Below are 71,827 nucleotides of genomic sequence, written 5' to 3'. Positions count from 1 at the left end.
GATTTGCATACCAGAACATTAAAAAAAGGCACAGCCCCACTAAAATTCAATATTTGAGAGTTTTTTGTCTTTAAGGCTTTCTTTTTTTTAAAAATATACGAATAATGTTTGTGTGTTACTAGCTGTCAGCTTTCACTTATTAAAATGAATGATTGAATTTACAAAAATGCATTAGAAGCAATATACATGGCCCCAAAACGCTTAAAAGTAGACCTTAAATGGCTTTTGAGGTCTGCATATGTACTCGAATATGTACTCAAAATGCCCTAAACCCTGGTTTCATACAGTTTTTTCTCTCCTTAAGGTCTTATGATGTCATTAAGAGTGGATATTCTTCATTGTACACATGGGTGGAGTTTCTGGGTGAGCACACAGAAGCATATAAATAATCATTCGTTTTGAATTTTTCAATCATGCAAAGCTACTTACATGCAATCAAACAAGCATGATAAGCATGGTAACTCCATTTAGCATGACTGCAGCAACATGGTACCGGCCCCCAACCAGTCATGACAGATGGATGACCCGTCCTTAAGCCTTGTTGTGCTGGATGTTTGTTTGTGTTAAAAGGGAGTTTTTCCTTCCCACTGTCACCAAGTGCTTGCTGGGGGGGGTTCTTTATTATTGTAGCATCTTTACCTAACAATATAAAGCGCCTTGAGGCAGCTGTTGTTGTTATAATGAACTTTTTTTTCCCTCTTGGGTGGCGTAGTACATCGAGCTGCAAAAACAACAGTCGCCTATCATCACTTGACAGTTGTTGCTGAACCTGTTAGTAAGTGATTACTCTGTTTTACACATATTGCAGACACAAAGCAACATAATTATCCCAGTGCAATGTTTTTCATGGAAACCCAGTCAGTGCTTAACTGTCATCACTAAATAGAATCAGATGCCAGTTCTTTGTTGGGTCTTTGAAATATTTTGTTTTTCAGTTATAAATATAAAATGTGTATTACTGCAGCTTAACATCTGTCAATATGCAGATTACACGGTACAATGATTTTGCACACTGCTGTTGAATCTGTGCATATCCTTACTGATAAACCACCTAGAAGGAGGCCCTGGATCCTGCATAATCCTCCTCTTTCTTTCTCTTCCTGCATCCTTCTTTAACATGAGTGCATGCAATGTCTAATACACAGTGACACACACATAAAAAGATACATCTGCTCACCGACTGCCACACTCACTTCCCTGATGACTCCATTTCCTGGATTAGGGAGACTCAATTATTTTGACTTTTCTTTCATGCATTTTATTGCAGCATTTTGTCATCGTGCTGACATTTTAATTTTACTGTGCTTGTCCTTGTCATCTTGTGTTCACTCACTGTAATTTGTTGCTTCTCCACTCCAACGCATTCTAGAGAATGCAGTTTAATTCCTACTGGTTTTTGGCCCATTCAAACTCTATGCTATCATCTGGAGGAAAATATCTACTATGTGAAAAAAGTGGTCTCATCTTATGCAGTTTGACTAGAGAATAGTGTGGGGTTGTTGTTTTTTTGGGGTTTTTTTTACAAAGCAGACAGCAGCCAGCTGAGGTGTTTATCAGCCTGTGCCTGTTGCTCCCCTTCTTTTATTTATACTGCACAAAAACAGCAGTCACCAGGACATCCATTATCGCCAGTAGTGTGTGAAGCACTGAAAGACACAAGAGAAAACAAAGAAAGCAAACACAGAGAAACAAGACACCCGGATCTGGATGCAGGATGGGAACACTGTGGATCTGTGTGTACACAGAGCTGCCAGCGAGGCAACAAAAATGCAGATGTGTGTCAAAGAAGCGGAACGGTTGTGGACCAAATTTTGACAATTGTGACGATACCTCACATAGAAAAGTATATTTTTATACACATGAAATTCAAAGACTGAAATGAGTGACCATCTGTGGAGATTTTAAATGGGAAGTATGCTTGAATAAAATGACTCATATTTAATTTTTGAACTTCTAAAATCATCCACCTCACTTAAAGAAACAGTCTCTTTTTTAGAAATTATTTTCTTGATGCATCTGTCATATCAAAAAGTTGTCTCTGAAAATAGCAGGCCAGTGGGGTAAAGAATAGTTTTCAAAATTCTCAAGCAATAAAACCTGCCTCAAGAAACAGATCGATGTGAAAGTAGCGAAACACACACAACAAAGAACCACACTAAGTAAACGCCACTCTGCTGACTTTCAATGAAGGACTCGCTGTTCCAATCCAGAAGAGAAACTGCAGCAGCAGTTTTACATTAGAGATGTAAGACTCTTGATGTGTGCCATCTGCAGGTAAGGAAGGCAACAGCTGCAGGATTTTGACAGCTGTGCCACCTACAGACGGCTGCTGGCTGTTTTTATCACAAGGCTGAACAACAGAAATCTAAACATGAGTAGTTGCAATTCACTGAGGCCAGTAAATGATTTTTCAGTGTAGAAGTGTAGCTGTTTCCCCAGAAGAATGTATCTTGGTAATTGCCTGAAAAGCCTTAGTTTAATGTCAACTTCAGTGCTTTTAATAATGCAAAATAAATAATAACAGATCCAGTCTCCAGGTTGAAAGAACAACCAAACAGATGCAAAAATTAATTGAATTTGACAGTTTTGTACCTTTTGGTATTTGAGGCTTTATTTCAGGTTTCATCTGTGAGGTCTGAGTCGTCACTTTAAGTTTAACCCAAGATTTTTTGGGGAAAACAGGACATTTTTTGAGGGTCAAGAATGTCTTCTTGATCATTTGGAAAGTTAGAATAACAAATGATCAAGAAGCACTCCGAGAGCACAAACCTCCGACATGGCAGCTCACTTACCTTTAAGGAAATATCACAGTGTTTTCTCTGTATTCATTTTGTTTTCTTTGAGCTTTTTAAAAATAATTTAAGAAATGTTAGTGCAGTAAAAAAAAGTGCAAGCAGTTGTTGTTTTCCCTGTTGAAACCCATTTTTATATACCTGACATAATTTTGACTATAATTATTTTTCATGTGGATTTATGTGGACATAACACACGTGTAGCATTCATTTCACTGTTTGGTAAACTTTGTTTAAAAGTTGTGGAGCAGGGAAATTATTTTACTGCTATTGTTAAATAATAAATATAATCTGCAGCATGGATATTGCATTCAGGGGTTGAACAGTGTGTGTCTTTCAGAAAGGCTAAAAGTAACAGGACAGGAAACAGGCTTGGAGAGTTTGCAGAAGCAGGAAGTTATTTTGAGCAGCAGGCTAAGACGAGGCTTTAACAATGTAACAGATAGCTTTAAGAAGGCCTTAAGATGTTATGCATACAGTTATTATGTTGACCTTGTATTTCAGGTGCAGTTATGACTATTTTATACACAATGCATATCTGTGCTTATTAAAGAGTTGGAGCTCGGTCAATTAATTGGGGGTTGGAAGCTTTGTTCGGCGCGATGTCCGGACAATCTATTGTGCAAGTGACTTGGAGCCATAGAAGGAATTGCAGTACATGCTTACAAAACACTTATATATCAGATCATTTTATATTAAGCTTTTAAGTAGAGGTTCTTGGTTAAAACATTTATTTAGTAGAAGACATACACATAGTCTCAGTGAGCCTCTGGTCTGGTGAAAGGTCAGAAGTGCAACAGGTGAATTGAGAAAGAGCATGTGAGGTCAACACACACACACACATGAGTTAGATTTATTTAGAGGAGAGATTAGTCATGTCTCGGTGAAAGAGGAACAATTCACTTTAAGACAAGAACGGAAAGTACCAGCCATGAAAATAGAAGATGATCTTCTGGGTTAAAAGTCATTGTGGTGTTGATCTGATCTATGTATAAAATGTATCTGTGACGCATGAAGGGGCGTCAGTAAATCAAACCCTGATGCTATAAAATATCTGTTTATGCTTTGATTAAGTCGAAGATCAATTGCTGTCGGCGTACAGAGTTGTCTTCCCACACGTGTGTAGTCATTAAAATCATTGTTTGACCAAGAGCTTCTGGACCATGGGTGGTTTGTACTCTCCTTCCTCAATTGTGAACCTTAACAAAGTTTACATGAAAGCTAAGTGGAAAACGTTTTTGATCAAAGGTTTATGTTTTCCAAAATAAAAAATAGTCAGGAACATTGTACATGTATTTAAATATTTGTATTGTAACTGTTTGAATGTATTTAAACAGTTTTAACCATTCTTACTGTAATGAACATAACAAAGTCATAATAAAATGATATTTAGAACACCTGTATGTAATTCTCTATATGCAGTCAATACAAACAATGGCAGTAAGAAACATAGTTTTGAATAGCTCTATATAGCATTATTATCACTTTGACTTATCTATTGACCTTGAAGGAGAGGTCAGAAGTCAAATGTGACATGATATTTTAAATCTTTATGTGATACTTTCTATATGTTAACAATTGTAAGAATACTAGTTTCTCAGCTCAGTTTTAAGGCTTTTTGTTCATTTTCAACTACTAAATCATTAAGTTGACCTCGAAGACCTTGGTGGATCTGAGGCAAATTTGAATGGATTGTTAACATGACCCCATTCTGAACCCCTGCAAAGTTGGACCAAAATTCATTCAAAACCTTTTGTGCTGTTGTGTTTACAGACGCAATGACAGAAGGCACGCCAGCAAATGCTAACAGAAAAACATAACCTCCACCATGGAGGTTAAAAATTATCCGTATCTAATTGCCTGAAGGTAGCGCAAGAGTTCAAATTGTTGTAACAACAGATGCAAAGTACCCTTGACTGGAGGAGGAAACATATTTAGGGTATATTGAAGCTGCTAGGGCCCTCCTGAAAGATAGCTTGCCCAGTGATCACCTTGTCTCACAGTGAGCATTGTTTTGTGGAGAATCTGTTTCCTGTCCAGCTTTCTCTGACACTTATTCTGGTGCTTCTGGAACTATTTTGTAGTTTTGTTTTAAATCTTCAACTTGCTCATTCACTCTGGTGAAACTGCTAAACTCGGTTAATGTGTTCAAAATAGCAACGCTAATATCAACACTTGAGCGCTTATCTGATTTCTTTCTGACTCAACACAAAGGCATGCCATCACAGGAACATAACAGTATTACTTTGTGATTGTTTGAGCATCATATTACATCATTTGTCACCGTGAAGGAATTCTGAAGTAAGTCATGGCCACTCTAACCTGTGTTTTTTCAAAAATGCCAGAGAACCTGGTTTGGCTTTAAGTCCTCAGTAAACAGAGCTTTCAGACAGAAAGATAAATGTGCACAGAAACTATCAGCCTTTATCTGCCCGCTCCCTTCTTTGCTCTCTCTTCTTGTAATGGGTAACCAAAGCTTTCATGGATTCGAGGATGAGCCTTGGGGTCTGTGCCCTCGTCTAGATTGCGTCAACAATTGTTGGCAGAACAGCAAAAACCTCAGGTGGCAAAGAGATTCACGGGAATGTTCAGAAGCACTCTTGATACGCCAGATAAACACACACAAACACACAGTTCAGCCATACACTTTTTTTGGCACCGTTCTCACTATTGTGTCTTATGTAAATGTGGGCTGAATAATGCATGGCTCTGCTCCATACGAGGGTTTGTAACTTGTGGAACAGCCTGCAGGCCTGGCAGAGCCTCACCCATCCTGTGTGGACTTCCTAAATGTTAAAAACATCACCTGGAAAACCAAATTTGGAGCTTCACTTTTAGACTCCAACAACACAGAAAAAAGTAAAGTCACTGTTCTGTTAATTTCAGTCTTTCCAGCGTTCAGCTGCTGAAAATGTGGATGTTCTGGCAGTATTAGTGAAAACATGTAAATGCAAAGTTTACAGTCAGTTTAATGAAAAAAGTCATACAATCATCACAGTTAATTGTGCTTTCTTTGCTGTCTGTGTTATATAAGTCATAGTTAACTTTTTTGTTTTGTTTTTTTTAACCTTTCTGCAAATCATGATCATCACCCGATGACTCATGAAATGTGTTCCCTTCACTGAGGCTGTTAAATGTGGTCAAAACCTATAAATTTGTCTTTCTCTGTCAAAAAAGACAAAAAAGGTTTTCTCCTTAGAAAGAAATCTGCCTGAAGTGAAAAGGTCAATATTTCTGAAACAATTTCACTATAAGTGTGAATTCTCTCCACTATGCTGCTCATATTTCCATTCGAGTTATGAGAAATTATCCAGTCAGTTTCTTCAGAAGACTTGTTGATGCCTACCGGACCATCTGGGACATTTTCAGCGTTGCTCTGTCTCCCTCTGGTGGAGTTCAGATGGCATCTTCAAGCTGGCTGTAGAGCAGAAAGCATATTAAGCTTATCATAATTGTCTTTTTTAGCTGATCTAGTATCCATTTTCCCTGTAGCATATGTCCGAATTTAAAAGGATATGCAAAAATGTGTAAAAATTGTCATATAAATTCTACAAACAAATAAGTTAATTTACATGAAAATATTGGCTTGTAGCTTCCTTTTACATCTGCATGTGTGTTTGTGTGTCAGATCCAGGGCTCAAATGTAGGAATCTTAAGGCAGCACAGCTGAGTCAAAAAGTCTTCCTGAGCAGCACAACACATGACAGACAGGCAGTAAATACAGGCATTCTGGCAGAAGACAAGGAGAGACTATCATTATCTTTTTATAAGGAAAAAGAGCCAAAAAAAAAAAAAAAAAAAAAATCCCAATTAACATATGCACTGTATGTTGCAGGTTACAGTAAAACACACACACACACACACACACACACACACACACACACACACACACACACACACACACACACACACACACACACACAATCATTAATTAGTGTGCCCCTCATCTGCATTGATCATTGCACTAATATGCCCCATGGACAGGCTTAACTTCCGGATGTCATCCAGTGGGGTGGCTCCCACTCTTCAATCACTGCTGCCTGGAGTTGCTGCTGAATCTGTGGCGGAGAAGCTCTGTCACTCAAGCGACTCTACATGTTGCAGGGCAGGCAACATGCCTGGTTGCCTGCCCTGCCACGACCATTTCAATGGCACGATCCCAGTAAGGTTGCCCCAGTTGTGGCATTCAATAACAGTCAGGCGTGACCTAATCCCAAATGTTGGTTATTATTATAAAAGCACATATTTTCCCACGCAACTAGTTTTTCTAATAAAAAAAAGCTCTTTCAAAGTTAGGGCAAAAATACAGGTATCATTAGTTATTACTGATACATGACATATAATGATACACATGATATAAAAGGATACTGGGAAAGCCTGGAATACTGTAAATGTAAAAAAAACAATGACTTTAATATATCTCTAAAGGCCTTTACTGAAAAAAAAATTGTATTGATTGAGTTAGCTGTAGGATAAACATCAAAATAATTCAGTTCAGTGTAATTTATACTGCATAATATAACAACAGCAATCACCTCAAGGATCAGTAAGTTACATGATAGGGTGGGGCAAGGTCTCACAATGGGCTCACTTGAAACCTTGGCTGATGGAGATCCACACTGGTTTTCACACCTTGGCTCATGTGATTAGGCAGATGATCAATAGTGGGTCCACGACCCTTTTAGGAATGCTCCCAATAGGTCTTAAAAATCTGACACGCTCTACCATTTGCCCTTAGATCTGAAGGAGCTTTTCGGATGAGAAGTGAAATATCTTCAAGAAACTTAAAGAACTACAGTCACTTTTCTCTCCAAGCTCCTTAGTTTACCATGACCTGGATGACTGAGAACCTTCACAGACATCACATACTTAAATGTGAGGCTTTATGGACAAGAGCTCACCTTTTTAATAAGACAACACTTCTAGTGATCCTGGTCAATCAGAGGCCTTTCCATCAGCTGGGTCAGTGCAGGATCTCACAAAAACCAGACTAGATTGGATTAAAGGGTAATTTGTTCTGTTTTCCCTTTGACAGCATTGAAAACTGGCGAACACATAAGAGAGACTAATGCAGTCTTAGTGCCTAAAAATCATGCTGAGCACTACTGTCACTACTGTAACCATCACCTTCTCAAACACCAGTGGATTAGTTGGTTTTGCAAGTTGGAAAAATCATGATAATAATAATAATAAAAATTTAAAATAAATAAATAACCCTAAAACATTGCAGTAAAGTATTGTAAATGTCATTTTGTGCTACGGGGACTGAATATTTGACCGAAAAAATGAACTTCCTTGTTTTGTATCTAGCAGGGAATTTTGTTGCATTTCATTACCTCTCTCTCTCTCTCTCTCTCTCTCTCTCTCTCTCTCTCTCTCTCTCTCTCTCGCCCCATTCATTTCATGTTAAAAATTAAGCCAGAGTCTAGTTCCTTAAAAGTTGTGAAATGTGCATGCCTTTCTGTTTATTTGCCTTGCACAAACAGCTGTTCCCTTTTGTATGCAGGTCCAAACAAATTAAAACTCTGCAGATACCTTAATCTAATTTTAGACTCAGGCCTAACATTGGCCTAAAACTGGGTTCTCTTTTGAGTTAAATCAACAGCAAGTCATAGAAAAAACAACAACAACAACATCAACAAGAAAACCCTTTTGCCGTGATGTTACCAGCTTCACCACATGAGGGCAGCAGACCTACATCATTTCTTTGTGTCCACATAGCCTTGTGTCTCAAAGAGATGACAAATGACCATACTGGATGTCCAGATATGGTCATCTAGTTGCGGAAGTAAGCACCAAATATACATGCCATTCCAGGAAAGAGACTATTTTGAGTTACAGATTAATGTTTCAGAGAAGGCTGGAAGCTAATAAAAAAACAAAACAAGAAGTCACGTTATAAATATGCTGTTGTCGGTTTTAAACGGCGAGCCCTTGAATGTGAATAACATGAATAACTGATGCATTCACGTGACTCTTAAAAAACGTGACAGGGGTCTGCAGCACATCTTGTAGCCGTTTCTTGCAGTCATCAATTAGTAACCATGATGTCTATGTGTGCTATGTCACGTACCAGAAGACGGTTGAAGAAGGCAATGTCCCCTAGTGGTTAAATTTAAACACGACATCTAAATTCAGCTCCAGCTTGAACCATCTGTCTGTATCGTCTGGGTGTTGTTCAGACGCACTAATCCACATAAACGGGCTATATACTGCCATGGATCACTGTTTACCACATAGCTTCATGTCTGACTATGCAATACTTCACACTTACTTAAGGAGGTGGATCTTAGGGAGAAAATAATAGGGAGAAAGATAATAACAGTAAGCATTTCTTCTATTACTGTTTTCATCCATGCACTTAAATTGGTGGTGAACCACTCCTTATGTTGCTCTCTCTGGAGCCAGTTGAAGGGCCCAGAAAGGACCTTTTAGTTGATTTTGTTGATCGGTGAGTGAGACAGAGTATTCTCCCTGGCGCATTCAATTTCAATATTGAACAAAAGGGTTGTGAAATAATTTGAATCACAAACAGCAAGTTTAAAAGGGAACATGTGTCTCAAAGAGAGAGTATAGATGAACCAAACACCTCATCTTATTACACAGACAGCCTGGATCGCGTAATCCATGTAATGGGCAGGACAAACAGACTTGTTGCATTTTGTATTTCATGCACTCTGTCTGTATGAGGTGGTGTCAGACACAATAGCTGCTGGTAGGTTGCATCATCAGCTAATTGTGACCCAGGAGATACACTTCTCTGGCAGGCGAGTAAGAGGGGGCAACCGAATGTTTGTGTGTGTGTGTGTGTGTGTGTGTGTGTGTGTGTGTGTGTGTGTGTGTGTGTGTGTGTGTGTGTGTGTGTGTGTGTGTGTGTGTGTTTGACTGAAAGCCCACTGCCTCTGCTGTTGCTTCTGCTTCCACCACTGCTGCAATCACCTGCAATCCTTTCAGCGCCTCGCCACTCCTGCCGGTTGCCTGGAGACGGGGTCGCCTAGGCCACTGAGCTAATGGTACTGGGAGCCGATGAGGAGGAGAAAGATGGAGACAGAGATACAAAGAGAGGGGAGTGGGTTAAAGAAGAAAATGGGAAGGAAGGAAGGGATCAACGAAGGAGAAGCTACTATATTCCCGGAATGGTGAAGTGATGAGCTTCATTTGGCCCTCATCACTGTCTGTCTTCTTGTAGTGCCCTTGAGCAGGACATAGAATCCTTGGTTGGTTATTCAGTGTTAAGCCAGTCAAGTCATGTCTGACTGTAAAATCAGACAGGCAGGCTAAAGGAAATTAGAGGGACAGATGTACCTCCCCCACCTTCACCACCCTGTATGCAAACACCAAAAAAAAAGAGAAAACCCCATAGATGTGAAAATTTGTTTTCCAGCTTACAGACGACGTTATCAGGCCAGCCTCTGAGAACAAAAGCAAAGCATCCAGAAAATGTACTCTCTTAACAAAATTCATTCCACAGCCTTGCACTCTGAATAACAAGCATGTTTTGATGTCTGTAAAGAACATACACGCAAGGACGGTCTGAGCACATCGTGTGAAAGACTTTCACATGTTTTTAGGGCTAAAAGAATAAATTTAATAGCAGATCATATTTAGATGAAAGGCCGTCACAAGCAGTACAGAGTTCTTGTTCCCATAAAAGCTCTGTGTGTCTGTCTGGGTTGTTTGAATTTCTGATAAATTGATTTCATACTCTTTTCAGATTTTTAGACTGAGTTAAAATTAAGTTCTGGCTTGAACTATTTTTGGTGCGGTTAAATGTATGAAATAACCCAAGTTAGTGATATTAAAGTATAATGAACTCCACTCAAGGGTGGGTGCAAGACTGAAGCAGATGGTGAATAACATACACAACATGCTGCAAGGGGAGGAGGTGGTGGGAGATCAGCAGTAGGCTTACCGCTGCGTTGACACAGCAACAATGTCAGTGATTGCTCACCTTTGCACCATGGTGTGTGCACATGTGGGAGGGGACGGGGTGGGGAGACCTGCTAATTGATTTCATCCCTCAGGAAAGTCATTTCATCATACTTTGTGTTTTTAACCCTCGTCTTACGACAGCCTTACGGCAGCCACTCTGCACGCAGACTCACGTCCCAGTGGGAAATTATTAGCTCCTGTGTGCATGTGTGTGGTAACATGTAAGGGAAAACACATAAAAAAAAAAAAAATAAATAAAATAAAATAAAATAAAAAAAAAAAAAAAATATATATATATATATATATATATATATATATTCATATTCAGATAGGGAGCAGGCCAAAGTCAGCACTTTGTATACAATAAAATTGTCTTGCAGACCTCCAGTTACCAAGCAACCCTTTTGACCTGTAAATCACCTTATCAGAAATGCACTTACCTTTATCTCTTCAGTGGTTGAAGTCCACAAAGGCACATGCTTTGTTGGAAATTTCACACCCTGGATGACCACACTTGGGTGTGTCCAGATGGGGTCAAAAGGTTAAACCAGTTTGTTTGGTCAGAGTCAGGCTGGAGGTGCTGATATCCACACTTTCTTTTCAGAATGTAGAGAAACTTGTCTTTCTCTGCACGTTTACACAACTCCACACCATGTTTGTGCCATTCACGCTTTGAATCTCATCACTTTTCCAGTGATTTACTTATTTTTCAGCATTGTGTTGTTTGCAAATTTCTGGGACCTCAGGGCCACCTTTACTTCACCAATTTCTCATACGTATGAACTCATTTCTTTTTTTGTCCAATCATTTGTCAGGTTGTGAAACAAGCCAAACAGAAAAAAAGTTACAATGTAACAAATTTTATTGATTCAGAGCACCTAATGATCAATTTGCTCGGGACAGCCTGGCCACACAATGTTATTGTGACAAGCTGAGTGAGTCACAGAGGACAAAGTGTTATGCAGCAAATACAATCAGATAAACGCCCATCTTCACAATCAGCACTAAAAAGCTGCCATTTATGTGCAGGAATATAAGAAAATACAAGACAAAGACTTAAATATCAAATCCTAAAGTTGTAAGACAGTAAGACAAGAATTGCACCAGAACCTGACGCGTATCCATCATGCTTAACAAAACTTCTCAAAACACTTTGCAATATAAAGCTCTGCTTTTTTTGTGATATCCTTTTCTACTTTTTTCTAGAGTCACGACTGTGGTTTCTTCACACATAAAAACTGCTGAAAACAAAGGTAAAAAATAAATGGCAAACTTCACCAATAAGTTACATTACTAGGTCATTATATAAGGCATACAAAAACAACATTCCACACAGTAACGCGGAGCTTAAAATGAGAAAGTGTCAGTCAGTGCAACAGTTACACAATGTATAAAACCTTCTGAGGTACAAAGTTGTTCAACTCGACACCAAACATTTTACGTTGGCCTAACATCAAAATTCTAATTGGCCTAAATCAAAAATCACTGTTGCATTGCAACCAATCACAAGTTCTCATCCTAAAAGGAAATGAAACAGTCAGTGTTCAGGACCCTTTTGTTTTTTTCAAGGCACTGTCCAGGTAGGCCCGCATGTTCTCTCTGTGGGTCTGGGTGAAACAGTGGCCAATGACCTGCTCCAATTTATCAATTCGCCTCCGGAAGCGGTCACGGTCTCGTGCCATCTCTTCCCAGTGTCCTTTACGAGACGCCTGCCGCGCAAACGGCCAGGTCCGCAGGACATGGAGTTTGACAACAGGAGAAAATCGAACCTGAAATTCAGAAGAATTATATTATAGTTTATTGAACAATACTGGAAGTCATATGACGTTTAAGTGCTTGTATTTAGGGATCATAAACTCTAAATATCTAAAAGCTACATTTGAGTCAACTCTTTCCAACTCCAAGTACTGATTTTTCTAATATGACGTGACTTTGTCCAATCATAAGACCTTTGTGCTAACTTTGCAATACTGCTGCAACTCGATACACATGGAAGTCAGTCTCTCCTGACTCGCTGGTGTCACATGACTGGCTTAGTCATGACGACCAGTGTTGCTAAGCGAAAACAAACAACTCAGCTTAAGACACTCAGTCTGGAGGAAGGAATAAACAGTTATCTTTATCTCTGTTTCACACACACGCAGTACATGAGTCAGCAGTAGGCCCTCCTCTTCATGATATTAACATTCTAACTTTAAATATGAGATCACCTCCTCTTCTATATTTGTCTGGGTCAGGGATGGGCAACTCCAGACCTCGAGTGCAGGTGTCCTGCAGGTTTTAGATGCGTCCTCGATCCAACACAGCTGATTCAAATGGCTAAATGACCAAATCAACATGTCTTGAAGTTCTCCAGAGGCCTGGGAATGAACTAATCATTTGATTCAGGTGCGTTGACACAGGGTGATATCTAAAACCTACAGGACACTGGCACTCGAGGCCTTGAGTTGCCTACCCCTGGTTTGGGTCAATGAACTGAGTGTGATTTCTGACAATATGTTTACACACTCATTCAGTTTAATATATTTAGCCCACAGCTAAAAAACAATAATAAATACACCAAAACTTTTGTATTTGGGTTCCTTTAACATCTCCATGTGGAAAAAGTGAAAGAATAAAAAGAAATTATCAGACAATTACCTTCTTCTGGGTGGTGTCAGCCTTGCTTTCTTTCATCTCTGAAGTTGGTGTGGGTGTTTGTCCAGATCTTTTCCAGGGCACTAGTATAGTCTCTGGATGGGAGTGATGCTTTGTCTGTCTCTCTGGCAGCACAGGCTTCTGGGGTGCTTTTGCCCATTTCTTTGCTTTTGTGGATGAATTTGGTGTGTGGTGAACATTAAGAATATCTGAATCATCGTCTTGCAGGAGTGTTCGTTTTGGAGAGCTCTGAAGGGGTGCCTGGAAGTTCAAAGGGTGGTAAGGGTCATCCTTTAGGCAGAGAGATTTCCACAGTGATTCTTCATCCTCTTCGGATGAAGGGGGGATGGTGCTCTCCTTCTCCTCTGTGTCTGTGTCAGATTTTGGGGTTTCGCAATTAGATAACATGGTGGCTTGGGGAGCTGTGCTGCTGATTGTGCATGCAGTGAAACACATGGGATTGTAAGGGTCTTCAGGACTGCTGAAGAAGTCCCACAGCCTCTCACTTTCCTCCTTGTCGATGTCAGGGCTCGAACCATCCGAACTGGCCCAACTGCTCCAACTGCTCTCGCTGTCGGAGCGACAGACCCAGTTCTTTAGGCCCTGAGACCCCATCATTTCCTCACTGGCCTTGCTTACGGACATGAGGTCGGTGTCGCTACAGTCTTTTACTTCACTTTTTCTTTTGCCCATATCTGTGTTAGTTGAAATGCAGGCGGAGAAAAAGAAAGGGTTGTAAGGATCACTGGATTTTGACAGAGATTCCCAAAGTGCTTTACTTTCGTCACTCTCAAATTCTACTGTGTTCTGGTCTTCCTCACTGCTCCAGTGAGAGTTTCTATCTTCTTCTGATGTGTCCTGCTTGAAAACTTTTTCCTTGGAAATATCCCATTTGAGGTCTTCTTCACTATTTTTTTGGCAGGTGTCGTTTGAACCCGAGTCCTCGCCGCTCGACACAAAGAAGTTCCAGTCGCCAGGGAAGCCCATTTTCCAGCCAGATTGGTGTCCCAGAAAGATGCCCTCTTCGTTGCCAGCTGTTCTGGACACAAACTCATCCACAAGCCCGCAACACAGGTCGTCAGCACGGAGACTGGACAGCAAGGCCTCAGCAGTGGATTTCCCAGCAAACGGGTCACCAACGTCTGCACAGAAGTTGGAGAGGGGATTTGAACCACCAACCATGTTGTCTCCCTCAAACAAAGAGGTGAAGAGGAATGATTCTGTTGGGTTTGTGGCTGTGGTCATGTGCTGGATATGCTGACCAGTCTCGTCTGTGATTCTCACGTGAACCTCAAACCTGAACATTTGGAAAACTGGAAGAAGAAAACAAAAAAAGCTTTTAAGTACAATAAAATGTAATCAAGTTAAATTTTCTGAAGAAATTATTCCATTCATGCTATGAGGCCAAGACAAGGTTTGTGTTTGTACTGCAGTTTTATGTATTATTTCAAAGAAGGTTTACTGAGTGTAACATACAAGTCCGTGTGTTGTACTTCAAGTGTTTTACAGGAAGTGTTACTGTGATGTCTAAACAATGTTCAAATGCTGAAAACGCACGTAAACATTGCGGAAGTTGGAAAAGAAACACCATCTACAAAAAATAAAAAATCGAGGAACTATTCAGACAGTAAAACACAGCATAGTGTCAGCCCCATAGAATATTAAGTTTGCTAAAAGGTATGTCGTTTAATGAGTTACTATATTAAAAAAACTAAACATATCTTACACCTACACAGTGGTCTTATAATTTCCAACATCAGTAAACACACCAAAGGTTAACCTTAGCAGCTATAAAGTGGGCGTAAGACGCAAGGAAAAAACTTTTGATTTCGTCTCACTCTTACCTGACAGGAAAGTGTAGTAAATGACTTGAACCAGCAACCGAAGCTGTTCCCACAGCACGGTGAGCATCTGTTTAGTCCACGGCAGAATAGCCATCCCTCCGCTGCCAAACCTTTCCATCGCCGTCCGCTCAGAGCTAGTCTGGGAACCAACAACCGTAGCCATTTTCACGTCTTTCTTCTCGAGTTTCGGCGACTGTGTTGAACACAACTCCTCACGTATTCTGGTATTCCTCGTCGAAAACCAAGAGATTTCGCGTATTCGTCGGTGACAGATATGCGTCGATGTTTTGTCGCTTCATTTTTCGGCAAGACTGTGCCATTTTTTGGTGTCCTTCGTCAAATGTTCTCATGTATTTTCTCCATGTTCTTCAGCTGTATTTTCTTCGTTGTAGTAGCAGGAGTTGAATGTCGCGAGGTTGCAACACTCCCGTTAATATAAACATACTGACGTCACGCTGCACCGTGATTGGACAGAGTAACTGTATTCGCTTAGATCCCTACTCGTCTGCTAACTCCTCCCACAGGTAACGTAACGTGTGACGCATAGAAAGTGCCCGTAATTTCCTCAGCTTCCTGGAAAACCCGGGTTTAAAAGTGAATTTAGATAATAACGAAAACTTGTAGAGTTTCCCAGAGATAAAAACAAAATGTATAGAGATTGCAGCATTTCATTCATGAATGGACTTTCACTTTCCTTGCGTGACACGTTTTTTGGTTGTTTTCCTATACAAACCTATGTATAAAAACAAAAGCCTATTGGTTAGCATAAAGTGATGCAGAGAAGAAATGTATTTTTGTTAGATTTTACTCTCACTTATTCCACCTTTTGTCCCAGGGAAGTGGAAAAAGAGTTAACTTTGGAATTAATATTGAAACATTAGGCGCAAATTATGTTTTAGAGTAGAAACATCTGATGAGTAGCAGTTGTGCTCAAAAGAGTTGTCACGCTGTTATAAACAGACAACACTGGAGTGCGCTAGCTCTTTATGTTTTGTGTTTACATCCACTGCCTACTGACCAATCAATACTCCAGAAAATAGCATCATCATTCCTAGAAGATCCCTTGGACCTCTGCAGGGAGAGAAGGAGGGAACGTCATTCATCGAATGCAGTTTAACTTTCCTTTTGTGACACTTTCTTGGTTGAATAATTTCTTTTTCAAACCCATGTACATAAACAAAAGCCTATTGTTTGGCATAATGTAATGCAGATATCAAAGCAGGGAGATCAGTGCATAAATGGCAATGTACTCAATCAATGTATTTTTGCTAAAGTGTACTTTCTATGTCATTTATCCCACATTTTTGTCTCCTTTGAAATGGAAGAAGAGTTAACTTTGGAATTAATCTGTGAACATTTAGACACTGCAAATTATATGTAACAGTAGACAGTTTCCCAGATGAGCTTCATATATACATATAGATGTTTAGACAAATTTAGTTCTCAATTTCTTCTTTCTCTTGGCAGCAAGCGATATTCCAGTAATTTAATTTAATTTAAAAAGAAAAACACCTACACTGTACTTGTTGACTTCATATAAAATTGTGTATGTAAACTAAACCTATGTTTGAATTATGTTTTTTATATATCATCTTTACTCTCAAACCCTTATTCAGCACAGAGTTTGCAGCTGAGAAAATAAAAAATAAAAACTGTTGGGAGCAGGTTAGGTTTATAATAAGCAGCGCACGCTGATTGATCCTTTTATTCACAGCATGTTTTAAAGTGGACATGAAACACTACATGTAGGGGAGACCGGGGATAGTTGTAACATTTTTGACATTTCTGTCTGTAAATTGAAGCTCTTTTAAATTATGTTATTTGTATGTCTATGGGGATATATTCTGTGTGGGTCTTTAGTGCTAATGTTTTAGCCGTTGGCTGTAATGTTAGCTAGTCTGGGTCAGTTGTAACAGCAACAGTCTGGGTTAGTTGTAACAATGCAAATGTTACAAGTTGCCACACTATTACTTTAACTTATATTAAACAAGTTGGGGCAACGACATCAGCAGAGAGAGGTTCACTGGTCGCATTTGTATATGCAGTTAATGGTAAATGGTAAATGGCCTGTATTTATATAGCGCTTTTCTAGTCCCTAAGGACCCCAAAGCGCTTTACATATCCAGTCATCCACCCATTCACGCACACATTCACACACTGGTAAGCTACATTGTAGCCACAGCCACCCTGGGGCGCACTGACAGAGGCGAGGCTGCCGGACACTGGCGCCACCAGGCCCTCTGACCACCACCAGTAGGCAACGGGTGAAGTGTCTTGCCCAAGGACACAACGACCGAGGCTGTCCAAGCTGGGGCTCGAACCGGCAACCTTCCGATTACAAGGCGAACTCCCAACTCTTGAGCCACGATCGCCATTGGCCATTGGCAACACAATTCCTCCACTGTTTGTGTTCCCACACATACATTATGCAGACCACTGTGTCAGAGATGGACCAGTAGGAAGTGGAAATAAGTCAGGATGGGTGCAAGAAACAGATTTCCTCATCTTTCTGAAGCACTTTGCAAACCACACCAAGGTAAGCCATGATAAAAAGTAATGGAATTGCGATGCTGGTGAACAACTACATTTTTTCAGCTTCATTGTTATGTTCAAAATTGGTGCAAGAGTTGTAGGTTATAATGCCCACTGAGCCAATGAGGCCAAACTCAAGGAAGACCAACCAAAATGAATGAAATATTCAGTTGCAGAAATTTCCATAATTTGTCTTTTTTGGGGGGTTGGAATATGTTCAAAAGCTAGATTTCTGCATTCTGTCACACACATACACAGCTACATAAATGGCTCTAAGTGCATTCATGTGTTGAATAAACAAAGATTACATGTTAATGTTTTGTTAGTACCCTTATTTCATTGTGTTACATTTCACCCCAGGATATGTTACAACTAACCCAGACTATGGGGTTAATTGTAACATTTCACTCTTCGTGTTTGAGACCATACCATGCAATGGGTAATTGTGCTGCAGAGAAAATAGCTGCACTATTTAATAGCAGAGACATGTAAATACTTTGCATTACATTTTGAATCCACTACCTTAAGTTTGATGAGTTTAACTGCAAAGCAGATAATGCTATTACAAATTGAAATAAAGTAGAAAAACTTACTTTTTGGCATATAAATTACTTTTTTTCGTGTTAAATTGTCTGTGTTTGACAAAATATGCTGATTTTTCACATGTGATAGCAGAACTGAGTTGGGCATGCACAGGATGAGTCACATCATTTGAAACTTAGCCCTGATTGGAGAAATTGGAAGTGTTACAACTGACCCACGTTACAACTATCCCCGGTCTCCCCTAATAATTATTTTATAGAAGAAAGCTGCAGCGCTAATTTCAAACAGATGAACACTTTGAATATGAGACAGGATAATACCACAAAAACCCAGCATTTATTACTGGCTGAGCCTAATTAAACTGATGTTATGCTTAGATGTCAACAAATGCATCGGTGGAGGTTCTCCATCCTTTCTTTGAGTCAGACCAGTGATCGACATTCAGTTTGAAACCACAAATGGGGTTGGGTAGGTTAATTCAGCAGCAAAATTACTACTCCTTCTGCTTACCTATCCATTTTGATCAAATTTGGTTAAATTATACACACTAAATCTGTAAAACCAAATACTTATTTAATTCTGATTACAACAGCTTAATATTTCAAAACCGGAGGTTTCTTCCTGTTAAAAGGGAGGTTTTCCTCCCTTTTATTGCCCCACTAAGTGCTTGGTCATAGGGAATCGTCTGCTTGTTGGGATGGCCAATACTTCAGAGCAGCCATTGCCAAAGAATACTGCAGTCCACTTGAAAAAAATAAAAAAACAAAAAAACCCTGAGGCCCACCGAATCTTAAATCTTCACTCTGATCAAAATACAAGATAAAGTGATGAATTTCCTTGAGAATTTAATTAGAAAAACATCAACATCATAGGCTGTTGGTTATAAATTGTTAAAGCAACCCAATCATATGCTAAGTGATAAGAGCAATGTGTGACCCACTAGCCAATGGGACACAAAAGTAAATTTAACTTAAAGTAACATCCTTACGGTGGCCCTGAAATCAATGAATGTATATAAATATGAAATTGTACATACTTGTAATTTCAAACTGCAGATTTGCACCTCACACTTTGGGAGCCCCTGCTATAATGGGAACCCCCCAACCCTGAAAAAACCCTATATGATTTTGAACTTGGGCACAACTTGGGTGTAGGCCCAGTAAGTAATCACTGTGTTCAAGTTTCACTGTTATAAGAGGAGCAGCAATGTGGATTATGGAGGGATCAATGGGCGGACATCTTACCATTGCATAGCTTCATCAGTCTTTGCTACATCACGTTAACACAGACAATTTAAATACAACTTACTGTCTTATGTCACGATGAATAAACCAATATGAACTAAATGTTGTTTGTAATTCTTAAAAAATACATGCAAAGGCCTTTGACACATGGCCTGAGGAAATTCAATGTCACTTCTAGAATCAAGTCTTTTAGTATCTTCCACATATCCCGCTTTGCACACTGATGCTACAAATAGAATGAAACCTCAATACTTCAACTGTTTTGCTCTAACCGCTGGGTAAATTTTAATAGTTAAAATTATAGTTACATCTTCGATTATTTAGTACTTCATTTTTGTTTAAAGACACAAGCTTTAAAAAGAGATCCTGAAATTCCTCATAAAATGCTGTGAATGCAAACTACTCTTCGTGTATTCAGCTGCTAGTTAGAAGGAGCTGTATGCCGGCCTGTTTTCAATGGTACCCTGTGAAGTACCTATGATCTCAAAGAGGACCCAAAAACAGCACTGTTGGTATAGATAGTATTGCGAATGAGTATCTAATTCAAAAGTAATTTTCTTAGTAACGATTACCTTCCGAATATTGATTTTTTTGTGACAACCCTGAAGGGATCCTACCTTCCCAAACACAAACATGAGCACGTCGGCAGTGTTTCGGGTAGGTCTCAAAATTTGTGGCCATCTGAACTTATAAAAGTCTAATAAAAATAGTGCTTACGGTGTTCCTTTCTTCAGTTTAAATTCCCCACAATCAAATTAGGACATACTGGTTAGTAAAATGTGCAAAGACCCAAATAACTTCTCTAAAATCAGTCTGATCCAGGGTGGAATTTGGCCTTTGCTTAAAGAAAAGCTACTCCACTTTATATTACATTAAATAAACAGAAACAGCCACTGTGGGGAAAAACATTACATTTACAGAAAATTAGAATATTAACCTTTGGTTTAAGTTAGTGAGCTGATAACCAGCTTTATGTGACCTTTTATCCTGATGTTGGTAAGTGATGATGAAAAGTGCCCTGGGTATGTTGAACTTTCCCTGTAGTATAGGGCCCTGCTCTCAATGGGCATGTATTGCTGCATTTGTTTTCCCCTAGGTGGTAGAGCAGGTCACCTACTATTCGGAAGGTTGGTGGCTAGACCCGTCTGTGTGCTAAATATCAGTGGGCAAGAGTCTAACCCCAAGTTGCTCTTCCATGAATCAACTGGAGTATGAATGCGTGTGTGTGTTACAAAGCACTTATGTAGAAAGAGCATATAAAAAAAAAAAAAAACATTGCTCGTGTGAATGAGGCAAGTTGTGTAAAGCGCTTTGAGCGCTCAGAGTAGAAAAGCACTGTAAAAGTACCGGTCCATTTAAATGTATTCTTTTTTGTATTCGGTGTTTGGCCTGTATTTCAAGTGCATCTCTAAATCTTAACATACACACAAAAAGACAAACAAACAACTCCCAATTTAAACGGTTTTATTAATCCAAAAGTGTAGAATTTATGCCACCAGAGCAGAAGCTGTAGAGGACTCACTGTAAACAGAAAGGGGAAAAAAACATTAGTAAACAAAAACCTTTGACTTAAAAACAAAAACCCATTAAATCTTCATATATTTTTTTTTTGGGGAACAAGTATAACCATCTCTTTCCTATTACTCACTCATGATTTTTACTTTGTTGTAATTATTTCTTTATATTCAAAATTAAGTTCATGTTGGCCACATAAATTACAACATGCTTAAAACGCCACATGTGCAAACCTACAAAACTACAGCTGAATAAAAAGGACCAAGTTGTCTTTTTAGAACATCAATGTGTCCATCCACACTAAACCACACATGTACACAAATAGTTTCACTGTGTGAAGGGGACTGGCAGAGACTGCACCAAGTAGCTGCTCTGCTAATTTACCTCCAGTTTTTCTCTAGCACAACAGAAATATCAATACTCCTAATAAACAATGAGGAGCATGACAATGAATTGTGCACTTCCATGTATACACTTAGTGAACATTACAATACAGTTAAACGATTAGTGTTGTAATAAAAACTACCATTTGTGACAATTTTTTTTTGATAACAAACAGGTAACCGACATGCAAAAATGTAATTTTCCGATCCAAATAACAAGAAAAGCATCTCCAAAGCATCACAGATACATACTACTTCCAGTTGGGGGCCAGTACTCTCTTGGTCTTGTAGTAACGGGCCAGCCTGTGGATCCTGCTCTCAATGAGAATCAGGCGGAACTTGGCATCCTTGTCCTGCAAATATAACAACAACGTGTTGCATTCAATTCCCATTATATTTCAAATTGCTTGCATTCCAAAGAATAAAAATCCTTTAAACTGTTGATGACAACATCAAAATTACATTTTTAATTTTACATGGAAAACAAACTTATCTTCCAAGTTATGCTATAGGATCTTGTTCCAGGTCATTGGCCTAGCTTTGCTGTACCTTTCTGTTTCTCTCCAGGTGCTTCCTGACCGCCACAGCCTTCTTGATGAGGTGGTACAGATCCTCTGGCAGGTCAGGGGCCAGACCCTTGGACTTGAGGATCCTCAGAATTTTGTTGCCAGTGACAAAACGTACTTGGGCAACACCGTGGGAGTCCCTCAGAATAACACCTAGAAAGGTTTATAGACATGATAAAACTGAAACAGGCATGGGATTTTGCCAACAAATTAAGTTTTGCATAAATCTGCCAAAACAGTCTTAAAACAGATTAAAAAAATTCCAGAGAAATGAAGACTGCATATTGATTCAAAAGCAAAACTAAAAAATTTTCAAAGTGAGTAAATTGTGTTTCCTGGATTTATGTAACACAAGTGGCATCTGGCTAATGTAATTTTCCTAAACAGAGAAAGAGTTGAAGTTTTCTCTGAATGGCATCACATTTTTTTGTCACTGATGACAAGTCATTTTATTCAATGATTGTTTGCACAGTAAGATAAGTTGGCAATAATCTTTGTAGGACTTTTCCAAACGTTTTGATTTGACATGAGTTTCTGTGGACCCTTGAGGCCTGTAGCTATCAGTCAATAGGAAAATGTATACCTGCTCCATCTCGTCTTTACTTTACTCACAATACAGACAATCTATCCTAATTTGTAAATATCAGAGAAAACAACATACACTTCTTATTGTATTATAATGGCTTAGAATGACAGTGTAAAAACTTAAGACTAGACAGTGTGTAATACATCTGGTTTACATTGCACTGAAGCTCAGAGGACAAAGAACAACAAGAACATGATAACAGCAACCCCAACGTTTACAATTATGAGAAATTCTGAATTAAAAATTACTGCAGAAATTTAGCATAATGGTATCAACATCATGGTCAGCCAAATATCTGAAAGGGCATCTAGCACAAGTAATGTGCAGCCAAACGTTTTTAAACTGCTCAGCAATATCTGAGTCTGCCAAAAGTTGTGAACTGAACTGTGGTGATCTTCAATTATTATAGTCATGTCATGTAATTAATCTCAACATCTGCATGTTGCAGGGAAGAAAACCTAAACTAGCACTTACCAATCTGGGAAGGAGTCAGACCCTTCTTGGCCAGCTTGAAGATCTGCTCTTTGACATCATCAGATGTGAGCTTCAGCCACTACAAAAATGGGGGACGGTATTAAAATAAAGGACGCGTGTTCAAAAAATGTGCAATAATCACTTCGCTTTAGCGAAATATAATGAATGTGTACTCACAGTGGGAACACTGCGCCTGTAAGGCAGAGCTGACTGGGACAAGCCCTTTCTGTAAGCGAGAAACAAAATCCCGTTAGTAGTGAGAACTTGACAGTTTGGTCAGAACAACGCAAAAACTATCGTCAAGTCAACAGGGGAAAAAACGTTAGGCCGGGTTATGCTCGCTTCATACTAGTGCTGGCTTACCGATCATGAATCTTAACTAAATGATCAGTTCACAGTAAATTAACTTTATCAGTAAGAAGAAACACGCGTGACTTAAACTTTGCAAGTTATACATTTATATACAACATGATGTACAACTCGGGGAGTTAAAATCGTTTCGATGCGCAAATGTGCTAACTTGGCTACCACAAGCTAGCTAAAGGAGGATGTCGACTGACTGTGTGCATGTAAGTCAATTTCTCACTTTTAGGTTGAATCCCAGATTTCATTTTTGACCCCAGTCAGCCACAACATGTTTAGAAACTATCTCCTGCAAACAAAACCAGTCTACAGAAGGAAAATACCAACTTTAAAAGACAAAAAGAGAGCTCACCCGGGAGCGTGCATGCGACCCATGATGGCGGTAGAGGAAGAGAGGCCGCACACGCGACAGAAAATGGTATTTTGCGCCTGCGTCGGAAATGACGCAATGACGTAGACCGGAGTTTTGTTGACGCTACCTGACGTCAACAAAACTACCCTAGCTCAGCTTTTTAGTATCTCCCTCATTCTTCTTCAGTCTGACTGAATACTTGAGTTTGTAATAGCTGAACAACGATACCTTGTAAAGGACGCTAATTTTTATCACACTGAAACCGCTTTAGTTAGCGCCATTTTTTCTCAATTGAAGAAACTGGCCACTGACATGTGAGCGGAATTTGTGGGACACCAAGCTCAATATACATTGTGGAGGTAAACACAGACAGTGGTCCACCGCAACATACGATTTTTTCGTAAAATAGCTTCTCTTCATATCTGCAGAAATTAAGGTATTTCTCATCCAGCTGTAGTGTTATGTAGTACTGTGCAAAAATAAAACGGGAAATGGGAGCAGTAATTTAATGAAACGAGGGAACACACATGGAAATCCAGAATATAAGGCTGAAATAGAGTCTGTACAATTTCAAAGAGTATTTGTTGATCACCTCTATTCTTCACGGCAGCCTGAACTCTTGAGCAAGCTTTCTTGTAAATTCAAATATCTTCAGAAATAACTCCAGGCCTCTTGAAGGACACATCCTTTGGAATTTAACTGCCTTTTGTTCTGTTCTCTGTGAAGATGATCCCTGCTTCAATAACATTGAGATCTGAGTGCTGTGGAAATGCGAATGCCAGTCCATGACCAATGGATTGGAAGTGTGTTAGGGATCATTATGTTGAAAATGATGCTGTTGCCAATCAGATGATTTTCAGCTGGTATTACATGGTGGATGAAAGCCCCCACAATGTTTTAGAAATGGGTCACTGTTGTAACTCTTTTCTGACCTTCTCCATAAATAATGACAATGACTTAAACCAGTCATTTGAATTTAGATTCAACACACAAAGACCTTTTGCCACTGATTTTCAGTGCAGTTTGTAATTTGCAATACTTTCCCTTCATTTCTCTTAATGGCTGTAAACCCTTACATTGAAACCATTTCTCAAGAAAACAGATGTACTCCCAGATTCTTTATCAGTTATTAGATTATTTCTTTTCTTTCCAGTTTAAAGAATACCGTTTACAGATGTTTATCTGCACGTTTCCAGGTTTTCTCAAAGTATCCATAACCATGACAAGATATGCCAAGTTTCTGGTTAATAGTCCTTTAGGAATCAGCTTGTTGGAGGAAAAATACTATTTTACGCCTGTCAAACTGAGCGATCTTTGGCAATTTGCATACATTCAAATGAAGTAATGTGAGCAAAATACATGTAAATAAGACGATGGAAAATTGGTTCTTGTTCAATATGTAGATACCATACTGGTTTCCATTTTTATGCTTGAATGACTCACAGGTCAGAGTTAAGTAGCTTAAACACAAAAATTCTCAGAAGATGGTTGGGTACAAAGACTGGATTCAAATTGAGGGAAAGAGCAGGCAACATCCAAATAAAAACTTGAAAAAGCCACTCAGGAAGCCTGAAGAATTATTGTTCAAGAACAATTAAAAGAAAAAATATATAATAGAAAGGTCTCTTGGGAGCAAAATATAAAGAAATTAGGGGGTAGCTCAAGACATTTGCACAGTACTGTACCTAACTTGCGGGCAAAAAAATTGAAACAATAGAATCAGTAAGCAGGTTTGTGTAATCTACCTTCAAACAAATTTCACACAAAGACCACAATTTTGACACATACGTTCCAAAAACATTTAATTTGCTTTAAGAAAGAAGGATTACAGTACACACTGATCCATTCAGGCAAGAGGTCACCAATTAGGAATAAATAACTGGCCATGTTAATACAAACTATGCTTCCTTTCTTTGTACAGCTGCTAAAAGAACAAATGAAGCCACTAATAATCATAACATGACGTTGTCTTGTGGATCTCTAAAAAACTTTTTAGAAACATTTATCTTAATTTCTTTATTAAACATTAACAACAACTTTAGATTCATAGTTAGGCAAGTAGAGAAGAAAGCAGCTAATCTCATGCTCACGATTCCTGTTCCCTTTTTGTGAAGACGTTTTAAGGTAAAGTTGTCCTTTCAGTATCTGATTTGTGTCGTTTTGCCAAAGCATTCCCTCAACTAAATGTCACAAAACCTGACTTGTTCTGGACTTCACTGGCAGCTATTACCATCCAGTGACTCATGGCATTGTTACACCAGTATTAGGCACTAGGGGTGAGTGTGGCATTGCTGCCCAAAGGTGAAACAGCCTCAGGTCCAGACTCCAGAAGTAACTCAGTTCCTGACTTGTGGTTTTGAACCACCTGAAGAACGCACCAAACAGACTACCAATCAGTGTCTTCAAACAATCATAATCTTCAACCCGAGCAAGTATAAAAGCATGTTCTGAAGCTTATTATACAAATTCCCCTTTTAAGGTGTGCTGTGTGAAAACAGTCAAGTAATACCACGAGTGAAAGACCTAGTATTGTGCATTTAGTGGCATTCCACTGTCACAAAAAAGGTTGCACTCCCACACTTAGACCTGCTGTGGAAGAACTACTGATATAGCTTTATAGAATATAGATTTTTCTTTAATAAGGACATCACATTGTTAATAAAATATAACCTGTAATAAGGCCATGTTGAGCGTGAGCACAAACAAAGGCACCTTGATGAAAGTGTGGTTTGATTTACTGTCCTTTTCATTACTTTTGGCACATTTTTGGGGAATATTAAGGTCATGGTTGATTTCCTGGCGCTCTGCTCTAACCCAGAGGTATCTGCTACAAAGCAGGAAACCCTGATGCCTCCTATTTGTCTATATAGAAAATAAACAAGGAAAATGTCAAAACAAGCCCCTTTTCTATTACTTAAAAAATAAATGTGTCAGCCTATATATACTCTTCTGAAAGTAAGCCGTTTTGGTCCTCTAATATCAAAATGTACAAAACGTTACAGCTCTTTGTTACACTTTAGGAAAACTGAGACAAAAGGAGGAGATTGTTTGTCACAAAAACAATCTTGATTAGCTGTAGAGGGAAGAAAAAAAGAAATGGTGAAGAATGAAGACCAGGCTCCCCCGTTTGAAGATTTGTGAATTAGCCCGAACGATCGCCCTTTGAGGGCACGTCTGAAGGAGTTTTTCACACATTCACGTCATATGGGAATAACCTCAGTGGCAACATAATTACATGCAACCTCATGGTAAAATTCAGCAGAATGTTGTTGCTCGTGGTATATGTTTGTCAGCAATGAGAACATAAGTATTCTTCTTATGAAATCTTAAGAATACTAATTACAACACAATTCATGTGGAAGAAATAGTTAATTTGGTTTAATAGATTTGAAAGTAAAATATTGCAGATTATTACTGAACGATCTGAATGGTAGGAAATTCATCCATAAAAGAAAAGAAGGAAAAGAAAGAGCAGTGCTGAAGTGAACTGAAAGCTGAGGTGACCACCATTTTCAAGTAAGCATCTGCTGCATTTCCCATATGATTTGAATGCAGCGCTGTTTTTTGTTTGTTTTTTGCTTGAAGAGGCAGAGTCAGAACTGTTGCTTCGGCAGAGGGAGGTGGGCAGGGGTTAGAAGTATGGAACGGCCGTTAGTTTGTACCACTTGACCGTCTCGTTGCTGAGGTCAAAGTCTTTGAGCCTGAGCGTAATGCCACCCAGGAAGTAGTTCTCACGCAGCGACTCAGCACTGAGCACACTCAGCTGCAGCTCCCGAAGGCCCAGAGTTTCTTTGCTGTAGCCGCTGTACACCAGCTGTGGAAGAAGAGAATGGAAAAGTTAGCAAAGTGAGTGTCTTTAGGCAGCTGACCATGAAGTTCTTGGATTTCAGTACCTCAGTAGAACATCTTCATATCAAAAATAAATCTGTAAATATCAAAATAGTCTAACATTTTTACGATCATGGTTCTTAACAATGCCATACTAGATAATAAATATAGCTTATAGTATTTCCTAACCATCTCATTGAAGGTAGGATTCCTGGTTTTCCTTGAGATCTTTGTCTTGCGTTTGGAAGTCTTGTGTGGATCTGGAAGCAGGTAAGTCTTCACATACGGGTTGGGATCTGTTCCATCTTCAGAAACCTGACAGGAAAGAGACGGGTTAATTGTATGACAACAGAGAGAAATAGAAAAAGAATGAAATGACATGAACGGATCAAAACAGTATTTTAAAATATATATTTAATTCTTGAAGCCTACCAGGTCTCTGATGTGCATGACCATGATGAATAGAGTACTATTCCTGTAGGAGATTGACAGCTTCACTTCTCCTTCCACCCGACCAGAAGTGGGACTCAGTGGAGGCTCTGCAACAGTCACACGCCACACATAACTCTCATGAATCTGGATGCATGCAAATGCATTTTAAAATGCATTTGCATGCATTTTAAAATGCATGCAAATGCATTTTAAAATGCATATGCATTTTAAATTTTTATTCAATGAACCATTAAATATTTTTGCCTACAAACTCAGAGTGACTTGACAAACTGGTAAATTACTTGTCGATATTTATAAACAGTACATGGCTTAATGATACCACAGTAATGAAAGCAAAAGCACAAACAGTGTCAAGAAAATGACAAACAGTAAATGGAAATGAAAAGTGATGGTATTTACCAGGTGCTTTGGCCATGGCATCCACACCTTCTGTCTTGTCATCCCGCGCAATTGGATGAAAGAATGTGTAGATCAGGTCACACTAGAAGAAGACCAGAAAGACTGAAAATCTATTCCTGATTACTATCATTCCAGTATACGGAGTGTGTTTGTTTGTGTGTGTGCATACCTGGGTAACCTCTGTGGAGCTTCTCATCAGGTTGTGGACATAGTTATTGAGCTCCAGCTTCCTCTTGGCTGCTACTTCTTTAATTTGGCTTCGGCCAAGCACCATTTTGCTGGGGAAACTAGAGAAAAAGAGAAGCAAGGTATGATTAGCCGATCTACTTTACAGAATCTGATGTAACACTTAGACCGGCAGTCACAACACTGATTACAAAAACAAAACAAAACACCAATTCATTATTAGGCTTACAGCAGGATGGCAATTTGGGAGTGTTAGCGAAGATTGCATCATCTCCAAAACATGATAATTAACTGGCCAGTTCACTATCTTACAGGTTTTAATTAGATTGATGACATTGTTGGATGATAAGGGAGTAAGCGGGTGGTGACAAAACTACCTTGGCAGCTTCCAGAGAGGGAAGAGGATAGTCAGTTTATTGTGGAGCTCTTGAAACTCGTCAAAAGTGCGGAAGACAAACTGTGGCTCATTCTGACCTTCCCTCAGGAGTCTCACCACATAGATCTGCACAGAGCGGAGAAACAGCCAGTTTACAGTTTGGGCAAAATCCAGTATGAGACGAAAAAGGAAAATCGAAAACAAAATGAGACTTCACTGGTGCTCACATAGTGCTTGTCTGGGTTATATCTCTTCTGAAAGGAGAAGATGGAGGCGTGGACGATGCGTCCCTCTTGTTTCAGAGTATATGTCTTCGGGGAGAAAGAGAGGATTGGCTCGTCATTGGCCGGCAGACCAGAGAATCGTAGCTGGGCAAGGTTGTGGATGAAGAAGTTGAACTTGGTGGCCACACTTCCTAGACTGGACTCTATGAGCCTGGGACAGTTAGAAAATAAGGGGAGGAAATCTGCATTAGATCAGGTGAAAATGAAACTAAATATTTAACATGCCAAAGACACAATTTTTAACTATGCTCCCTTGACCTTTGGCTATGTGAAGAAATAAACATTCAAAGCACATTTCCAGTTTCAATCCAGTCTGACTGGTCTTTCAAAAAACAAGCATGCCTTGTTCTGGTTGTACTTTTGTTGTGTTGTTGCATAGCGAGATAGCAGCTATTCCTGTTTTGCTCCTAATCATGTACTGCCACCTGGTGGACTTTTAGTATCTGACATCATAAACTGTACACTAAAGTATATCTTGCTACAAAACCTGCCACGTAGAGTGGAATGAATCAGAGAAAAGTATTAAAGTTGAACAAAAATGTGCTAAAACCCCCCCCCAAACAATAAACATGTCAAAATGTTTTTAGTTTTGTTTTTTGGACTGGAGGAGAAAGATGTTAATACATTTACCTGGTAAAGAAGATGGTGGCTTCAGCATCTGTGTTGTGTGGCTGCAGTGCATCAAACACATACTTTAAATCTTGAGAGCCGGTCAGCTCTGGGAGACCTGATGACATCATCTACAACAGACAGAGAAACACATGCCTGATATTTGAGGTGAATACCACTTGGTGACTTTTTTTGAGTTATCTGAAGTAGTTTTCTGCATGTTGGCCCACTTATTACTCAGAACTTTCTAACTCTGCTGTCTGTTCAGTTTGGAATATGTGCTTACTGGTGCTGCTTAATTGCACCGACAGGTGTGTCTACTATTTTGTTTGTCCAATGTATAATCAGCGAGGTCAGGCAAAGAATCAGTATAATTCAGTTCAGTTCAGTGACACCAAGACTGTCTCCGTTAGAAATGCAATAAACAGAAGTCTTTTCACTTAAGCAGAGCCTCTAAGTTTATTGCACACAAATTTCTAGGACAGAGAGGCGTTGATTTATTATGAATGCTCTTGGTTTGCATATCTTGTTATTTTGGCTCTTGCAGGTGTAAAAGAAAACAAGGTGACAAAAAGGAGGCCAATACCAGTAATAGGGACAGATGAAGATGTTAAATGGCACAGTCAGCAGTACAAAAGTACAAGAACAAAACTCGTTTTACCATCAATGTGTGTATGAACAGCTAGAGTGCTATGTACTATGCACATGTGTGTATGTACTCGGGCTTGTTTGTTTTGTTTTCTCTCTCACCAGTGACAACAAGTTAAGGAAAAGCCCGGAGTTCTTGCGGATGAGGTTGTAGGCTTGGCAACACAGGTCCACAAACAGCTGGAAGCGGCTGGTGGGCCGCTCGCCTCCGTTAATGACGTACGCCATGTCAGAGGTCAGAACAAACGGAGCTCGGTCTCTGATGGGAAAAAAGGGTGGAGACAAGATTTGACATCAGCTTCTCATAAAAGAGCAAAAAGTTTTTCATCACTTGTTTAAACCTCTGGGAAAACATGGCCTAAATTGACATCCTCCCTCACGTAAAACACTAAAAAAGGAGTATGTATGAATTAATACATAAATAAATAAATGAATGTATAAACATTTCAGCAAGAAAATGTTCCAAGGCCAAAAATAGAAGAGTGTAGTTGTAACAGAGCCAACCTGGACACTGTGTGAAAATCTCAGTTAAGAATCAGGTCATGACTGAAAACACACATTAATCTTACTGTGCTCAAAGTCATTATCCTCTGCTCCTGAAATACAGTCACCCACAAAGGAAAATGTGGGGCCTTTGAGCACAGGGATGTACTCTAATATCTTACTATGCACAAAGTCTTCGGTGGGGTAGGTATATAATTTTTCGGGATTTGTTTGTTTTTTCACCTCATTTTGGGTGCTTGACATACCTTTCATCCATAAAAGTGAAGATCACACTTTTTAAATTGTTTGTGACAACTTAACACATTAGTTCTAAAGGCACTCAAAACAAACAACAACCAAAAAACACCTGTGTGCTGTGGGAGTCCCCTGGGAACTACGAGGGTTGTAAATCAATCATATCACTACGGCACACCTTCAAAACTTGATAGCGCGACAAAGCATCCTTTATCTATAGCAATTTCACACTTGCATCCATGATACATGTGAGATTTGATCATCACCTCTTGAAGCTGCCAAACATCTGGGCATGGCCCAGGAATTTGCCAAAGTCGATGTGAAACATGTGACCAGTGGAGCGCAGCATGATATTATCATTATGACGATCACAGATGCCAAGCACGTAGGTTGCAACACAGCATCCAGCACAAGAGTAGATGAAGTTCTCCGAAGCCTAAAGGAGAGGAGAAAAGGGTATTTTAAGCATGGCTAAATAAAGCGAGTACTGCAATGAAATTTAAAAAAAAAAAAGGTTGCATGTTTGGATTAAGGATTCACATTTATAAGGGTCAAAGGTCAAACAGACTAACAAGTGCTTTAAATTTCATGAGAATATGTATCACCTTCTCATACTCATCCTCAGCGGGGTTGTACTTGCGAAGCCATTCTGCCAGTGGTTTGTCCTTAAAAGATCCTGTCACGCCGTACTCCACCTGGATCTTTCTGAGGGTGTCAGAAGAAGGCACCAACTCTACCATACCTACACAACAGCAAATCTTTTATTAACACTACACTGGCTATATAGTATATTTAACTGTAAATGTGGTAATTGGTTTACTCAACAAATTAGCTACATGGCAGGAATGCTTTCTAATAATGCTAGGAGCAATTTCAGATTAAACAGACAAAAAGGTGTAGGAGTATTTTTAGTACACATGTGTGCTTGGTTTGTAAATGGATATTTAAAGCCGACTGACGGGAGTGTGTCTTTATGTGCTTGTCTGTTACCTTTGTCCTTGCCAGTGGAGATGCATTTGAAATTTACAATGCGGAGGTCTAGACCCTCCTGCAGCCAGATTCGGTCCATGATGCGAATCATCTGCAGAGCCAGCATGTCCTGCCTCAGGTCTTCTCCGACCTGATGCATGCAGGTAGATCAAGAGAGAGCTAGTTTATACACACATAGGGAATCTTTTCTACTCTGTGCAATAAGTCTTTACAAAATTTGTCAATCAGAGAATCCTTAGCACTCCATTTTTTAGTTCAGTATAGTATTTATTTAAATACCTTGCACTGTTTCTTACAGTAAGCACACTATACACAAGAGTAATTACATATTATTTTTACCCATTTTTATTTTATTGAGGCACTTTAATTATCAAATCATTTGTTTTGTTATTCTTTTTCTGTTGAGATATTTAATTTTTTAAAAATACATTATTTTGTTTTTTTATTAAGCCACTTCATTTTGCATTTGTTGTTTGAGTAAACTGTATCTATCAATTACTGGCTGGTTTAAACTTCAGCCACCAGGGGGTGCAGTGTTCATATCAAGACTATGTAAACAGTTACAACATGTTTGTGTGCTACTGTGGGCTCCACTCATAAAACATGGAAACATGCATGAAAGACACACTCGAACCTGTTCTCAGGCGTTGTTTGACTTGCTGATCAGTGTACTCATTTTCAGCATTTTACATTGGGCGTGTGTGATTGTGTGTCTGCGCATACACTACCTTGAACATAACATTGATCTCTTCTCCCAAGGGGTCGGCGTTGACCAATGCCAGTTTGAGGGGAACAGCGTTGGAGTTGAAGAAGGAACAGGCCTACACACAAACAGCAATATCCTCTGCATTACATCACACTGTTATGTTGTCTTCCGAGACACATCCCAAAGTGATTTAGTGATTAGTGATTTCTCTACGGTTTTGATTTATTCGAGGATGTTTTTAAACCTGCATGTTACTCGGAAAAGACAGCCTGTGAACATTTAGCATTTTCTGAAATGTTATCATCCAGTAACTTCAGCAGGATAAACAAAGTAATGACTTTGAATAATGTAAAGACACTTATGTATTAATTTTTTTTTTAATTGTGAAAAATCATGCCTGCATAAATCATACAAGCTATATAAAAGGTACAGCAAGGTTTTGATTAAGGCTCACAGGATGGGGGCTCACACTGGCAGCTGTCATTTTTGTCGTGGTTTGTAGTTGATACCATAAGAGAAAGTAGCTGTAGCATTTCTTAATACAAGCTACATTTACCAGTGCTAGAAAGCTTTATTGTGCAGTGGTTGGTGGAAGAGAGTGGCTACAATTAGTCCGGTTCAGGACTTCTTCATCAAATCATAATGTGCACAGTAGTACATTTTGTCCTTTTTGCATTCAAGAGGACAGAAAATGTTAACAAAGACCAAACTTTGAGAGCCATGGATGTAAAACTTAATATAAATTTATATTTAATTGCAAATTAACTTATAGCTGGCAAAGCTGAAAGCTAAAATGTGCAGATGGAGGCAGGCAGCATGAGTCACCAAATGTAATCCTTTGTGTCTCATCTCTCACAATTCCCATTGTGCCAAGCAGTGATCCTCCTCTTACTTATAAGAGTACAGCATTTACAGAAGTATAAATACATCATTTAGGGGATCTCATTAACCATGATAACCATCTCTGTAATATTTTGGAACATTTGTTCACATGCTTTATATTTTGTTCAAGTTGTAACTTAAGAAGCTCATTTCTTCAATTGTTTGAACTGAAACATTTACAGCAGCAAAATTCAGTTGAGGTTTTCTTCTATTCCTGCTCTGTGGTTGGTTCCATTAAACGATTATTTTATTTATTCTCTACACTTGATAATTTTGTCATCAGATATAGTCAGTATAGTGTAAAAGGTCTGCTGAGCTGGATACAATTTTAAACAACGCATAGTTAATGCATAGAGCGCAATCCTTTTTCTTCAGGTACAGCTAATGGTTTCAGATAATTGTTTAACTGTGTTTGTGTGTGTTACCTTAATGTTTAGCTCCTTTGCCACCAGACTGGGGCTGAGGGGCAGTCGGCAGCTGTTCCTCTGAAAGAAGTTCTGAATGTTTTCAAGGCCCTCCTGGAGTGCAACCTAACAAACGCAAACATGCAGATAGGTAAATACACATACACGTTTAGAAAGGACATTCTACATGGCCTTTAACACACGCACGAACACACATGTGCACATGCTAACCTGTCGTGTAGATCCACCAGCCTGTCGGACCCTCTCAGCAACGGCTCCCAGCAGCGTGACCAAGTGAGTTTGCTTCTCCAGCTCTGCCCTCAGCCTGGCTCCGCACAGACACAGCAGGACACCCAGCACCCGCTCATAGCGCGGTCCCCAGGTGGAATCTTGCACAGCATCCTTTAGCAGCCTGCAACCATTGTAGATATGGTGATGACCACTTTTTAAAATACATTTTCTTCACATCTATCACATGATTTCTCATATACATGTTCTTAAAGTCTTTAGGATTGTAATTTTTATTTATTTTTTGGCTGTACACTTACCAATAGAGGTAGTGTGCTATGTTTATGTTGCCTTGTGCTCTGGACAGCAAGAACATGACGAGGGCGTTTTTTAGGTGACACTCAAACTTTATTGCCTGGTGGGCATATGAGGAAACAAAAAACAGACTTTGAATTTTAACTGAAGGAATTGTGAGTGAGCACATGAGAAAAAGAATTTTAATAAAGAGGGAATAAATAGATTTAAAGTGGATGTAAAGCACATATTTTAGTGCAGACCTTTGTACATATAGCTATACCTGTACGAGCTGTGGCAGGTAGTCAGCCAGCTGATCATCGCTGCTCTTCTCAATCCAACTAACAGCCACGCTTCTCACCTCAGTATCTGCAAACCTACACAAACATACATTACAATGAGAGATGGGAGACAACGCACACATTCTATCCTCCTTTATATAAGTAAGGAATTTTTGTATTTGTAAAAATCTGTGTGTGTCTAAGTACTGAGCTCACGCCGTACTTTGAGTCAAGTAGCTCCAGCGCTGTTACGGGGGGCAGGGTGGGCCAGTGGTGCAGCAGGGAGTGAATATGAGCCATGCTGGCCCAGTCCCAGCTGGGCGCACTGGCCAGTACCTTAGGGAGGCTGCTGGGGTGGTCCCTCCGACAGTGGAGCCTATGGTCCCACAGCAGCTGGTGGTCTGCTCGCTTCAGCCTGGGGACAAAGGAGGAGGGGGGGGGGGGGGGGGGGGGGGGGGGGGGATATATGTCTAAATGCTGTTTACATAAAATTAAAAGAAAGACTTCAACTCAAAAGTTTTTGAGTTACACACGTGTTTAAAAAGATTTGGTCATGACATCTCAAAACTCAGAAATCTCAAAATTATTAAAGACTCAAAAGTGATATTTAAAACAGAGACTGGGCCCTTTCAGCAGAATCCTACATAATGCAAAGCGAGCAATAAAATCTCTATAGTTGCAATGCACGTTTAAACAGGAAACTGAACACAAATTGGAAGGACTTCCTCCTTTTATGGTTACATATCTGTCGCATGTTTCACTAAGGTCGACTGCTAGTCCCTGAAAGACAACTAAATCACTTTTTGATGCTCTGCTTTAAACCCAAATCCTGGAGATTACTCCCCCCCTCCCCCCCTGACCCCTCAAATAAAAAACCAACTTGTACCTGACCCCGACCTTCCAGTAGTAAATAACAATTAAACTGCCTGCTTCAGGGAGTAAAGGAGTGTTGCACACACAAAAAAGACAGCTCCCGCTAAATAAGCACTGATGTGGCTCCACAAGCCCTGTGTCCACAGAGGCTACAGAAATGAATGGACAGGACAGCAAACAGGCGGTGAGAGCCCAGTGAGAGAGAGCTCTGCGTTAAAGTGCCGGTTGAGTCTCGCGGATGTTGGCAGCGTGGAGAGGAGATTTGGCTGGCAGCAGGCATAAGAGAGCATTTAACTGGGCCCGTAGCAGCTGGATGAACACAGACACGCTGGAGCAGACAACAGAGAGGCATGTACTGGGAACTGTGGCTGGCAAAGTCAGCAGCATCTTTTTAAAATCCCTTCTTAAATCTATTAAGTCTAATGGATTTTAGGTGGCCTGAAAGAAAGCCAAAAAGCTGCCTGCTTAATGGGAGACTTAACTAGAAATACTCTTTCTGTGCATATCTTTTTAAACTCTCATAACCCCAAGCACTGCAAGTCTAGTACAAGCCTAACTGGCATCAAAAGGGCAACGATTAGAATTTGAAAGCGTATACATTAAATTTGATGAGGTGAATTCTATTACAAAGACTGCCTTACACATCCTATTTATAAGCTTTAGAGTCATTTATCCATTTGCATGAAAAGAAAAAAAAAACAAGGAAAAAATTAATAAAAAGAATATTGGGTTTTGTTGGATTTTGGACATATGAAGACAAAATAATTACAAAAATTGAGAAGTTATTAAATGCAGTAGTTGCTTTGAGCCTCTTGAATAACATCTGTTACGTGCATCAGGCTGAGTAACTCCAAGACTCGCTCTCTAGTGGTTTTAACTGATATCAGTGCTTTTATTTGACACCGCAAAATGCTGATACATTAACTGTTAAATACTTCTGAATTCTGCATTACAATCTTTCCCTTATACTTTAGAAAAACACAGGGAATAATCTCCTACCCAAAATTGGAAGCTCGGCTGCAAATTTTCTCCAGTTTTCGTCGGAGGTCAGGGTCCAGCTCCTCCAGTGTGTGGGGCTCAGGGCTGGGGGCTTCTTTGGGTCCAACATACAAAACATCCACTGGTGAGTTGGGGAAGTTCACCTGAAGGTAACAAAAAAACACCAGAGCAGGGCTCAGTTTATTAATAGGACTAAATTTTTAAGCGGAAAGAAATTTTGAATCAAGGTGTACAGCAACCTCACATATTTCTGCAGAGGAACTTGCACACCAGTATCTACTTGTCTTTTAAAGATATTCTCAACAAGCAAAAGCTGAAGATGTCTGCAATCACCAGGAAAGCTACAAAGTGTCTGTTGATGTTTAGGGGTCCAATACTTTAGGCAGTCATTGCCGGCAACAGATTTTCTACTAAACGTGATGATCCTGTTTGACTTAAAATGTGTCCAGTTGGTTGTAAACAACTACAGATGTACTATATGTTAATCCAACACACTGTTCTTTGTATTTGGTGTAAAATGACTTAGTTCAGCATCATGAACAGCAGTGCTAATACCAATCATATGCAATCATGTTTCCAAAGAACATTTGTGATAAAAAAAAAGATAAAATAAATAAGATGTAATGATTTGCACTACAAAGAAAATACATCAAAAATGGAAACTTAAAAAAAAAAAAAGAAAAAAGATAGTTGGGAAGAAGTCTGCACTAATGTTGTTGCCAACCTGCAGTACGATTCTTTCTGTTGGTACCCTCTTGCGGCTGCCCGCAGAGCTGGCAGCAGCGGCTGCTCCCTGGGCAGACGTCCACAGACACAACAGTCGGGTGCCCCTAGCAAGCACTCTGCAAAAACAGTCGGCAATAAACAACAAGAGCAAGCAATCCTAAGAAGAATGGCAAGAATATAAAGTTTTATGATCCTTTAATGTTAATTTCTGGCTTGCTAATTTTTTTTATATTTTTTGTTTTAGAGATTCAAAAAAGTAAAAGTTCCTTTACTTTCATCGATTACTTTTAGTGATTAAAATAACATGTAATAATACAGAACGTGTGATAACTAATATGAACATACTAGGTAAAATAAGTGAAAAACATTAAAACATAGGTACAGCCTTTACCGGCTGCTCTTCTTTCCTCACCGTCTGAAATCAAAGAGTGGCATTGAGACCTTGCCCAGCAGCTCTGGGGCTTTCCTTTGCTTGTTTGAGTCTGGGGAGCCACTGGCATTCTGATTCAGCACCCCAAACAGAGCCAGGCTCAGTATGGACTCCAGTGGGAGCACAGCTACTGCTATGGGGAAATTGATCCTTGGACAGACAAAAAGCAGTGTCAGCAGCATGGACAGACAAATATATTACATTATTGTTTGAAAAAACAGAGAAAGAAAGTGAATTGAGTACACTGAAAAGGAAAGACTTACAGTTCATCCCATTTGATGTGGTAGAAGAAGCTCTTATACGTGCCCACTCTCTTGGACTGGACTGGTTTAAACAAGTTCTTGCCATTGTGGGTGAGGGAACACACCAGGAAGTACTTCTCGTAACTGAAACAACCCCAGAAAACGTGTGGTTATTTGTCCACAACTAACTGCATATTCTACTGAACACAGAAAACATTGGGCAAAACACGGAGTTCTATCTAGTAGAACTCTAGTAGTCTGTTGATGGCATGTTGCTAGAATAAAGGTATAAAAAAAAAAAGTCATCCAGTATTTAATTTTTCACACAGGTCTGTTTTCAAAAAGTGATTTCCACACGTGCACCAGAGCATGTCTTTTCTACCTAACAGAGAGAATGTAAATTTGAATGGCAATGATTGAAATTGAAGGTGTCGAGTGGATGCCACATGTCCTGTCTCCAACACAATCTAATTGGCGTTTTCAGTAATGACCTTGAGTCTGATGCAGACCATATTCTGTTGTATACTAAATAAATAAAATATACATGTAAATAAAAGAAAACTGATAATGTATTTTCACTACAATCAGCCTGATCTGCTGCTCAGAGCCATCTGTGCTGGCAGCTCTACCACTAGCCGTGGTGTCTCAATATGCTGGCTTCTACTGACACTCCAGATGGAGGACATGCTAGCAACAACAATGCCAAACGCTCAGCTTCAGTAAGGCAGCACTGGTATAACACCACAACACAAACATACTTAGCCACTAATCTGGGACCAGAAATATTGGAATCACTGTGTCCCTCTGCTATAAATATTTTTGGAGGGATCCTCGGAATAACTGTCACTGCAGCAATGTTTGGTGCTGGCTTAAAACAGCTGCTGGAAGAGGCCAAACCAGAGTAAACAGGCCTGTTATTAGACAGTTCCTCTCTTTATAAAAGGCCTAAACGGATGACCAGAAAATTACTATTGAAGGCACACTGCAACAATCCAAAATGATAGATTAAAAACTCTTCCCGTCTTACTGTCAGGGTTACAGCTCCTTTTTTCTTTGATAAGAGCATACAAATTCTTTTCAGATCTTTAGAGATCCTAACGTGGAGGAGGCTTGTCAGAAACGCCCTGATGCTGTTCACCAATGTGTGACAGAGCTGGGAACAGAAAATTCGGTTCAACTGTGTTCCAGACGCACTGAAACTGGACACTGGCATGGAAAAATAAGACACGGGGAGCAACACCAGTGCCATTTGTTTAGTAGAAGAAAACAAGACATTCTGTGACAGTACAGTTTAAGTGACTACTGCTTATTCTGGCACCAATGAAATATGCTCCTCATTCCTAGCTGCTAAACAAATTGTTACTCTATAACACCACATTTGTTGAATCTTATATTGCTATTTGCTAAAAGAGAATTTATCGCTTCTTTGTTCTTGTAAGCATTGCATGCACCTGCAAAATGAAGCAATTATAACTTCAAACTGCTTTCCACCACCTTCTGTCTTTCTTTGATCTTATCTTGCATAAGTAAAACTGGGTGAAGTGTGGGTGGTACTAATAATACCAAGCAAGTGGGTGATTGTTCATCCATTTGTTCTTACCTAAAAGTTTTAATTATCCTACAGGAAAGAATAAAGTTGTTCAAAACAGCAGCCTTGATAAGGTTTGGTAGAAAATAAAATGTTTTGTTGCAACAAACTTTCAACTTCAGGTTTCATGTGGCTTTCAGCTGTATGCACAAATGACCAGCAACTGGATTATAACAAAGAAAATGCAGATGAAAATGAGAGATCTGTACTTTGTAAAGTGTGACCTACTGTATCAGCAAGCAGGAGTTAGTTTGTTACAAACACCCAAAACATGTAGATTTAATAGGTGTCCCGCATAAATATAATCACCCCACCCAGTATGTTTATATTCAGATCTGCATTCATCCACTGACTGCTTACCTGCTGACCCAGTTGGCTGGTATGCCGTGCAAGGCAAACAGTGTGAACTGAAGGTGGTCTGTGGTGCCAGAAGCTTCTTTGCTTCTCTTCACTTCCACAGCGTCTCCATCGGTAACCTGGGGCAATGGAGGGGAGTGGAAGGAGGAGGATGGAGAGGAGAAGGAGCGCAGGTAGAGCTTGGCCAGGTCATAGATGGCCTGTGTTAGCAACGCCATGCTTTCCTCCACAGGACTGGTGAGACCTATGGATCCATGTTAGGTCAATATGTTATTAACAATGCATCTACAGCTCACTGTTGCAGTGTATTATAGATGGGAGAGCAAACACAGTACATGATTTTAACTTCATTTTCCTTAGACTGCAAATAATTTGCCAAAATTGTAACACTTTTCAACAAAAGCTGTTTCATCGTAAGGGGTGACAAAGAACTTTGAGCTGAGCTGTTTGAGTCTCACTGTATATTATTTATAGAACTTACCATTTGATGACTGGCCAGATGATGTCAATCCCATCTAGAAAGGAAAGCATGTTGGTCTTAGAAAGGCAAATGAAACTAAGCAATGGTATGAATGAGCTAGCGTGTGTGTGTGTGTGTGAAGTATATATGAAGAACGAACCATGGGTGAGCGTGTCCTGGGTAAATTGACAGAGTGTCTTAGTCTTTTGACTGCCTCTGTGATGGCTTGGGTCTCCACCTCATCTAAAGCACAGCACATGTTCTTTACAGTCTGCACCAGCCGATCCACTGTCTTATACTGGGTACTCTAAACAGAGACACAGAGCAGGTTAGTACAGCAACAAACTTCTGCATGCTAAAATTGCATCATTTAGTAAACATTATTTCGTTCTGGAGAAGGTAGCTCAAACACATCTTGAAGCACTCATCAGCAACATGTCAGTTTTAGGGTTGTATTGTCTCACTCCCCCATTCAGGCTGCATTCAATTAACTCACAACAACAAGCAATGGCTGAAAAACATTTTTGTAGAAAACTGCCTTCCAAGAATGACCTGGTTTACTAACACGCATTTCAACAGACACAAAAATGGGCAGGGAATTTGAAAACAATGTTTGGGGTATTTTACGACATTATTAGTTTTTATTAGACTAAACTTTGAATTTTTTTTTTTTTAAACAAACTACCATCCTAATCATTTAACAATATTTTCTCTAATTGCACGTACCTCATTCTGTAGACAGATGTTGACTTGATTGTGATAGCCTTCCAAATAATCAGCCAGACCTTGTCTTCATGAAGAGACACAGATATTAGGCGTGATCAAACAGTTCTTGAATCAGAGACATTGAAAAAGACACAAAAAAATCCCCCTCCAAAAACAGATGAACCTCATGTGATTTAAATTTGGCGAATCCCTCCATCAAGACAATCTTCTTGCTGACTTTTGCTTTTAGTGCAGCTGCCATTTCTAGATCGCTCTGTGAACATTCTGCTTGTGTGTCCCTCCACTGTTTTAAAACCATTACCTTTCAACTTAATTTCCATTTTGGGGAACGTGATGAAGTAGTAGGGATACAAGTCTGGTGAGCAAGATGGGACAACTGTGCTTATGTGGCAAAAAAACAAGAAAAAAACAAAACAAAAATCACATTTGTTTTCAATGAGTCATGTTTGACAAGTGCTATAGTTCTTCTCCCTTAGACACCTCAGGAAATTACATAGGCAACATCATCACAGTGCTGCCTTCTTCTCTTTGAATGAAAGCTGCTGAAAAGTGCTCCATTCAGAGCTGGGGACTAAATTTTCAACACCATTTGATGAATGTATATTTGCTCTTGGCATACATTTGAGAACCAGAGTGCAGAATGGCAGAGTGCACAGTAAAAAAGGGGTGAGAAAGAGACTCCCAGGGAGCAGTCTAAAAATAGCAGCAGCAGTGGAAGCCACCCAGAGGAGAAGTAGACTTTGAAAGAAAGCCAAATTAATATCAGGTAGAGTTTATGTTTCTTCTGGGGGTTTTTTAAAGGCAGGCTTCAATTATTTTTTTAATCACATCTAACTTTTCTGGAAAGAGCCAAGAGAGGATTTAAAATAAGTAAAATAACAGTAGGAGTGAAAATACAGGACTAATCATCAACTGAAAATGGAATACTAAGTCTGCTTGTTCTGAAGTTGTTTGTGACATTTCTAACTAATGTAGGATGCTCAGACCTTGTGACATTCTCCTTAAAAGGCCTCTCCACCAGGCCCAGGTGCTTCTCTAAGTTTATGGTAGACTTGTCATCTTCTGCCTAAGTAAAAGAAGGAAAACAGCAACAGTCTATCAACCAAAAGTATATCAGTCAAAACACGATTTTACCATATGAAGACTGCATGTTGTTGGTTTTCAGGAGTGGGTAAGGAGCCCATATGATAGGATGACAGAGTAACTCACAGTGCGTGCCAAGTCCCTTCTCATAGTTGAGTGAGAGAGCAGTTGTAATGTGATCTCATTCTCCCACTTCCTGCAGTTCTGAACGTACTCATGGCTGCCCAGGCTGTGTTTACTGTGGCACGTAGTGACAGATAAAAAGGGTTTAAATCAAAAAAGAAAAGAAAAAACAAACAATTATATGTTAATATTATAGAGCAATTGTTGAAAACATTTTAAAGGAAGGTTTTAACAGAAAGGGGTTAACCCACTGATGGTGTATACATTTCTCTAAAAGACAAAATAATATTTGCTTATATTTGTGCCTATTTTTAGCAAATGGGCCATTCAATGAAAACAAAATCAATCAATGCCAGTGACAGAGTTACAGACCCTCAAAGAATAATTTCATCCCAGAGGTGGGATGAAATTTTGCACTTTTTTTCCCCAGCATTTTTTAACCACGATAATTTCTTAACTACAGAAGATAGACATATTTAATGTTCAGGGCTAAAAAACATTTGTAAGCTCTGTTAAAAACAAAATAAATAAATCAGTATTTTTATACTCGCAGTGTCAGATTCTAAAGGGGAAAAAAAAAAGATTCCTTTTATATTTAAAGAATCCAAATCTCTGTTTCAATAACAAAACTGTGTCTGTGTGACAAAAACAAGCACTGGTACCTCACATATTTTTATCCATTTTTGATGAAAACTCTGAAAACTGTATTTTTGGTAAACTCTGTAGGATCATATTATCAAGTGGGATATGGTGCTGGTCAAAACAAGTTACCGTTCTCCTTAAAGGTTTTAAAACACATGTTGATACCAGACTCGTATTTTTTCTAATACAGTAAAAGTTTTCCTTGCTAGCTTACTATAAATTCCAATAATCCAAAGATGTAATCCATAATAAAAATACAAGCACTTAAACAACATATGTTTAAAAGTATAAAGTGATGGTTACATACATAATGATTTTACAGTAAATGGTATCGTAGTTCTGAGTGTAGCCAGTGCAAGATTATTAAGCTTTATTCCAGCAAACGGTCGTGCAACAAACACAGCATTAATTTAGCCAGCAACTGATGATGACAGATTAAACACGTTGCCAAGATAGGAGACTCACAGACAAAGAGATGAAAGAGAGAAACTGAGAAAGAGTAAAAAAATGGATGAGAAAATAAACTTATTAGAAACTCCTGGGAGAAGTGGCTTCTCACATGCCAGTGTATTAGAAATACTCACTTTTGTAGCACCTCCTCCCGGCCACAGACTTTGAGCAAATAGCTGGAGAAGTCTACCTTGTCCAAGTCATCATGGACCCAGCACAGAGTCTGACTGATCAACAGCTCCACTGGAGAACTCACTTAAGGAGAAAAAAAAAGGTATGAGAATTATCCAGAGACAATAATGAAGAAAAGAGAAGAAGGTAATCATGAAAGAGAGGTAAACGTGGAGCAGAGGCAAAAGATGGAAAGATCAACAGATGGAGAGGAAAAGGTAATTATGGAACAAAGCTGAGCACACAACCTACTGGGTTAGCATTAAAAAATACATTTGGAGCATTCTCAAAACAATTCACCACAGCATACCTGAGAAACAAAAAAAAGACTAATTTGAATTAGAAAGATTAAAAGGTAAATAGCCAGTTCCAATGTTGCTTTTTTTGTGAGACTTGACCACAATACGTTTCTGAGGCTGTTAAAAAGCTGTTTTTGCAGGTGTAGGAACTGAACTCTAAATCTTATAGTGATCAAAATTCCTTTCTAACCACAAAACACATCCTCCCAGGTTCTGAACAGTTCGTGTTTCATATTTCAAATCAAACCAGTTCTCGAATCAAAGGCATTACCGCAGAACGCTGTGAAATGATATTAAGGGGGATTCTAGGCATTTGCGTGTCCTACGATACCTGATGTATCAGGCCAAGCGAAGCTTAGGTGGAGAGCGTAACTTGACACACAGCAGATTATTCTGCTGTTTACCTTCTTCAACTGAGTTTTTAAGCACACTGAATATACATAAACACAGGCTGACAGATAAAAAGACAGACACAGACTCTTCACACACAGAAACATCTAGACGTTGGATTAAGCACACATGCTCAGGTTACTTAAAAGAAGTTCATATTGACACACACGGAGCTGGACCACCCCTGCCTAAAGCAATAACACACCACCCTCCACCCTTTGGAGGAATGGTGAGGCTTTTCTTGCTGCTTAAGCAAGCACTGCAATGCCTGTGTGGCAATGGTGGTCATATATGTGCTACAAGAGCATTTTATAACAATGCAATTACACAGACTATGCCTCATTTTGGAAGTATTCTGAACTGGTAATGGAATTCTATGGGACGCCCTAAAAGCAGTGATAAGAGGAAAACTCATAGGTTACAGCGCTAATTTAAAAAAGAAGAGAAATGAGCATTTAAGAAAACTCCAGACACAACTACAATATCTTGAAGATGCCCATAAAATAAGCGCAGTTACAAACTTACAATTAGAAATACAAAAGAAGAAAAACGAAATCGATGAAATTTTTTCAAGTGAAATACAAAAAAATATGGTTTTTTTAAAACAAAGATACTATGAGGTAGGAGGCAAATCTGCTAAATTACTGGCTTATAAATTAAAAAAACAACAATTAGAAAATACAATATATAAAATAAAGGACCCTCAAACAAATAACATTGTGTATAAACTTGAAGATATACAGTCAGCCTTCCTAAAATTCTACAAAGAACTATATACACAACCTAGAGTGGATATTAAAGGTATGATATCTTTTTTAGATTCATTCGACTTACCAAAGTTGAATGAAAAACAGAATATAACCCTAATCAAGGACATATCTGAATTTGAAATTAAAAAAGCTATTACAAAATTGAAACCGAATAAATGCCCAGGCCCAGATGGATTCCCATCAGACTGGTATAAAGAAATGAAAGAGGTACTGATTCCTTTGATGAGAACATCATTCAACTATATTTTAAAGACGGGAGTAATTCCCCCATCTTGGAATGAGGCTTCTATCTCTATAATAGCTAAAGAAGGAAAGGACAGGCTTGACTGTGGAAATTACCGCCCCATTAGTGTTCTTAACCAGGACTTTAAGATATTTACATACATTCTTGCCAAAAGAATTGAAAATATTCTTGTTCAGATAATTAGTTTGGATCAGACTGGTTTTATTAAGCAGAGACAAATGCAAGATAATGTTCGCCGAACACTACACGTTATTGATTATGTTAGGAAAAATAAAATTCAGATGGTCCTTATGAGCTTAGATGCAGAAAAGGCCTTCGATCGGGTTAATTGGGAATTTTTATACAAAGTCATGGATAAATTTGGATTCCATCAATCGTTTATCAGGATTATACAAGCATTATATAAATCACCAAAGGCAAGAATCAAAGTTAACGGGGCGCTTTCAAATGTTTTTAACCTACAGAGAGGGACACGTCAGGGTTGTCCTCTAAGCCCCTCACTCTTTGCTCTCTTCATAGAGGCCCTGAGTCAAAGTGTAATACAAAGCAATACTATTACTGGAGTCAAGATTAGGGGTCGAGAGCATAAGATTTCCTTGTTTGCTGACGATAGTTTGATTTATTTGACAAATCCAAACACTACTTTCCCCAAGCTATTGTCACTTCTGGAGATCTTTAGTTCAATATCAGGTTATAAACTAAATATATCGAAGACTCAGATATTAACTTTTAACTATGAGCCCAATTATGAAATTAAGGCTAAAGCCAATTTGAAATGGGAAATGGAGCAGATGAAGTATCTTGGAGTAAATATTACTAAAGATCTGTCTAAGATATACAATGCAAACTTTAATCCTTTAAGTTATAAAATAAATGAGGATATTAAAAGATGGAATTTATTACCATTTTTAAATTTTGAATCACGTATAGATACAGTTAAAATGAATATCTTGCCCAGGATGCTCTACCTATTCCAAACACTCCCTGTAGAAATAACTGACAAACAATTTCGGGAATGGGACAAAATAATCTCTAGGTTTATATGGCAGGGGAAAAAAACCACGGATTAAGTACCAAACTATTCAGTTGGCTAAAGACAAAGGAGGGTTGGGGTTCCCATGTTTGAAAGACTATTATATTTCTGCTCAATTGAGGACATTAGTGTGTTGGTGTAATGTAGATTATCAAGCGAGATGGAAAGAACTAGAACTAGAAACAGTGACCTTAAAAGATTCTCCAATTCAGGCAATTCTAGGGGATGTGACACTTATTAAAAAACAAATTCATCAAGGAAACCAATGGATTAACCTATCTTTAAAACTCTGGTTACAATTTCTTAATAAGAATGATTGGATTGAAGAGGTTAGGATTTTAAGATGGTGCGCTTTTGACAGTGATTTTTTACCTAATGAATTAGACGTAAGATATAAAAAATGGTCTGGACAAGGTTTAACGGCATATTGTATGTTTTACGATAAGGGAATTCTTAGGGACTTCCAATCAATAAAAGATCAATACCAGTTAAGTAAAACGGACTTTTTTAGGTTCTTACAAATTAGGCATCATCTATATAATTTTATACCTAAGAGAACAGATCTTTTTTCTTTACCTGTTCTGAGTATATTTGTCAAGGCTTATCAGGCTGACACAGGCCTTAAGGTGATTTCAAGATTGTACAAGGGTATACAAGAGGTTAAGAAGTGGAATACTACCTACATCAAAAAAAAAAAAATGGGAAAATGAAACAAATATAGCAATATCAGATAACATTTGGTATGAGCAGTGCGCTTTTCAGTGGAGAATTTCTAGTTCTAATACATGGAGATGTTACGGTTGGAAGAGTATCTGTAGGTTTTTTATTACCCCTGCACAAAGTAAACATTATTTTAATCACTCTAATTGCTGGAGAAATTGTGGGGCCCAAGGAGTAAAACATTTTCATCTGTTCTGGTCTTGCCCAAGGATCAACATTTTTTGGGTATTGATCCACTCTGAGTTGCAGATTATTTTTGGTATGCAGCTTCCCTTTAATTGGGACGAACTTTTGTTTGGATATTTATACTCAGTAAATGTAGATAAAATGTCTAAGCAGTTGTATGGTATCCTGAGTTTGGCTGCCCGTAAAATTATTACCAAGAAATGGCTTAGTGCGAAAATTCCATCACTGGGTGATTGGCATGAGACTGTACATGGGATGTTTAAAATGGAAAGAATTACCTTCATTAAAAGACTCCAGTTTGACATATTTAGTGAAATTTGGGGTAAATGGAAACACTACATCCGGTTAAGGAGACCCGATCTTGTTTGAATCTCTGTAACTATATATGCCACATTTCTGAATCGTTATGTGTTTATATGTATATGTTAGTATGTATGAGACTACAAGTGAACACATATGTAAGTAGGTATGTGTATGTATGCTTAAGAATATGGGTGTGTGAGTGAATATGTGTGTGCGAGTACATACACACTAGAGGGTACACCCGTCTGTTTTTCTTATTTTTATTTATTTATTTTTTATTTACGTCTGTTCTTGATTATATGTTTATTTTGGATTATTTGTGTTTATATAGGTTGTTTAATAAAAAGAGAATAACAAAAAAAGGAATTCCCAGCGGGCATATTTGAGGGCACCAGTTACAAGAGGAGAACATTCCGAAATCACATGTTAACCATTTCACACATGACTGGGGAATGGTGTTGGTGGAGTCACACTCGAACAAAAATATTAATGGTTGATTTAGTGCACATGCACGCACGCGCACAGAACTGAAAACAAAGTGAGACCAACAAAAGTTACTTTTTGTTACAGTGCATGTCAAATCCCTTTTATGTAGAATCCGAGTAAGAGGGTCAGAAGTCACTCTACACTTGTTAAATCTACAAGGCAAAGATCGGAAAGGTGTGAAGAGAGGAAATAGAGATTTATATTTTTGTAACAAGTCCAATTGCCAGAGAGAATCAAAGAGGGGGAAAAAAAGAAGAAGAAAAAAAAAAGAAAAAGAGGCCCACAACAGCAAAGGGAAAACCACAATAAGAAGAAAAGTACCATGCTAAAACATAACAGAAAGTGGAAGAGTTTAAAGTTGATAATTAAAGCATACTGTATTAGTGATTCTATGATACTAAGAATTTCAGGCCATCCATCCGTCCCATGGGGGCAGCAGCCTAAGAAGACCTCCAGACTGCCCATCTCCACAGCCACCTCCTGTAGCTATTATGGGGCGAACACCATGGCATTCTCAAGCCAGCTGAGAAATGTAATGTCACCAGTGTGTCCTGGGTCTAACCCAGGGCCTCATTTCAGTGGGACATGCCTAACACACCTGACCTAGGAGGCATCCTAGGCAGAGGGCCAAACAACCTCAACTGGAGAGCCCTGACAGCTTTCAGAGGAAACCAGTTTCCGTTGCTTGTATCCACGCTCTTATTCTTTCAGTCACTATCCACGGGCCGTGGCCAAAAGTGAGGGTGGGAATGCAGATTGAAGAGTACATCTATAGCATCAATTCACCACAGCAGACCGGTACATCGCACTCATTACTGCAGATGCTGCACCAATCGATTTGTAAATCTCTTGCTCCTTCTTCCCTTCCTCTTGAACAAGACCCTGAGATACTTAAACTACACTTGGCAACTTATTCCCAACTCCAAGTGGGTACTCCACCCTTTTCCGGTTGAGTACTATGGGCTTAGACTTCTAGGTGCCAATTCCCATTCCAGCCACAGCCAGTTTGATTTCTGCATTTTAGTTTAGTTAGACGTTACCTATTAAAAGTTCTTTCTGACAGAGGTTTTTTTTTTGTAGGTGAAAGATTTAAGAAACATGGTGTTGTCGCCTCTCCAACACCCTCCCAGCAGCAGACGACAACCCGGGTCTTAGAATTTCACTTCTGTCATTCTCTACACATTTACTTCTCACTTCAAGCAATTCTCATTCTCTTACGCGAAGTCTGTACCTTTGGCACAGAGTTTCTTCATAAATATCATTCTTTGGTTTCTCTCCTTTATAAATCATCTCTTTACTCCCTTTAGCTTGTCACATTTTTTGCTCCATCCTCTTTTGTAATTCTTAAATGTATTGCTTCCTCCCCTTCTCACTCTCTTCCATCTTCCCTCTTCAGCCACAGTATGTAAGGAATCCCTGAGAAGGCAGCAGCAGTTCACAGCCAAACTTTACAACAATCAGTTATTTCTCTGTCGGCCTGTTCTCTACAATATGAGCACAGTCAAAGATTTCAGAAGGGCACAAACATTGTTTTTAATAAAATACACTTTCATTTATAATAAGAAAATCAGCTGCAAGTGGATGCACCACTAACAAAGTCACAAAATTTTGAGGCTTCCACAACAGATAAAAGATGAGCTACTGGGTGATAAATAAGAGAAGATGAAGATCAAATAGAATGTGTGAAGAAAAGAAAAAACTGAAAAAGATGGAGACAAGAAGGTGCAGAGTAGATGGGAAAAATTTCTCATGTGGCATTTTTAATTTGTAGTTTCTGAAAAAAGGACAAGACCAAAAAGTGGGTGAATGAAGAGCAACACTGAGAAAGGTTTAGGGTTAGCTTTGAGTTGAACTAATGAAAAAGACATCACTCATGGACAAAAGAACCCTATTTAGAAAGTGACTGGGAAGACAATGTAAACTATGATAAGAAGCAGGAACCTACAAAAAGCAAAAAAGTATTAAATACATTTCTCATAGGTTTTTTGATTTTGAACTGGGCTTTTCAGAGTGGTGCCTATGTCATAAGTAATATATATGTACACACTAAGGCCTGAGAACTTGTCTATGTCTAAGAAAATATGTTTGGTGTTAAAACGAAACAAGCATCATGGTTTTTTTTTCGGGTATGGACACAGACAGTAAGATGCAAAATAATCTAGATATACACTCACACACAGACACACTGATCCTCAAAGACCCAGACAGTGGTGAATTTGGTCACACAGTTGGAATAACATGTCCAACAAAAGAGCGCAGTGGACTGCCTGACAGCCTCCAGTGTGTTTGGCTTCAGATCCCTAAAGACATGTCAGTCAGAGCGTTTGTAGATTTGTATGTGAATAAGGAGGGGTTAGCCAATTACAGCTCCCCAAATAAACAGGGAACTAAACCAAAATCCTTAATAGGACCTTGAGGAGGGAAAAAAAACACAACAAAAACTAACTCCACTTCCTTTTGCCCAACATGGCTACTGAATGGTGAGGGCACAAACCTTTATCTGTGTGGAAAAGGAACATAATATAATTCCCACGACAGAAAAAAAATGAAAAGAAAAATGTGTGTGCGAAGAGTTTGGCAACTGTGAATGTTGTTTCCTCCTTCAGAGCTCTCTTATCTGAAATTGGAGCTGCTCGCTCTTAAAGGCAAAGAGGCACAAGTTTCCTTTTTAGCCAATTCACGTGGTGTCCCATCCGTACAGGAATTTGGCATTTTGCACCAGGAAGCACTGTTTTGAAAGTCGCTAAGAATGGATCAAGCAATTGTCTGAAGAGTCTGAACCACAGGTTTGAATCATCACCAGTTTTTCAGCTTTCTGACTAACAAAGACATTGCCTATGGACCCCCTGCAGTAAGGAGATGTGCGAGTGTATAAATTGGATTTATGACAGTAGTTTTTTTGTTTTTGTTCTTTTGCACCAACAGCAAACTCTTTGGGCTTCTTAACAGGTTATTATGCAACAATTTTAGAACAGTTTGAGATCAAATAGGGGTGCATCCAACAAATAAGCTAAAACAAACTTGACACCTCTTTGGTTCCTTCATAGTGGCATTTGTATCACGTGACGTATCAAGCACATATTCTGTCCTTTCATCCTGTAAAGAACTGATTGAAACACGGCTCATAGAACAGACAATTTCTGACTTTGTTCAGATGCTTACCGTCACAGGTGAAGGTTACAGGCTGCTGAGAATCAGAGATTTCGATAGAAACCTTGACAGAACAGCTATTATCACCACCACCATTTCTCTGGGTAATGACAGGGCTAAGGACGAAGCCAGGGTTGGTTGCAATGTCATCATGAGGGAATTTGGAACGTAGGCTGGTAGGGGGAGAATAAAAATGTTAATAAAGAAAAAAAAAATCAGAATACAAACGTACAGCACTTTCTGCTATTCATATTTTGGTCTACTTGGCCAGTGAAAATACATTAGGGGAAGCCAAGGCAAGCCAAGCATATGAATCAGCTGGCTTGGATGAGACTACTAAATGCAGGATGGGCAGTGTAACAGGAAAAATGGATGGAGGGGAGAAAGGAGAGCAAATTTGAATAGCACATTATGATTACACACATGGAAAAGATCCTATAAAATCACTGAAAACCAATTACTCTCCAGTCCCAAGAAGCTTCCATAAGGCCTCAAATTAGTCATCTGTAAGTGTCTGATGTTGACCGACAATGTTATGAAAATGCCCCCCCTACCCCCCCACCATGTTCTCTCAACAGAATCCATGCAAACCATTTGTTGACCCACAAGCATGCAGGGAAGTTGTTTGGCAAACGACAGTGGGTGTTGACTTTATTAACACAATGAAAATGGATTCTCCAAGCAGAGCGTCATCTTTACTCCACCCAAAATAACTACCGGAGTGAGAAATTCTGTACAGCCTCAAGCAATGAAGAGAATTGAAACCATGCAATTAAGCAAATGCATGCATGAAATTCTATATTTGGTAAAAGCATCTTTTTAGGCAGTTACAACCAACTAAAAGTAATTTCTGTGGCTGTGTGCTTCACTGCCTACAGGCCGCACTAAAGGGGCAGCCTTTGGATCAAAAAAAAAAAAAAATGAAACCAACATCCAAGGGCAAAAAACTGCAGTTAGTGTAAATGTCACTTAAGACTATCTTAAAATTGACAGAATCCCACATGCCTAACTAAAAATGTGTATTTATAGCCTGGAACAAAAAAAAAGAAGCCTTTGGCCACTGTGGATCGTTTCATTTATAAAAACTATGAGGAGGGTGAATGGATCCTTCAACAGACAGGTGTCTCGACAAAAGTAGCAGTAGCCTACAAGGACTCCCCTTAAACTTAACTATTGACTTGTGGCTCCACTCTTTCATCCAAAGATAGTGATTCTTTTGCTCTGAAAACCAATATGGCGAAGAACTGAGACTGCAAACGAGTAACATCTCCCTACATTCATACATTTCTCTACATCCATCATTTACACCGTTTTAACTTATCAGTAGAACTAATGGCTCCAACTTGTGAAGATCCTGTGGTATGTGAAACGTGACTTTGTGAGCGGTTTAATAAATTGTTTCATGTTTATATTTAAGCATATAAGAAAGGCAATGGCAAGAAGAGGGTTCTTACGATGCTATGTCTTCACAGAAGGCAACGATCTCCAGGTTCTGTGCATCCTGTTCTTCCAGGGCGTCATTCTTTACCAGAGCGTTTCCTTTTCCCTTCTCCTACAGGAGCACAGTCAAACATGTAGATACCGAGTCAGAGAACTAGAATAAAACATGAATAACCTACCTACATATTTCAAAAGACAAGCAGGGCACAAAGAAAGCAGCGGGGGTATGGCTTCAGTGGCATTCGCTTTTAGTACGTTCAATTAAAATCTCCATATATCAGTGTAAAGGTGCTAAGGTTTAGCAATGCTAAAGGTCTTCACGGTGATTTGTGTTGATTGTTGGTGGTGGACTATTGAAAGGGCAGTTTGATTAAAGACAGCTCAGAGCTATGAATCCTACAGGGAATGAACATGTCAGCAATGGCAAAAGCTTGATGCCTATATAGTTTCCCAGCTATTTTATGCTGCTGCCTCTTAACCTATGGTCAAGCAGTAGTTTGGTTCAAGTCAAAATAAACATGACAACAGCTGAACTGGATATTTCTTACACACAATTTTTTTCTTTTTTAATCTCAAAATAATTTTAAGAAGTGAGAGTTCTAAATTTGTCTTGATCCAGCTCTGTCACTCACAGCCCAAATCCTGAGACAGCCCACTGGGAGTTACTCCAAGATTCCTGGAGGCTGGCCCAGTGCCGGGAACTCACAGTTACACTGTGCTCTTAACTGTGGTTCGACTGCCAGCAGCTGAGGAATGCACTTCCTGTGGTACAGGAAATGAGAAGTGAAAGGGTCCTGCCCCTTCCGGTGCTAGGCTCTAGGCGGTCTAAATAAAGTGCTCAGTCATGCGTTGGAAATCTGTGACTCTGACATAATTCCCAAAGAAGTCTGAGGACTGTGGGAAGGGAAAGAAAGAAAAGGGATGAAAGAAATATCTTAAATGCCATAATAAGAGTTTGGTTCTCCATTCAGAGACTTCTGAGGAATTCTGAATCCAGTTTTTTGAGGAGCTTGGTGGGGAGTATGGAGCTGAGCTTCTATGTTTTGATGACAATAAAACTGGACAATTAGCTTTTTTTTCTCTCTCTCTTTTTTTTTTTTTACAGCTTGTAATGTCCTGCTAATTTAACCCACACAATTCCTTTTATGGGAATTTTTTTTCAGATTTTCTTGAGCTGCTCCTGGATCAAGTCTTGTGGGTTTTATGGAAGTCATCACGCAAGACTTGTGTAATGACTGAATAATTAAACAATGCAAATTAAAAAATTAATGAACATATAAACGAGCAAAAATAATAACAAACAAACAAACATACGGTAACAAAGAGATGGAACGTAGTCAGAACTGACTGGATTGCACTACCGGAAGGCAACATTGCAGACATTGAGGACAGCTACAAGTACCTGGGGATCCCACATGCAAATGAGAACCACTAAGAGGCTGCTAGGAAAGCTGCAACCACCAAGTACCTGCAGTGGGTCAGGCAAGTCCTGAGGAGTCACCTGAATGGTAAGAACAAGATCATCAACACCTACACCCTGCCGGTGATCAGGTACGCTGCTGGGATAATAGGCTGGCCAAAGGAGGAGATGGAAACCACTGACATCAAGACAAGGAAGCTCCTGACCATGCACAGAGGGTTTCCACCCCAAATCCAGCACCCTGAGGCTGTACACTAAGTGGAAGGAGAGAGGGGTTGGGGACTTGTGAGTATCACAATCATTGTCTAGGATGAGACAACAAACATCCAGGAGTACATCAGGAAGATTGTCACAACTGACCATGTGCTTAGTGAATACAGGCAGCAGAAACCCAAGAAAGAAGAGGATCAAGGGGAGGAACCATCATGGAAGGACAGGCCCCTGCACGGTATGTACCACTGGCAGATAGAGGAGGTAGCTGACATCCAGAAATCCTACCAGTGGCTGGACAAAGCTGGACTGAAAGACAGCACAGAGGCACTAATCATGGCAATACAGGAACAAGCTCTGGGCACAAGATCCATAGAGGCTGGGGTCTACCACACACGGCAAGACCCCAGGTGCAGGCTGTGTAAAGTTGCCCCTGAGAGAGTCCTGCACATAACAGCAAGGTGCAAGATGCTAGCTGGCAGGACATACATGGAATGCAAGTGGCCGGCATAGTATACAGAGACATCTGTGCCAAATATGGCCTGGAAGGACTGAGATCAAAATGAGATACGCCCCCTAAGGTGGTCCAAAATGACCCAGCTAAGATCCTGTGGGACTTCCAGATACAGACGGAAAATTGGTGATGGTTACCCAACCGGACAAAGTGGTGGTAGACAAACAGAGGAAGATGGCTGTAGTGATAGAGCGAAGCGATACCAAATGACACCAACATCAGGAAGAAGGAACATAAGAAGTTGGAGAAGTATGAAGGGCTTAGAGAAGAGCTCGAGAAGATGTGGAGGGGGAAGGCAACAGTGCTCCCAGTGGTAATCGGAGCACTCGGTGCAATGACTCCCAAGATAGGCAAGTGCCTCCAACAGATCCCAGGAACAACCTCTGAGACCTCTGTAAAGATACTGTGCAGGACCATCAAGCTCCCAGGTCTCGGGTAGAGGACCCAAGGCCAAAATTTGGGACCGAAAATCCCTGCAGGGATGAAGTAGAGTGGGTTTCTGCCCTGCAGTTTTTTTGGTGTCAAACTTTGTCTTAAATACCGTATTATCATCTACACATTACTCTACTGGAGAATAGTAGCAAATCTGTCAACATGGTATGTCTGAACAAAACATAATTATCAAGGTTGACTAAATAAATAAATAAATAAGGGTCAATTCTGTAACCCGAAAAGTACTGAGTGATCACATTTTCATATGTTTTACTTTCCGCATACGTGAAGGAATCTCGGTTCGAAGGGGGAAAAAGTTTTAAACAGCAAACAAACAAAAAAAAAATCAATAAATACATACAGGACAAACAGAGTGAGAGAGAGAAAGGTATCAAACAAAAAAGAGAATGAAACTAAAAAACAAAATAAACCCAAAAAACAGGATCAAAATTGCAAAAGGAAGAAAATGCGAGGAAAGGAACAAAGTAAACCTCAGAAACCCAGCAAAGAATGAGACCAGTAGAGGATATTTGAAGTGTTTATGTTTGGAGCAGGATTGCTGCACCAAAAACAAACATGAGCAGATAATCCAATGAGGTCGTGTGAGCTGACAGGCATAGTACATCTCTCTCTCACTCTCTCACACACACACACACACACACACACACACACACACACACACACACACACACACACCGGGCTGTACAGTGAGACAGGCCAGTCTTTGTTTTGGTTGATCAATTTTGTTAGACCCAGACTGAGAGATCCTGGTGTCCAGAGTCATGGGAATGGCTTCGTATGCTTCACGAGCTGATTAGTCTTTAACGCTCCGCCTCCGTTTACTGTGATGTGTGATGACATTGTGTTTCTGGTTTTACAGTCTGAGTACAACAGATTATGATCATCATGGTGGCTGGCCTTAAAGGACACAGAGAGTATGCTGTGGGACTGGTCACATCAAACCTATCAGTCATGTCTTGAACAATTACTTTCATCTCAGATTCTTACTAAAGACCAAATTTTCCACAAGTATACTGGTGTTACCAAATTTCTCCAATGAATGCACCAGTACACAAACTAGTCAAACACCCTTTCCTTCTAGTACAGCATGGTATTATTCAACCTTGCATGCTAGCTTTATTTGCATAACCTAGTTTTGAATGATGTATGCATTGATGGTGAGTGGATACTACATAAAAATGAAAAAACTTTAATATTAAAAAGGTCATGGATCCCATGACCCTTCGCCATAAACAATGGCTGAAAATATAGGTAACGTCTTAAGAACGAAAAAAGAAAAGAAAGGCATGTTTGTTTTTGCCAGCTGAAAAGGAGCTGGGATAAGTCGAGTTTTCTCCAGCTTCAAAAGGAGATTTTCAACAACATTGGTTACCAGCGTTGTCTCACAGCGAGAAGTTCAAATACCTTCATCAGGTCAGACTTTTCAGAGCATAATTTGTATGTTTTTCAAGTGCCCATATGGGATTTTTCTGGCAACTGACTTCCTCACACATATTCCAGGACAGTCATTTTAGGCTAACTGGTGACTAGAAAAGTGATATATATCCAATAGTACAGGGGAGCAATGGTATCCACAGAGAATGTTGTGATCTGCGATGTTAGCCACTTAAGTAGCTTATGTGAACCACTCCCTTTGAAACTGCTGACCTTCACTGTTGCTTTCAAAGAGAGGAAAAGTCAAAGTACAAGCAAGATGACAGCCAGCTTCTGCTGATGTTGGGATTATACTCTGCTGTGTACATGAACACCATGAATAATGACTTCTTTGAAGTCCACCTGAATGGCATAACCATAGATTCTGCACTACAATTTAGTGTCTCTGTCTGAAAGAACCTTCCTGCTCATTCCCTAGCACACTCATGGACGGAGAAATTCCAACAGCAACATTCTCTGTTATCCAATACTTTGTTTCATTGTAATGTGTCTCTAGTTTAGAGAGTTTTCTACAACACACAAAGCATTCCCTTTTCATCACAATGCAATCACAAGTACTGCATTAACCACTGCAGTTGAAAGAAGCAGTCTTTTTTCTTTTCTACTGGTTCAGTTGTCATTTTCCACCTACACTTTTACTCTCTTCATCAGCCATTCGTAATTCAGGAGCTTTCTCCTGAATTGCTGAAACACTTTTAGAACAATTCATTCTCAAGGGTGGACAGACAGAAAAAGACTAGCATGGATCTGACAATTAGAAACCATAGCATGTCAACGACAAATGTGATGTGTAGTGTTGACAGATGAAATAACTGGTTACCAAGTTATGCAGTGATAAAAGCCAGCACCAATGGGATACCACTGGTTAGCATATAACCAGGTGGTGTAGTTAAGGTGTGCAGAAACAGCCACCTGATACATGCAACAAATGACAGCCCCCTGTTGCACCATTGTGATGTTTAGAGTAAGACAGATAAAACCCACTGCAGAATAGTGCGGCCTTACAGCACTTAGACCTAGAAAAGTATGTCAGCTGTCTAGAGGCCGTGTCACATTAAAATGACATAACCACATCCTGAACAAACATATAGATGCTAACCTACCAGAAAAGAGAATAGATTGTGCTAGCACTGTTAACATTTGCCATACTCCGTATACTAATCTGGCATCGTGTTTTTGCGCAGCAAAGTGCCACAGATATTAGCATTTGAAAGATGTTTAGTGACAAACATAAAGAGTGTGAAAAGGCTCAGGAAAAAAATAAAACAAAAAAAAATCCCTAACATTTGTATATGTTTAGCCATTTCTAATAATCTGATCTTCATTTTGATAGTTCTGACAGAGTAGCCAGGAGAGTGTTAAGTGTCCAACTGGAGTGGTATTGGCCCAGAATTTCACAATTGATGCAACCCTCACATATTTTTTTTTTTTGCTTTTTTGTCCAGCTGCTGAGAGCAACTATTCACACTTTCACTTGTGGAATGACTGTAGGACTTGCCCTTCCCTTCAAAATTTAATTTGGCATGCTGATCCCATACAGAAATGAGCTGAAATGTAGCACAAGGAAAATAAAATAAATAAATAAATTAATTAAATTATATTATCATTTAACCATGAGCAATAAATAACTAAGAAAGGAAAAGCTAATTTCTTAAGTGCATGAATGAAGGACCATGTGCGTGTATACTACATATGCAGTCTGTTCATGCTTGTTTCTAACTGAACAAAGTGGCAGTACAGTTTCAGCTGGTGGCTGGCAGTAATTCCATGCCCAGCATCAGCATTGAGTTACAGTGTGTATCTAGACACCAGATAAGTCCTTACCTCTATGTGCAAGCCAAATGAGAATTACCCTAGACTGTCAACATGAAACCTGCACACAAATAGTATTTGGCAAATATGGATATCTGACCAGCCATAAAGTTTTGAGAAGTTACAGAGTAACTTGAAACTGCTTAGCAAAAAAAAAAAAAAGGCTGGCCAATTCAAACTTCAGATTGTGTCAGAATAGAAAAAATATTGAATAATTAATATTTAACCTGCAAATGACCGCGATTCAACATGGAGGGCAAAATAGAACTACATTAGTCATTGGCAAAGGCCAAGGTGTAAAAACAGAGACAGTCTGACTTACTGCAAACATGTTGAAACATGGAAAACCATTCCAGACTCCCAGGTGTGTTTGTCTGGAAATACACTCAAGAGATGCTCACAGAAAGTTTGTCTTCCTAGAAGACTTATTGCCCTGAGTCTGAGTTGAGGTCAGGTGTAAAAAAAATATCTTTAACACTATTTTACCCCTTCACCTCTCTTCCTGGTATTTACCTGAAGTGTAGATCTAAGGATAAATTTTCTTGCCAATGTCAAGAAAATCAATTGGCAAACCCACACCCAAGTTTTTAAAGATGGAACTAGGAGGAAGGTAGTGAGTAACCTGGCACACAGATCCCATCCTCTGAGCTGTGGGAGATACGATATAATTCCTCTGGCAAACAAACACATATTTACATACTTTAAACCAAGTGCCACCAATATTCCAAACTCTCTAGTTCTTGGTATTGTCTAGGTTTTATATTCCAATATAAATTAACATAAGGAAGGGTAAGTGAGGCTTTCACAGAGTTCGAGCAATTACTGATAGGATATTGCTTCCTTTTAATGGGTTGTGTATACAAGCAGCTTCCATTAAGCTAAAATGTTTGAGCTTCACATACAAGAAAGTCTTTAACAATTTGGAGGCTGTTTCAACAAGAAATGCTGAGTTTTACATCAGAGGAACAAATGGCTTCGAGAACACAAATCTACTTCTTCTTTCAATAAGGAAGTGACCAGTGTCTATCGAAGTCATACTTCCTGTAATAAACTGAAACACCTAGCTTAAAAACCCCAAACAAACAGTATCTTAATGAACAAAGTCTTCATGAAGCAGAGACTGTGACATATTCGTAACTGGAAAAAGGACTTTGTCCGAAACATTTCCTAATTTCTCTTACATCTGTTAGCAGGATTATTATTGTGTGCATTAGTATCTCCCTTCTAATTGCTTAATTACTCTTCCACAATACTCTTCTTTTGTACCAGTAAGGAAGTTCAAAGGTTAGAAGACAGACAGCTGTTTCCCAGTGAGTCAGATATTTAACTGGAATGCACATCACATCCCAGCACTGCAACATCTTCTAATAATGCATTTGGTTGGAAAAGAAAATTAAGTCTTAAATGCACTTTAGCACTTCACTACACTTATTCACAATGTATAATTAGACAATAATAAGAGAAAATGTGGCAGTGTGGAGGTGTGAGAGAAGTAAAATAGGTTGTGCGAGCCTTTAGATATGTGGGGGAAGAAAAGATTTGTCTGTGTGATAGATTTAACAAAAAGAGGAAAAAAAAAAAAAAGGTACAGTGTAGGCTTCAATACACACCACGCATTGCGATCTTCTTTCACAACTCACATTCAGATAAAAATGGCCTGTGGAGATAAATCTCCCTGCAAGTCTTTTTAATAACAAGAGCATGAGCAAACAGCCGCACACATGCTTAACTAACCTGCACTGAAAGACCAGAAGTGTTTGTGTAATTTAACACTACTCCCCTAAATTTAATATTATCTACTAACAATAGTCATACTGTTCATTATCAGTTATAATACTGAAAACTGAGTTATTTAGGCAACATACAGGCTAATGGTTTTTTAAAACAAATCTTTCGTACATCTTTCAATTCTCTGTAGAGTTATGAGTTAGCCTCATTTCAGACAATTTATGCATACAGCTAATGAAAATGTATATGGCCCCAATACCCTTGAAGAATGATGCATTTCAGGGCCCCTTTGCAAAAAGCAAATGCAAGGCCTGAACAGACACTGATGCTTTAGGGTGTATCACCGGTTCTAAAGAAAGAGAAATTACTTTGCTGATTACCATTAATTTACACATTTGATCCTAAAAAGCTAAACTAAGAAATCATAGCTGAGCACTGTAAGCCATCAGTTATTTAACAGACTGAAAACTATAAGAAATTGAAAGGAATGAAATTGACACCAGTAAGAAGTAACATACTGAAAGAATGCAAGGACACAACAAGCCAGAGACAAATAAAAATGACAGAATGAAAAAGGAAAGACAGAAGACAACACAAGACAAAGGGTAGGGGCAGTGTAGTAGAAAAGGAAACAGGGGCAGACACAACAGCCGATCGCTTGATTCTGACTCAAAGTCTTCAAGTTCAAGCACATTTGTTCCATCTTACACCCCATCTGCCCACACGACCGCATCTTATAATACATTCTTGCCAGATATAACAAGGGCTGGCAACCACAGGCTAACTTAAAGACATTCAAACAATAATCTTGGGAATGTCTTGTGATTTCTGACATTTGCTGGTATAAATTCAGCTCATAAACAACATTAAAACAGAGCACTGACAATCACAAAGCAAGTGAAACCATATATTTCAATATATGTTGCTGTGCTATTGAAGCTTTAGAGGTAGGGCTGTGTTTAATATGTGTACTGTGTACGGGCTCTACTGTAGATGTTTTCTGTCATAACAGATACTTATTGATGGTAAGTTCATTACATCATATTATTGTCTATTTGTCGGTAAGTTATCTAGCATCCAGTTGTCCAAATGAACAATATAAACAAGGTCAACCACTCCCAATAAAAAATGAGTTTACAGTGGTCCCTCGCTATAACGCGGTTCACCTTTCACAACCTCTCTGTTTCACTGACTTCTTTTGGTGCAATTTTCCGTTTTTTGGGTTTTTTTGACAGTGCATTATGTTCTGCATCCTGATTGGCTGTAGACCATTGTCAATAAAACTCCTACCGTGTCTCCTATACAGTACAGAATGCATTCAGCTTGTCAAACTTGCATAAATCTTCGATCGCTAGCAGTGTGACTCTGAAGTGCTGTACTGTATGTTTGTAAGTTTTCTCCCCAACAAACACAACAATGTTGACGAAACATTTTACAATACTGGTTTGATAAGTGCTATACAAATAAACCCTCATTATTATCATCACTGACTTAAAAAATATTATTACTAACTTTAAAAAAAATGAAAAAGTCTTAGACAGGATTTGCATGCATGGTGTGGAGGAAATTTACACCCTAGTGTGCAGTCTCAGACATGGTTTAGCAATTCCTGCACAATGTGGTTTGAAGTCTAGTTTCACTACTAAGTTCTTGTTCATGTCTTACAGACTATAGCCTCACTGTTTTCTGTTTGTCTTCTAGCTACTTTCTTTATTGGTGGCTCAATAATAAAGAGGTTTATACATTCACCTGACATGTGAGAAGACACAAATACCTAAACCAAGAGTCACCTGCTGTGGTGTTATCTTGTGAATAAAGGAGGAGTAAAAAAAAAAAAAGCTAGCTAGCCACTTTCTGTGTCAAAATACATTTAAAGAAAAAGAAAAAAAGTAAATGAAAAAACAAAAAAAACTGGAAGATGGGAAATGTAAGCCAATTTGTTTTCATTACATGCTCAGAACACAGTAGCTAAGCAGTTCTCCCTAGTGAGTGTAAACGAGTGGAGCTGGCATAGCAAGCCAAGAGGGCAATCTGTTAGGTCATTCTGTTGTTGCTGTAGGGCACTGGGGATCTGTGAAGACTTGTTCCTGTTTATAACAGCACGGGCACCAACAAGCAAGCAAGCAGATTGAACAAGGAGAGATAGCAAGTACACACATCATCATCGCCTCACATACACAAAGAGAGCAGACAAGATTGAAGCAGATAAAAACAGAGTGTAGAGGGACATATCTGTAGTAGGCTAAGCTTTAAAGGCTCAAGTTACACGGCACAGTAGACTCACCACATGCTTGACCCTAGGCCTAATATACATGCAAGAGTAAGCAAGCAACCACCGTTTTATCCTCCTGAGCAAAAAGAGATCAACTGTGGAATGAACTGTATACAAGCTGCCTTTGATAAAAGGCAAGGTATGTCTGTATGTCCTAAGTACACACTTAAAAAAAACCATTTAACCATGCCAAATTATGTGTGAAATCCTTAAATAAAAAAAAAAAAATAAAAAAAAAGGTGGTGGTGGGGGGGGGGGGGGGTATGATACTCTCGATATATCCTGGTGTGACAAAGGCACCCAAGACCCATTGTTTGGTACTGAAACACAATGACCAGGAAGTGGGAGCTTTGTCTAAATAAATCAAGATTTTCAGGTGGTTTTGACCACTGTGAGTAAAGCAATGCAATATTTGAGTAAAAGGATCGGTGTATTGTCTGCATTTACATTACTCGTTTTTACCAGCTGTAGACAGTAGTAACTAAACATACCATAGCACCTTTTTATATTCCAGTATGTCTGAAAAGCACTGCCGATTAAACATTTTCATTTCAAAGTAGGAGCGTTTCAGAGTAGAAAGAGGAACATATAATGACACATGTATATTTTTGCTAGTAGGCCTCAGTATGGCTATGCTACTCTGTACAGAAATACTTGTCTCGCAACCACAACTCAGAGCTAAAGCCAAACGATGACAGATGGTTGTTCAGTTTTAACAAAAAAAAAAAAAAAGAAATTTGAGAAAACCCATGCCACTTGCCCACAGCACTGTCCCAAATGAATGATCTAAATAATCATTTTGAGAAATTAGATCACTCCCATCCAGCACGGCAAAATTATTCAGAAAATGGAGCTGTGAGGAAATTGTGAGGTGAAACGGTGGGCAGCTAACCACAATGAAATACTTAATTACAGGGAGCAGAAGTAAGGAGGATGTTTTGCTTGTGAATGAATAAGGAATATAGATGCAGTTGTAAGCAACATGTTCATGGGTGTTTTGGTTGAACGAGGTAATCTGCTATCATCTGCTCTAAAACAAAATATTTAAGCCCACTCACTCACCAATGTTTCAAGACCACTTGTTTTATACCCTCACTCATTCTAAAATGCACGTTTGCAATTATGCTGTGAGCACTCTAACAGTGGATGATAAATAAGGTCTGGATAAGGTAAATGGTTGGAAGTGACGAGTAGCAGTGCTTAGTATAACTGCTGATATTTAATTGATGGTGACCTGACTAAACAGGCAAACAACTAAACAACTAAACCATGTTGAGACATAAAATGATAAAAATTTCTCCTCCTTTATAAAATTGTGTAAACACTAAAAAGATGATTAGTGTGAATTAAAAATTCAAACTTTTCAATTTTACTGTGTTCCCACCTGATTGATTGTTTTGTGCTGTGACGAGGTCTCGGGGATGTTGAGTGAGTGACTCCTAGCGACGGGCGCTCCTGTTGATGCCCGCCTATGTTGTGACCGACCTGTGTGAGAAACTCTGCCTTCCAGTTTGGGGCTGCTGCTACTGTTACTACTGTTGCCTTTAGTCTCAAGCACTGCATCCCAGGGATCGCCCGCAGAAGCTCCTGACACAGTCTGTGAACTATCTACCGATTCCAGAGGTGCTTCCTCATTCTCAGACTTTCGCTTTGTAAGTGGGTCCAGATCCAGCCATTCAAAACGGCTGATGGAAGAAGATTCCATAACTGCCGGTTGTTGTGGTGGTGGGTTTGGTGCCAAAGAGGCTATACCTGCTTGAGAGGAATTAACATCAGTGCTGGCCAATCTACCATTCTTCAAGTATTCTGAGGTGCTAGCAATCTTGTCAAACAACTTAGCCATCTCTGGGTCTACAGTTGGCTGTGGGAAGACCATGGCAGCAGCAGGCTGGATGGGAGTGAAAGCCATGGTCGGCAAGGCCATGAAAGGTGTCATGGCTGGAGTGAATCCATTTTGAAATGTTCCTGGTTTGGGAAATGGAGCTGATGGGAACATTGGTGTGGGCTGAAGGGTGGGAGTGGACACACCAGAGCTAGATGGATTGGACAGAGCAGGTGTCCACTGGCTGCTCTGGAAAGGAGATGAGCTACAAGCATGGCCTCCAGGATAGGAGGCACTGAGGTTAAACCCCAGAAGTGACGAGGGGCGGGACACTTTGGAGCTGTTAGCTCCAAAGTTTTCATCAAGTAGGAGCTTTTCGAGTTCCTCATTGGTCAGTTTTTCAACATCAATATCCCTGAACGTATCCTGTTCTGCCTGTTTCTTGGTCTCTGGGAAAACAATGAGGTCCTTGTCCGGTCTATTAGTATAAGTTGAAGGCTGAGGAACAGTAGTGGTAGATTTAGATGGTTTTGGCTTAGAGGAAGACGAGGATGCTGCTCCAGAGGAAGATGAGGAGGCTGTAGCTGTAAGAGTGTGTTTCTTCTCCCTTTGCAATTTTGCTAAAGCCTCTTCTTCCATACGAAGGGCTTCCTCTTTACCCACAACCCCCTTTGGCTGGGGGACATCCAGCTTGAACCCATTACCACTTGATATCTGGGCCATTCTGTCAAGTGGAAGGTGCCATGAATATGATGGCTTTTAAGTCAGCGTGGCCCAAAGGGTTGAGGAACAAGGTTTTAAACACCTAAAAGAAAAAAGAGAGAGAAAAGCTATTTATGACAACAGGATGAGGTCAAACAGAATCAAAGCAAGGAAGAAGGAATTGAAATATTAACCTATAAAATTATTGAATAATCCTACCCATTAAGCTACAGATATCCAGGGGCCACAAGTAGTTGCATAGAATGGAGACTGTGTGCCCACCATGCTTTTTTTGTATTGATCAACTCCTAGTTTCACATACGCAGAGCCAATAATTACTTATGTGTGTTTTGAAGCTAGGGGCATCAATTAGGTCACATAACTAGCCTGGGCTACATCATAGGCCTGTCACACTGACAATGAACCTGATTCACTCACTCATAGCCAGAAATGATATTTTTATACACTTCTATGTGGTGTACATTACAAATATTTGTAAATGATCATAATCAAAAATCTAAACAATATTTGCATTTTACTTTTTTTCCCCAAATCCAAACTATTTATGGCTAACCTTCCACAACAGGAAACGACCAAGAGTATCCCACGTCTATAATATGTGAAAAACATTGCTGCAAAGAGTGCTTTGTGATTCCAAAATGACACAGCGCCTACTCAAAGCAACCATTCATCGAACGATCACAGCCCTGGGGTTGAGTGAGTTCCTTCTCTCCCCAGGCGTCACCAACCTCTCCTGAGCTTCCCCTCCCATTGTGGTGGAGAAGGCTGGCTGTGCTGGAGCTCAGTCTAGCCTAACACTATTGTGCAGCTGAGGAATTTGGCATGCTAAACAGCCCAATGGCTCTCTCTCTATCTTTCTCTCTCTCGCTTCCTCTGGCTCTGTCTGAATCTGTTAGCATTATGTTAGCACCATGGCCCAAGACTGTCTTATTCAGCTGTGCAAACCCCAGCACGCAGTGACAATGTGGCTGCAGTCACTGAGCAAATGACTTAGATAGGTTGGTGCCAACTTTACCAAGAAAACAGCTCGGAGACATTAAATGCATGAAAAGTGTCACAATCCTTTGGTCCATGCTGCCATTGATGTCATAACTCCCTGCAGACATGCCAGACGATTTAGATATAACTGATTTTGCACTGAATGTAGAATGCAGCTTAGTGTTTGTTTATGTAGTCATAAATCAAAAAGGTCTGAGCATGTTAACTGCTAGCACACTGGGCGCTGATCACTAAATAGTAGCTACTTCCTGATTCTGAATGTAAACACTAGCTTAATCTGAGAAAGCATGTTCAAAAATACTATTCTGGTTTACTTAACTGTTTTGCACTGCAGACTGAGCCGATGAACCAACATAGGGAAAAGACTAAGGAAAATAAAGAATAGATTAACCTAATTTCTTTTTACTAGAATGATCCAACACTACACTGATGCTACACTATAAGAATTATAACAACGACTGCATTCAGGAGATGCTGAATTAAGATAGGAATGTGCGTTATCATTAAACATACAAGGGGAAAAAAGATTCTAGAGAAGAAGCCAAGAAAGAAAAAAAACAACTAGAGCCAAGTCAAGCACTGCAAATTGTGCCATCTCTCTGTGGCAACTGATGGCAGACACCAGGATGTGCTTAACCTTAATTCAACATCTGAGCATTACTTCACTACTGCTAAATTATTCAGAAGAGAATCAGTCTGCTGAGTCACATCCAGTAAAAATTATTGCTTAAGTGAAAAGGTTTATGGACAAAAAAAATCCACAGTTCTTCTTCTGGAAATGGTGATTTCAGAAAGCCTCAATCATGATTTTAAATGTCTTCCTTAATTTTAATTTACCTTTTAAGAAGCTTTACCTGTCACTATTATGTGCATTTATATTGTTTATTAGCTTGTTTTCATGGAATTAGATTTACATACTGAGATATACACATTTATCAGTTTTTAAAAAAGTTTTATTGTTTTGAGCAACATTTGGCTGCACAACATAGCACGATGAGGTTGAACTCACACTTTGACTTCAGCCCTAATGAGTGACAGGCAGTCTACACATCCAATAACTAAGAAAAAGTGCAGAAGTAAGCAACACATTGTGGAGCTGTTCAAAGTTCAAGTTGTTTTTGAATAGTAAAATAAGTAACAAGTTTTTATTTTCTGTTTTCGGTACTAGTCACTTTGTTGCCAAGGCAGGAATCCAAGCCTGTAAACTAAAACAAAAGCTGACAGGATTATGCTGTATAACCCGGTGTTAAACTTCTAACTAGTTCTATTCTATGCCATCTCTATGCTTTGGGTGCAAATAATGTACTTTGCACATCATACCATGTATTTTAAAGCTTAAGTTACTTACTATTTTGCAGACTTAAAAATATAAAAAGCCAACCATTTTGATCTCATTATATAATATTATAAGAAGTATATACATTAATATATACTTTTTAATATAATTATTGATTTAATATTGGGTACTTTGAGTATATTTTCATAGTTAAAACTTTCTATTAGGATTTATACATTGTATAGTAAACGATTTATTTTATAGCACCTATTTAAAAATTCTGGAAGCGCCCCTGCTCCACAAGCAGTTCATATTCAGTTTGAATTGATGATATGTTCAAAGAAGGTACGACCCTCAATTGATAATCGTCTTATAAGACCAGAGTGCTGAGTAGTTTTTCTGATACTATTAAGATCGTGTTGTCGTAATCCCCCGGCTCATCTTTTTGGGAATAACTTCAAGGAAGACACAGTTTGGTCCCATACCCTGTGTTTGTAGCTCAGATCTGTTGTTAGAAGCTTAGCTCTGTGGCCAGCCAAGAAATGTAGTATTACGTAACACTTAGAAAAAGATTGTAAATACGACGCGTTTGATAAAGCATGATCTGTACGTTAACAGAACAATATCGAGCAATTTCTGGCGTTAACAAACACACATATATTATTTACAGATTATTTTGACAGCTAGCTAACACGTCTGCTGATGCTCACCTGACACCAACATGATGTGTACTGTCAATAAATCACGAACATTTAGTATTTTCCCATTGTACACATCTTAAAATAAAAGCCAGCTTGTGATAAACAAACGAGAACAGTGACTTTTAACCAATAATAACAAACTTCTCTTGCAAACATCCGGTTAGCTCGGTTTAACTCCACTCCTTGATACTTTTAATGGCTGTTTTATTAGTTGTTTTTTTTAACTATAACTTTTGCCTGTGCTGGATGCTAAGTTAGCCGCTAAACCTGCTAAAAGCGCGAACACAACAACCAAAAAGAACGGAACAGAGTAAACATAAAACACATTTGAATTTAACCATACAAGGACAACTTACAGGACTGTTCCGTGAGAGACAATGATTTAATATTTTAAAAGTAACCGGGCAACTGCTCTGGTCCTGCCAAGTACCCACAGTAACGAAGAAATGCTGATTTCCTCAAACGGGAAACGGTCGAACGCGACTCAGACACAACCGATGACTGCAGGCAACCACAAGATCAAACTTTTACAGGCAGACATGGGCTGTAAAAAGCTTTATTCCTCACCTTTTAGCGGTGCGGCGTTTGGAGCCATTTTTCCTGCAGCTGCATTTTTCCATCCACTTGCACAGAGGGAACGTCAGTTCCTGTTGAGGTCGTTGGTGGACTTTTGGTTGGACACAGTTGGGTAGCTTTTCTGCCTGGCTGGGTCTCGTTTTCATTTTGTGACAACAGCTCCACTGTGTGGACTAAAGTGGTCGGTGTCGAAAAGTTTTCATATTTCTATTATTTATAGAAATTCTATCATTTCTGAGGGGTGCTTTGGGGGTCTTTTAAATGAACTGGAACGTGTGAGACCAAGAACAAGGCAGGGAGGGCACAGTAAATAAGAATAATTGACCAGAAACAAAAAGAGTTTAGAAAAGTAATAAAGAAAACATTGTGTACAATTTTCCAGATGTCAAAACTATCTTGTGGTAATAGTGACCTTTAGGAAATAATAACAGTTGTCTTGCAAACTAACTCAGTACTGGCCAGTAACTGTTTATAAAGGTTTTTCACATTTGCACAGTTATGCTCCAGACCATAATAAAAACATAGTACTTGAAATCTGGTTCTGATTAAGAATGACATTTATTTTGCATTAAAAAGCTGTTTTTCAAAGTTAAACAAGTATTCAGATACTTTAATTAAGTAAAGTTTTGGAATTTGTAAAGTTCCTAAGTAAAAAATACATTATGCAGAATCATATACATTATGTTATTGGATCATAACTATTATATATATAACTTTTCTACCCATATGGAAAAGAAATAGTAAAAACATATATGATTTACTCATGAAAGTGGCCACTTTCATGAGTAAATCATATATAAATCATATAAGGCTTACATGATTTACTCATGAAAGTGGCCACTTTCTCATTACTTTCATATTTTTTTTTAGTAGGTATACAAAACATACAAGTTTCATTATATAATTTTTCAAGGGATCTTATATGTGTTTTCACTCTTGTATGCTTTTCATACAAGTTTCATACAAGACAGATAAAAACTTTATAAGATTTATATATATCTTTTCCATATGGGTACTCTGCTTGAGCCTTCAAAGTGCTTTATAAAACCTGCCTTAATCATACAAGCACCTATTTTCTACACCAAAGTGCTTACTACCCAAGATTCATACTTTAATGAAGACATCTGCTGGGAGCAACTTGGCGTTCAGTATCCTGCCCAAAGATACTTAGGTATGCTGACTGGAGCAGCCAGCCTTCCGATAACTACATGACCTACTGTACCTCCTGGCCCCAATACTTTAGCAATGCACTTTAAGAAAGTTATATTCTGTGGTGCATGAACACTTGAGATTTTTTTTAGTTCAGTTCATAACAGCTGTTTTAAGATTAAGGTCTTATTGTATAAGAGAGACAACAATCAGATAATCTATGAGCAAGTGCTTGGCAAAGGTGGAGAGAAAGAACTACCATTTGACAGGAAAAGAGTGCCACGAGAACCAGACTAGTAGCTCCTTAGGAAATGAGGGAAATGAAGAGCCAAAAGAGGAGCATAGCAGGAACACAAACAACAAACAGAGCAAAACACAAGCTTTGAAAAAGTTTGTTGTTGCTGATTTCTGTTAATTCACATCCTGGCCTGTTGGCCTATTGTTACCCAACAAATTGTTTTTAAAGACATTTTTAATACCTTTTTATGTGTAATTCAATGCAATTCTTATTTAATACAGTAAAAGTCAAGTAAATAAAGCACACATTTAATGAATTCATGTTGTGTTCTTATTGTTTCAATGCATGGGATGGCTGAAGCTCAGGAGATAAAGCAGGTTCTCCACTATTCAGAAGGTTGGGGGTTTGATTCCTGGTTGCTCCAGTCTGCATCTATCAGAGTATAAATGTATGCGAATGTTAGATAGAAAGCACTTAAGCATAGAAAAAAGAGAATGTTAATGTGGAGTATATATGAATGTGTATATACTCCCTGACTAATGTTTGTTTAATACCCCTTAGCGAGTTTCACTTTTATGAGGTGCTTTTGGTAGCTATCAACAAGCTTCTGGCATAATTCTGGCTGGATATCTGAGCACTCTTCTTGGCAGATAATAGTGGCATTCCCCATCTAGCACTGAGAAATGAACTTCAGTGATTTATCATCATAACACATTCATTTTACTAACCACCTTGGCCAGTGTGTTTTATGTAGAGAAGATCAACAGTTTAAACATTTTATTGCTTCTTTTCCTAAAGGAGTGGTTTGAATAAATGTTTATTTGGTAACTTTTGGTACATTTGCCTTTCTGTAAAAGTAACCATAGGCCACTGACATAAGTACACGTTATTCAGATATGTCACCATCACTTTGCAAAGGTCTGGAAGAAAACCCAACTATCACCCATAAATGAATAGAAATTAGTAAGGATTTTCAGGTTTCAACCCTGGAACCACCAAGTGTTAAGCCTGCCATGAACTGGAAACTGCTGGAAGACCAGCATCACTGTCCAAACAGCATCACTGATCCATCTTCAATATCCATGAAGATGGATTACCCTCCTAATCGGATGCTGACCAAAAAAGAAGCCCCTGTTCCAAAATCAACACCTACTTTTAAAATGAAAATTTTAGCTGGCCACATGAACACCCCAAATGCTTTCTCAAGAAAAGTTTTATGTTCAAATAAGACAAAGCATGAGCTATTTGGCTATGATGACAAGAAATATGTTTAGAGGAGCACAAGTGAAGATTCTAGCCTAAAAGACTGTACCAGTTGTCAGGCATGGTGGGGGAAGCATCATGCTACGGGTCTTAATTGGTTGTAGTGGTACTGGTACATTGCACAAAGTGGTGGAATAATGAAAGAGGAGAACTACCTCCAAATTCTTCATCTTCACCTCAGATCAACAGCTAGATAGTTGGACATGTAAACATTGATATAGTAGGCTAACATTAACCATTTGAAATAGTCTTCCCAAAGCCTAAAATTCAACCTGTT

General features: G+C 39.1%; 3 protein-coding genes and 1 non-coding gene across 5 annotated transcripts; all 4 read right to left on the bottom strand.

The window, feature by feature from the left end:
- Nucleotides 1–11,568: 11,568 nt before the first annotated feature.
- On the bottom strand, nt 11,569–15,630 carry LOC101481200 (protein phosphatase 1, regulatory subunit 15B-like). The gene is made up of 3 exons (XM_004564501.5): nt 15,206–15,630; nt 13,365–14,674; nt 11,569–12,493 (listed from the first exon to the last, which is right to left on the bottom strand). Exons 1-3 carry the CDS (start codon nt 15,366–15,368, stop codon nt 12,269–12,271), a joined length of 1,698 nt encoding a protein of 565 aa, XP_004564558.1. The 5' UTR covers nt 15,369–15,630; the 3' UTR covers nt 11,569–12,268.
- Nucleotides 15,631–20,971: 5,341 nt separating this feature from the next.
- rps13 (ribosomal protein S13) lies at nt 20,972–23,872 on the bottom strand. The gene is made up of 6 exons (XM_004564502.4): nt 23,764–23,872; nt 23,226–23,274; nt 23,049–23,127; nt 21,972–22,141; nt 21,675–21,775; nt 20,972–21,045 (listed from the first exon to the last, which is right to left on the bottom strand). The coding sequence occupies exons 1-6, from the start codon at nt 23,784–23,786 to the stop codon at nt 21,012–21,014; spliced, it is 456 nt and encodes a 151-aa protein (XP_004564559.1). The 5' UTR covers nt 23,787–23,872; the 3' UTR covers nt 20,972–21,011.
- LOC111500706 (small nucleolar RNA SNORA19) lies at nt 21,368–21,500 on the bottom strand. Its single transcript, XR_002721220.1, has one exon. It is a non-coding gene; the product is annotated as a small nucleolar RNA SNORA19 (small nucleolar RNA).
- A 1,676-nt stretch (nt 23,873–25,548) lies between the features above and the next one.
- pik3c2a (phosphatidylinositol-4-phosphate 3-kinase, catalytic subunit type 2 alpha) lies at nt 25,549–69,017 on the bottom strand. Of its 2 annotated transcripts, none has more exons than XM_004564503.5 (33): nt 68,892–69,017; nt 64,188–65,430; nt 52,975–53,072; nt 51,533–51,693; nt 43,903–44,023; nt 42,680–42,791; nt 42,457–42,536; nt 41,471–41,534; nt 40,905–41,051; nt 40,766–40,799; nt 40,288–40,528; nt 38,361–38,483; nt 38,080–38,247; nt 37,666–37,783; nt 36,942–37,084; nt 35,293–35,484; nt 35,072–35,165; nt 34,815–34,909; nt 34,498–34,678; nt 34,288–34,392; nt 33,003–33,095; nt 32,275–32,404; nt 31,890–32,026; nt 31,551–31,720; nt 30,649–30,805; nt 29,920–30,029; nt 29,233–29,440; nt 29,007–29,131; nt 28,613–28,730; nt 28,444–28,525; nt 28,024–28,130; nt 27,781–27,906; nt 25,549–27,577 (listed from the first exon to the last, which is right to left on the bottom strand). In XM_004564503.5, the coding sequence occupies exons 2-33, from the start codon at nt 65,346–65,348 to the stop codon at nt 27,395–27,397; spliced, it is 5,184 nt and encodes a 1,727-aa protein (XP_004564560.3). In that variant the 5' UTR covers nt 65,349–65,430; nt 68,892–69,017; the 3' UTR covers nt 25,549–27,394. The 2 variants fall into 2 exon arrangements, with proteins under 2 accessions (XP_004564560.3, XP_076742213.1); XM_076886098.1 differs by lacking the exon at nt 68,892–69,017 and adding an exon at nt 68,681–68,798.
- Nucleotides 69,018–71,827: the final 2,810 nt, after the last annotated feature.

The sequence above is a fragment of the Maylandia zebra genome, linkage group LG7 (genome assembly GCF_041146795.1).
Source record: "Maylandia zebra isolate NMK-2024a linkage group LG7, Mzebra_GT3a, whole genome shotgun sequence".
Lineage (NCBI taxonomy): Eukaryota > Metazoa > Chordata > Actinopteri > Cichliformes > Cichlidae > Maylandia > Maylandia zebra.
The sequence above is the reverse complement of the archived record's forward strand: the minus strand, read 5'-3'. Positions and strand labels throughout refer to the sequence as shown.

Bases quoted from the DNA above. Each gene is read 5' to 3' on its own strand.
- LOC101481200 (XM_004564501.5), bottom strand. From the start codon at position 15,368: ATGGCTACGGTTGTTGGTTCCCAGACTAGCTCTGAGCGGACGGCGATG. The intron at 14,675-15,205 runs GTAAGAGTGAGA...TTCTTCTTCCAG, and splicing joins TTACTACACTTTCCTGTCAG to TTTTCCAAATGTTCAGGTTT. The intron at 12,494-13,364 runs GTAATTGTCTGA...TCTGAATTTCAG, and splicing joins CTGACACCACCCAGAAGAAG to GTTCGATTTTCTCCTGTTGT.
- rps13 (XM_004564502.4), bottom strand. From the start codon at position 23,786: ATGGGTCGCATGCACGCTCCCGG. The intron at 23,128-23,225 runs GTGAGTACACAT...CCATTTTTGTAG, and splicing joins ACAGGCGCAGTGTTCCCACT to TGGCTGAAGCTCACATCTGA. The intron at 21,776-21,971 runs GTACAGCAAAGC...TTATATTTGCAG, and splicing joins ACCTGGAGAGAAACAGAAAG to GACAAGGATGCCAAGTTCCG.
- pik3c2a (XM_004564503.5), bottom strand. From the start codon at position 65,348: ATGGCCCAGATATCAAGTGGTAATGGGTTCAAGCTGGATGTCCCCCAG. The intron at 37,085-37,665 runs GTTGGCAACAAC...TGTTACCTTCAG, and splicing joins CAGAAAGAATCGTACTGCAG to GTGAACTTCCCCAACTCACC. The intron at 31,721-31,889 runs GTGATACATATT...CCTCTCCTTTAG, and splicing joins CTGAGGATGAGTATGAGAAG to GCTTCGGAGAACTTCATCTA.